At 47.3% G+C, this 69,134-nt stretch overlaps 1 long non-coding RNA gene, 20 other non-coding genes and 1 pseudogene across 22 annotated transcripts in view; 12 read left to right on the top strand and 10 right to left on the bottom strand.

Moving 5' to 3' along the window:
- Positions 1-2, bottom strand: part of trnar-acg (transfer RNA arginine (anticodon ACG)) — a 73-nt gene extending 71 nt beyond the window's left edge. Inside the window, exon 1 of the tRNA in view lies at positions 1-2. This exon is cut by the window's left edge and continues 71 nt beyond it. This is a non-coding gene — a tRNA (tRNA-Arg).
- A 1,172-nt stretch (positions 3-1,174) lies between these two features.
- On the bottom strand, positions 1,175-1,248 carry trnak-cuu (transfer RNA lysine (anticodon CUU)). The gene has a single exon. It is a non-coding gene; the product is annotated as a tRNA-Lys (tRNA).
- A 4,987-nt stretch (positions 1,249-6,235) lies between these two features.
- On the bottom strand, positions 6,236-13,458 carry LOC148632564 (uncharacterized). 2 transcript variants are annotated; one of them, XR_015934229.1, is made up of 4 exons: positions 13,237-13,458; positions 13,038-13,124; positions 10,130-12,560; positions 6,236-10,095 (listed from the first exon to the last, which is right to left on the bottom strand). It is a non-coding gene; the product is annotated as an uncharacterized LOC148632564 (long non-coding RNA). The 2 variants fall into 2 exon arrangements; XR_015934228.1 differs by having other exon boundaries at positions 6,236-12,560; positions 13,237-13,448.
- Positions 13,459-17,998: 4,540 nt separating this feature from the next.
- Positions 17,999-18,140, top strand: LOC148632563 (U4 spliceosomal RNA). Its single transcript, XR_015934251.1, has one exon. It is a non-coding gene; the product is annotated as a U4 spliceosomal RNA (small nuclear RNA).
- A 3,483-nt stretch (positions 18,141-21,623) lies between these two features.
- On the bottom strand, positions 21,624-21,705 carry trnas-aga (transfer RNA serine (anticodon AGA)). The gene has a single exon. It is a non-coding gene; the product is annotated as a tRNA-Ser (tRNA).
- A 2,463-nt stretch (positions 21,706-24,168) lies between these two features.
- trnar-ccu (transfer RNA arginine (anticodon CCU)) lies at positions 24,169-24,241 on the bottom strand. Its single transcript has one exon. It is a non-coding gene; the product is annotated as a tRNA-Arg (tRNA).
- A 2,446-nt stretch (positions 24,242-26,687) lies between these two features.
- Positions 26,688-26,760, bottom strand: trnal-aag (transfer RNA leucine (anticodon AAG)). The gene has a single exon. It is a non-coding gene; the product is annotated as a tRNA-Leu (tRNA).
- A 1,623-nt stretch (positions 26,761-28,383) lies between these two features.
- trnas-gcu (transfer RNA serine (anticodon GCU)) lies at positions 28,384-28,465 on the top strand. Its single transcript has one exon. It is a non-coding gene; the product is annotated as a tRNA-Ser (tRNA).
- A 1,338-nt stretch (positions 28,466-29,803) lies between these two features.
- On the top strand, positions 29,804-29,885 carry trnas-uga (transfer RNA serine (anticodon UGA)). Its single transcript has one exon. It is a non-coding gene; the product is annotated as a tRNA-Ser (tRNA).
- Positions 29,886-31,284: 1,399 nt separating this feature from the next.
- On the top strand, positions 31,285-31,366 carry trnas-aga (transfer RNA serine (anticodon AGA)). The gene has a single exon. It is a non-coding gene; the product is annotated as a tRNA-Ser (tRNA).
- Positions 31,367-32,134: 768 nt separating this feature from the next.
- On the bottom strand, positions 32,135-32,251 carry LOC148632556 (U5 spliceosomal RNA). The gene has a single exon (XR_015934303.1). It is a non-coding gene; the product is annotated as a U5 spliceosomal RNA (small nuclear RNA).
- A 5,250-nt stretch (positions 32,252-37,501) lies between these two features.
- Positions 37,502-37,671, top strand: LOC148632555 (U1 spliceosomal RNA). The gene has a single exon (XR_015934270.1). It is a non-coding gene; the product is annotated as a U1 spliceosomal RNA (small nuclear RNA).
- A 629-nt stretch (positions 37,672-38,300) lies between these two features.
- LOC148632554 (5S ribosomal RNA) lies at positions 38,301-38,418 on the bottom strand (annotated as a pseudogene).
- A 1,274-nt stretch (positions 38,419-39,692) lies between these two features.
- Positions 39,693-39,834, top strand: LOC148632553 (U4 spliceosomal RNA). The gene has a single exon (XR_015934243.1). It is a non-coding gene; the product is annotated as a U4 spliceosomal RNA (small nuclear RNA).
- An 834-nt stretch (positions 39,835-40,668) lies between these two features.
- On the bottom strand, positions 40,669-40,740 carry trnag-ucc (transfer RNA glycine (anticodon UCC)). Its single transcript has one exon. It is a non-coding gene; the product is annotated as a tRNA-Gly (tRNA).
- Positions 40,741-52,119: 11,379 nt separating this feature from the next.
- LOC148632551 (U5 spliceosomal RNA) lies at positions 52,120-52,233 on the top strand. The gene has a single exon (XR_015934296.1). It is a non-coding gene; the product is annotated as a U5 spliceosomal RNA (small nuclear RNA).
- A 393-nt stretch (positions 52,234-52,626) lies between these two features.
- On the top strand, positions 52,627-52,742 carry LOC148632550 (U5 spliceosomal RNA). The gene has a single exon (XR_015934302.1). It is a non-coding gene; the product is annotated as a U5 spliceosomal RNA (small nuclear RNA).
- A 4,646-nt stretch (positions 52,743-57,388) lies between these two features.
- Positions 57,389-57,502, top strand: LOC148632549 (U5 spliceosomal RNA). The gene has a single exon (XR_015934295.1). It is a non-coding gene; the product is annotated as a U5 spliceosomal RNA (small nuclear RNA).
- Positions 57,503-57,895: 393 nt separating this feature from the next.
- LOC148632548 (U5 spliceosomal RNA) lies at positions 57,896-58,011 on the top strand. Its single transcript, XR_015934301.1, has one exon. It is a non-coding gene; the product is annotated as a U5 spliceosomal RNA (small nuclear RNA).
- Positions 58,012-59,079: 1,068 nt separating this feature from the next.
- On the top strand, positions 59,080-59,152 carry trnaq-uug (transfer RNA glutamine (anticodon UUG)). Its single transcript has one exon. It is a non-coding gene; the product is annotated as a tRNA-Gln (tRNA).
- Positions 59,153-65,057: 5,905 nt separating this feature from the next.
- Positions 65,058-65,129, top strand: trnad-guc (transfer RNA aspartic acid (anticodon GUC)). The gene has a single exon. It is a non-coding gene; the product is annotated as a tRNA-Asp (tRNA).
- A 1,158-nt stretch (positions 65,130-66,287) lies between these two features.
- Positions 66,288-66,359, bottom strand: trnae-uuc (transfer RNA glutamic acid (anticodon UUC)). Its single transcript has one exon. It is a non-coding gene; the product is annotated as a tRNA-Glu (tRNA).
- Between the last annotated feature and the right edge of the window lie 2,775 nt (positions 66,360-69,134).

Raw genomic sequence — 69,134 nt, 5'->3', positions numbered from 1 at the left:
CCTGGTGTGACACTGCAGGACTGTAACCCAGTGAGATCAGCACTGCAACTAGTAAAATATTACCCCCGGTCCATTCTTTTCCAAAAGTGAGAAACACCTGTTTTCTACATTTTGTCTGTTTTAAAACCATATCTCTTTAAACCAAACCAAGAGTTTGTCTTTTGCACTGATATTCTGATTCATTTCGATTTCAAAGAAAAAAAAACATTATCTTCCAAAGCATCATAAAATTGTCCATTCTTCCAGACTCTACTTCTCTCTTGTAGTAGTACAGCAGACCTTTCCAGGTGAGCAGATCACAGAGTCCGAAATATGCTTCCTCCATCAAGCAAAGTACCTGAACATGACTCTGTCTTCATAAAAGCGCCCCTGTAATAAAGAAATTAAATCCGAAATCAAGAGGGCAGTTGCCTACTGAAGTTCAAGAAGTCATCAATTTTAACCTAGCAACACATTAAGGGCTGCATCTATACAAGCACGATTCTAGAAATGCTCACCAGATTACGTTTTAAGAAGGAACTGCGCCTCAGGTTCCGCCGAGATCTTAACTCGGATGGCAGGATTCAGAGTCCGGAGTGCGGACTGATGGCGCACGGAGGGTCCACATACTGTGGATCCCTCAGTTTTCTTCCGCGTGTTTAAACCGCCAGCGTGTGACTCCCCTGTCCCCGTGACCTCATTGCTCTGCTCTCGCCTCTGTGCAGCTGAGCCCGACTCATGGTAAAGTGGAAAAAAATATGCCCTCAACGTGAGATTTACTCTGGATCGAGGATAGATGTCACCTTTTTATCGTTGAACAGGATGTATGTGATGTGGCGACTAGGTTCAATTTTGTATCCTTTTAAAAGATTAAGGACTGGGGTGAGCGTGATTTACCACCGTTTCAGCTAAGAACCCGACGTGAGCACCGTTTAAGCTGCATAGACTCGGTCGTTTAACTCTTCTCCATTAGCAGGGTTAAGGTTAAAGAAAAAAAAAATTGCTGACTTCTTTTTTTTTTTGCCAGCCGCTAGCGCTGATTAGCAATGTTTGTATTTCATGTTTTGCAAGTTCCATCCATTTTAAGAAAAACAAGTCGCGTTAAAGACAGGAAATGAATACTTGCATTTAATTAAGTCTAGCTGTAGGCGGTTGTCTGTAAGGACCAGTTCTGTTCGAGAAGACAGAACAAAGAAGGCACCACTGGGATTCGGACCCAGGATCTCCTGTTTAAGAGACAAGCACTTTAACCAACTAAGCCACGGCGCCCCGGGAGTATTGTCCTTTTGCAGCCACTTGGACACACCACTCAGACACATCTGCATTCGGTGTGTGCTCCGCCTGCTCGCTGAGCAAGTTGCCACCTTTACATACAATAGCAACATTGACACCAAGAGAAAGGATGACAAATGGCTTTTATCTGGAACTTTTCATGTCCAAGGAGCTCAATGTGCTTTCTGTGTACAACAGGGCCACTGAACTCCACACTGGCCACTGAACCTCAGCAGTGGCTTGCTGGCTTGAGATCTCCCAAGGAAAATGTTGAAATCGCATGTGGAACAGGAAAAGGACCCTCGAGTACGAGGGAAAAAAAAGAAAAAGATCATCTGGAGCGCGCCAACCCATGTCTGGACAGCCCAGTTTTGTCGACGAGGTGGCTGAGTGGTTAAGGCGATGAACTGCTAATCCATTGTGAGTAGTATAAAGCGACACCTTTCGTCAAACTTTTGACAGGTACCACGCCCCCTTTTCCATCCAATGGTCGTCCGCGGTGTTTGGTTGTCCCGCCCCCCAGCCATCCAATGGCGTGTTGTTATTTGTGCATGTCCCGCCCCCTCAGGAGCCAATGGTGTGGGTCGGAACCCCCACCGGCCGGTCGCCCCGGCGCCTCGGGGTCCCAAAGCCCCCAGCCGGCGCATCCCTGGGTGTGTGCGAGTGTGTATTGGTTTGGAAGGGGAGCATGTCCGTCGCGGGGTTGAGTGCGCTCTATTATAACCCTAGGAAATCGGGCAGTTACGGCGGCGCAGGGGGTCTGTTGCGGGCCGCGAGATCCCGGGGTGTGCGCGGCGCCAGCCGCGGCCGGGTGGTCGAGTGGCTGTCCGGCCAGGCTGCTTATACGCTGCACAAGCCGGCGCGCGTACGTTTTAAGAGAAACAGGACGCTGGTGTCCGAAATGGACTGGCAGTGGCAGGCCGACTTGGTGGACATGAGAGAACACCACGCGTTCAACGACGGTTTCTGTTACATCTTAATGTGTATAGACATGCTGTCTAAATACGCTTGGGCCGTGCCGCTGAAAACCAAGACTGGTGGGGCCGTGACAGGCGCTTTCCGAAATATACTGCAAGAGGGGCGTGCTCCTAAAAAGCTACAAACGGACGAGGGTAAAGAATTTCTTAACAGGACCTTCCAAAATTTTCTCAAACGTGAGAATATTGAACATTTCGTTACGGCCAGCGATGTGAAGGCTAGTGTGGTCGAGAGGTTTAACAGAACTATTAAAACAAAAATGTGGAGGTACCTGACACACAAAAACACCTTTCGTTATATCGACGTCCTTTCAGATCTTATTTACGCTTATAACCATAGTTACCACACGACTATTAAACGAACCCCGGCTTCTGTTACGCCCGACAACTCCCTTGAGGTGTGGAGAACGGTCTATGACGTGCACTTTAAGAGAAAACCGTCAAAGTTTTCATTTAATGTGGGTGATCGCGTGCGGGTGTCCAAAATAAAGGGAGTGTTTGAGAAGGGATATGAACAGACCTTCACAGATGAAATTTTCATTGTCAAAGAGCGGTCCGCGGCTCTGAGACCCTATTACAAACTGCAGGACTACGCAGGCGACGATATTAAGGGTTCCTTCTATGCCGAAGAGCTACAGAAGATAAACCCGGATGTTGAGAACGTCTACCGCATCCAAACGATTTTAGCAACCAGGGGTCGTGGCAAAAACAAACAGCTTTTGGTAAAGTGGCGTGGCTGGAGCGATAAATTCAATAGTTGGGTGAAGGCTTCTGAGGTCTGAGACATATAGAGGTGGTGAAAAATGAACCCCAATGGTTTCTATGTGACGCTGGCCAGTAATTCATCCTCAAAGATGTTTCCAAAGAACACTAACGCCTGCTTCACAGAGCATCTGGCAAAGGCGATTGACCTGGACGGGGGCTGGGAAGTGGGCCTGGTCGAACTACACTATCCGAATACACTAAACACTTTTGATGAAGACGAAGTTTTTCTGTTCATCAGCGAGGAGCTCAAGACTATCTGGACCTGTACCTTACCGAGAGGGTACTACGGCAACATCGAGCAGCTCTTGCATGAAATGAAACGGGCTGCTGAAAAATCCAAGTTAACGGCTGTAAGTCTTAAATACAACCCCATTAGCCGGTCGGTAAGAATTGTTAGTGATAAACGGTTTGTTATGCAGCTGCGTAATCGCCTAGCGCGGATGTTGGGTTTCAATTCGGGTGTCGCGGGTGTAAAATCACCGCACCCCGTCGATATGACTGGCGGATTTAACACCATGTATATATACACCGATATCATAGAACACCAGTTAGTAGAAGACGTCTACGCACCGCTTTTGCGTTGTGTGCCCTTCAGAGGCGTGGATGGTGAATTCGTCACAGTATTGTACGACAAACCCCATTACGTGCCGGTGAGCATCGACCATTTTAACAACATCACTATTGAAATAAAGACGGATCAAAACGAACACGTGTCATTTGCATTTGGAAAGGTCATCGTCAAGCTGCATTTCAGACCTGTGAAAGCGTCAAACATCTAAAAGGATGACGGTCATCAAGAGCTACGGGGATCCTTCTCTGTATACGCACTACTACAAACAACAGGCTGGTTATGGATTACCAGGATTTTCAGGGCTAACGGTTCAGTACGGCGCTGGTATCGGGGGTATTTTCAGAGCGCTATTTAAAAAAGCCGTGCCTTTTCTGAAACGCGGGTTTGAAATAGCTAAGCCGCACATGGCATCGGCAGCTAAAAACATAGCCAAAGACGTGGTCGGCAACGTTACAAGCGCGGTCATGTCTAAGGTGGCTGCACATCAGCAGGAAGGTTCGGGTCTAGCATACATCCGCAGGGGTGTCCGTAGAAAAAGACAGACGTCATCATCCCACCGTCGGGGGCCGCCGAAACCTGATAAAAGAACAGCTAAGCGCAGACAGGCAACTCATAGAAGCTTCAGGTCGACCAAGAAGAGCGTGACACACCGCAATCAACGCGACACGAAACGAGACATATTTTAAACATGGCTTTTGTTCAAGGCGGGTCTGCAGAATGCGCCAAGTCGGAGCTGGACATATTTCAATTAGCACCTACCCAAACAAGCGTCGAGAAAAGTTTTTACATAGAAGTTCCACCCCTCACGGCCCTCACGGAAAACGCACCTCTGGAGTTCTACGTCGCAGGCAACGGTGAAGATTATTTAGATTTAAACAACACGCTGCTCTATTTGACCTGTAAAATAACGGAAGCAGACGGTCGGGACATTGATGCGGCAGCCCGTGTGAGCCTGGTGAACTACCCCATCGCTGCCATCTTCAGCCAGGTTGACATCACCGTAGGAGACCGATTGATCAGCCAGAGCAACAACTGCTATCCTTACAGAGCCTTTATAGAGTCGGTCCTGAACTACAGTGAAGAGACGCTGAAGACGCAGTATTCAACAGGTCTCTTTTACAAAGACACAGCCGGGGAACACGAGTCCACAATTTTGGATGGTCCCAATCAGGGGTTCCGAAAAAGAGCATCATACACGGCGCAAAGCCGAAAACTGGAGCTCCTGGGTCACATTCACGCCGACCTGTTTTTTCAGGACAAACTACTACTGAATGGCGTAGACCTGAAAATAAAACTCACGCGAAACAGAGATGCTTTCTGCTTAATGAACAACGCCGGAGAACACAAACTGAGCGTACTCTCTGCATCTTTGTTTGTGAAAAGAGTCAGAGTGTCACCCGGGGTCAGACTGGGACACGCCGAAGCACTCCTGACGGCCAACGCTAAATACCCCATAGACCGCGTACAGATGAAAGTCTTCAGCCTGCCAGCAGGGAGCCGTGTGTGTAACCAAGAAAACCTCTTTCTCGGGCAGTTACCCAAAGTGGCCATTTTGGGGTTTGTGGACAACGCGGCATTCAGCGGCAGTTTTACCCAAAACCCCTTCAATTTTAAACACTACAACGTTAACTTTCTGGCTCTCTACGCGGACGGGGAACAAATCCCCACTAAACCGCTTCAACCAGACTTCCAGAATGGACATTGCATCCGTGAATATTTTAATCTGGTGGAAACAGCCGGGAAGCGTCTGAAAGACAAACCAGTTCTGGTGGACCGCGAGGAGTACGCGCGCGGTTACACATTGTTCGCTTTCAACCTCAGCCCCGACGACGAGTGCACAGGACATTATTCACTTATCAAAACGGGTAATCTGAGAGCTGAAATACGCTTCGCGCTCCCGCTACCCACTACAGTTAACATGGTTGTGTACGCGCTGTTTGACAACGTGATAGAGCTGGATATGAGACGTCAAGTCATTTACGACTTCAGCTAAAAAGCACTGGGAGACCACACAACCTGCACATAAAGATGAACACCAAACAGCTGGAAGACATTCTAACCCGAGACCGCTATACCCGAGACAGTTTTCTAGGCGTGTTCCCCAGTGATGCCCTACCGAGCGAGAGACTGGCGCGGCGCCCTCTGAGTTTAATAGTTAATACTCACCCACACGACCGCCCCGGTGAACACTGGCTGGCTATTTACTTACCCGACGACGAGGGCGCAGAATTTTTCGACTCCTACGGATTTTCACCCGAAGCCTTTTTCTTTCCCAGAACATTAATGATTTCTTAAACAGAAATGCTAACTCCATATTTTACAATAACAGACAATTGCAAGATTCTTTTGCAGTGACCTGCGGTCTACACTGCGTCTTTTTTCTATACCATAGATGTAAAGGTTTATCTTTTAGAAACATTTTAGAACTTTATTCTACGGATGCAATCCAGAATGACCGCATGGTGGAAATGTTTCTGAAAAACCGACGTCGTGTGAGACGGAGACCCCTGTACCCTTTCAAGCCCTTTGAAAATATGAATGTTCAATTATGCGGGTGTTTACGACAATTTAAAACATGTCATAAATGTTAATCGATCGTCTAAAATAAAAATGAAATCGAACCATTTCGACGTCTGTGTGGTTATTATTTAAAAAGAACACAAAACATGAATGAAAATCAACACAATATTTTTATTATACATTCGCTGTTACAGCGCTCAAGCTTTTTTTAATACATGTTACAGACAAACCATTTTTAAACATATTGCGCACGCTTTTTAATATACATTTCAAGTCATTTAACACAAACACACAGACCCAGAGAAAAAAATGTTACAAAGACAGCCATGTGGGTCTAGGTATTAATGATCGTCTCCTTTCAGCGGTTATCTTAGAGACCGGGTCGACCGTCGACAACTCTACCGGTTGTTTTAAAGTTTTGGCCGACGCGGCACACCCCGGCGGGGCAGCCTTGAGTTTTTCAAGTAGCTCTCGGTTACCAGCGTTGGCTAGCAAGGTGCCCGGCACGTTGATTTCAGCCATAGCCTCCATGAACACATCCCAACCTTTTGGCTTCTTACCGCCAGCAACTGCTTGCTGCTGCGTGAGAGCCCTGACAAGATCAATCATGTGAGAGCCCTCAACGGGTGCCCCCTTGTACACAAATTCCCCCTTTTCATTCCAGGCTATTAGTGGTTCATTGCGGGCCATGGTCTTTAACAATATCTCGGCATTTCTCCGGAACCTCTGAGACACGCTGTCCAAAATATACCCAAAGTCAGCCTCGCTCGATGACGGCGGTTGTGCGAACGTACGTGATAGTTCGGTGGGTGCATTTTCCGGTAGTACAACGGTTAAAGTCCCCTTTTCGGAAGTCTCCTGGCGTACTAATGTCAAATACCGTTGCAACACCTGGCTGTACAATTTCACTTTTTCATATTCGGCCAGATGCGAGTTCTGCAGAATGTCACGCATTTCATCATCCAGCCGACGGGCGGTTATTTTTCTTACATCGCTTTCGAACCCAGACCGCTCTCGGAGTCGATCGAGCTGTTTCTGAGGTACCAGGTACATTTTTTCAGCGTGCTCCATTATCGACGTTGTAGAAGCCCCGTAATCAGTGGTACTGCAATACTCAACAGGGCCCCGATAAAACCACCGGACTGGTTCACCAAGAGTCTCTTTCTTTTAAGAGAAAGACCCTTTCGACTCAAAGTCTTTATAAGCTTACGCTTTCTCTTCAGGGTCCCAAACTGCTTAGCAGATAACGGTATGTTCCCTTTCAAGGTATTCAAGGCGATTTCAGCTATGGCCTGTACAAGATCATTTGTAGCCCCGCAGAGAATAGCTTTCCGCTGTTTGGGGGTGGCTTTTACCAGAAAATTTAAGAGAGTCAGGTTTCTCCGAACGCGTGAAGACATGACGACGCCCCGAACGTGTTTTTTCGACTGAGTCGGTGGTTGTGAGATCACCGACTTTTAGATTTTTTAAACACATAAGCCGTGGGTACATCTGGGGGGAAAAGACCTGTATCGCAAGCGATAGTCATCTGGGGTGTCGGCATTTAAATCCACCAACAAGTAACCGAAAGGTTTTTTAGTAGCCTCATCGAACGCTTCCAAAAAAAATTTGGCTTTACCGGGGTACATCTGCCGGGACAGGGTTGTAATCTGTAGTTTATCTCTAGGGTTTTTAAACAGCACCATGTACTTTGTATTTAACGCGATGGTTCTACTTTTCCGGCCTTGACAAAACACATTTTGGACGATATACATGATGCTGAGGTTTCGGTGGTGTACGTATTTGGTAAAAGCTTTTTCTATCTCATTATTTTCACACGCAGACTCCATCAAATCATCCACTATAATCAAATTTACTCTACCCGGCGGCAGTAGCTGGTCGTCGGAAAACGACGTCGGTAGTCCTTCTATAAACTGAATGTCTGGAAATTTCACAAGCAACTCGTCGTATAGAGGTTGCCAGCAGCTGTAACACCAGACTATGTTTTCGGGTTTACGAGTCATAACGGTATCACCGCTCTCCAAGAGCTGTTTTATAAAATAACTTTTACCGCAATTCGAGGGTCCGGACAAAATGCACGAAAAAGGGTGTTTTAACCTGACATCCATCGTGTTAATATCCGTAGGGCAACGATGTCAAATTTTCTTGCAGCACCCGCTTGTCGTACACCACCTTCTGGGTTTTCTTTAAGGTCCGGGTCTCAATGCGCCAATCCTTTTTAACACGTACGATCATCGGCTGTTGAATAGAAATGTGTTTAAATTCCCGGCACTCTGCATAAGGGTTAACGCCATAGTCAAAAACCAAGTCCCGCAGACTCTCAAAGTTAACTTTTTCACAATTGTTCACATTGAGCGTAATGCCTTTTACCTTTAAACAGGCTTTCCCTCCAGACAGTTTGTACCCGTACGACTTGGGTCCTGTTGACACAAACTCGGTGATGTGTTGACCAGCATCGATTTCGCTGGTCAACTCACCCAAGTAGTCGCCCAGTTCCGGATTCCACTCACCCTCCCGGCTCACAAAGATAACGGAATCTGTGTCATGGTAGAGACAACGGCCTTGCAAAGCATTTAGCAGATTGTATAACTCCAAGCGGGCATAGGCGGTTGTAAAGCTAGCGATGAAAATGTTAGTGTTTGAATGGCCCGTATAGTGGTGTTTAGTGTGTTTCCACGTAACACAGGCTGTGTTTTCATCGATAAACTCGCAGGCTGACACCTCATGATATGGCGTAAATAAGTACCTGAACAATTCATCGGGGTTTCTCACAATGGTGGTCTGTGGTAAATTGTCTCTTTGCCCATACTTGCCCCACAAACTGTTCAAGGCAATTTTTGAAAGCTGTCTTTTGGCCGGATTCTTTTTAATGTTGCCGGGGTCCAGCCGGACACCCTCTTTTTCATAATATTCGCCGATATATCTTTGTTGTTTCGCGACATCTGTACACCACTCTGGAAACCCCGAAGCTTCCTGCTTCCCTTTCAGATGCAGTTTGATGTAGTCGGTAAAAAGATCGTGTGAGGCCTTTTCGAAATGCCAAATTTCGTAAATTTTACACACTCTATACCCCAGGTCTAAGGCCTTCTGTAATTCGGGGGTGCACCAGACACCAGTCAAGGCGCGATCTTCATCACCGTGCTCACAGGGGGTGGTCTGTTTTGTTTCAGCACACGTACGACACAGCGTGAAAAACAGTTTTTTGTCAATTTTGGTTGGTAGAACTGGAAAGTACAAACGTCTGGGTGGGTAAACTTTCACCTTCGCTAAACCGAAATACCGTTTTAAATCTCCAAAGTTGTTATATATTATTCGGGGGTGGCCCAGTGGGTATTTTTTAGTTTTGTTCACAAACGGATACAGACTGGTGAAATCATAGTAATGAATTTTTTCACCGGGCTGCGCTGTGTAATGCAAACAAATCGCATTTGTTCTCCCCCCAAAAAGCGACTCGCGAGGTTGCAGATGCTCTGGTAATTGCGCGGCTGTTAGAAATTTAGCCAAACCCCCATTTTTAACAAGCGTGTCTCTGAACTCGTGCTCCCACAAAACACGCACGTTAAAACCTCTCATTTTGAGAAAATTAATTTTCACCATCGTCTTTCTGTACAACCAACCAAAAGTAGTGTTTGTCAGCTGATTAAAATCGTTTTCACAATAACAAACGCTACAACCGTGAAAAAAGCAACCGTTGAACTCAAAGGCTGTCGGCACGCCGTCAATTACAGCATAACCATCCAGAAAATATGGGCCAACCTTGAACTCACCGGCCGTGGTTAACGCGTGTTGGATTTTAACGCGCTCTGTGTGTTCGATGTACATAAGCCATTGAATGCTGGGTGTAGAAAATCGTTTTTGCTGGCGGTGGTAATTGTCATGGGGTAGCAACGCAATCGTCTCTTCCTGTAAAAACATAAGTCTGAACATGGCCATGCAGACACTAGCGATGGTCACAAACTGAAAGGGGTCGATGCACACAACGCAGGCGGCCCCTGACTCAGTCACGCGTGTCTGTCTGGTCATATTCATGACCTCATCCCGAAACCTGACACAGCCTTCTCTTAGAATTGCCACATCCAACTGGCAGTAACGTTTCAACTCTCTCTGTAAGTTAAACACACTTCCCCGGCATTCTTCATACCAAACCAAAAACTCGGCTTTCTCGCTCGGCAGCATGTAGTTAACGCCGTAAAGTTCAGGTGGAGGCATCGGTCCGACATAATTTTGGTTTTCTGCAGTGTTCATCAAGTGTGGAAAATGACCCTTACACCCGGGGAACCCCATGGCGGCCGGCAGTTTGCTTAATTTCATAGGCAGAAAGTTTAAAGAATCGATAAATCGGATGTTCAGAGCTTTTACGGTCATACACATTATCTTACCACCCTGATTAATTAGTTCAACGTCCATCTTTTCAGCTAACAACTGCCTGATCACTAGGTAATTGTCATATCCCTTGCCATTGTGCGATATGAACGTATGGTTTTTGAAACGTCTATCGATAAATTTACACACAAAATCCTTTAGACAAGTTTCACCATAAAATTCCCAGCTGCGTTTATTGTCAATATGAAGGGCGTGGACGTAATTTGGTATGTGGGTCCCCGTTTCCTGCATGCATTCAAAGTCGAAAAAAATGTACTTGTTTGAAATTTTGGGGTTGTCCAAAGGCGGTATGTAGCACAAATGTGTGTCCGGGGTGTCGATCACGTTGTTACAACGCGAGCACAGTTTCTCTTTACATTTGTGACTTGCGAGGTTATAAACCCCACATTTCTCACAAAAGACCCTGCGCTCACACTTACTCACACCCGTCGCCGCATTCCGCAAGTGTCTCGCCAAACACTGTGAGCTACGACAAAAGACCTTACAGGCCGGGCAATTCTGAATTTCAGCATCAATTTCGCAACACTGGGGATCTAAACAGGTTTTACAAGCTTTAACACAGGCGTGTGCGTTCTTGTGGCTATACGCTGCGTGGCAGTTAGTGCAAAAATACGCCGCCCCCACAAAAGCTTTAATATTTAAAACCCCATAAAAATGCTCTTCATGCAGTAGAACAAAAAGTATTTTAGAATTTGGTGGTGTGGGTCCCGTTGTAAAATATTTCCAATCACCCTGGTCGTGGTACAAAATTTTAATAACCACCTTTAAATGTTTTTCAAAAGCAGTAATGTCTGACAAACTAATTTTCCGATTCTCTGGAAAACCCAACTCTTTGTGCATTCGTTTAGCGCCCTGTAACATTTCCCCATCGGTACAACCCTCATTCAACAAACCGTACACACTCCCGGCGAAACACAGATTACCGCCCGTGTAATGTAAGTCGATAAGGTGCGCTTTTTTCTGCGCAATTACCCGGCTGTACAGAACGGATTTAAATCTTCGGCGGGCACCCCCCTGCATATTCCTAACTATCGTCACCACTAAGCGGAGGGTGTCATCGGTGAGAACCTCTGTGTGGCTCTGTAAGAGGTCCGAGATGTGGCTTAAAAAATCGGCCGCATTTAATTCTCCGAGGTGTCTCCTGCGTGAGAACAAGGGTTTGTTAAAACCACCCGCTGTCAAACGCAGCTGTACAAAATCATTCGCCCCGATGTTTGGAGAAAGTTCATCCAATATTCTCTGGACTGCACCATGCACAGCGTCTATAGCCTGTACATACGAGGTTATTCTGTCGAGATTAACAAAACGAAATTCTTCATGGTGCTCTGTTGCTCTAAAATTATTATAAGACCTGTTATAACGACGTATACACTCCAGGAAAACCATGGGGTCTCTATTCACCCCGACACCGCCACCAACCTGATTCAGATCGTTCAGTACAACCGGTTCTGGGTTACCACCATCCTGTTCTGCCACAACAACCTCGGGCCTTAAGTTATTTTCTACCACTGCATTTTCATTGCGTGGCTCGGGCGACCCTTGGGAAATCTGATGCCTCGCTCTGAATCTTTGACGACGCAACAAACATGCTTTTGCCAGTTTAATTCTTTTATTTATGTACAAAAGCTTGCGGTTGGCAAGCGGTTGGTCTTTTAAGCACTTTTTAGACCGCATGTTTAGTCATTTTTCACCGGGGATTTGCACCGATGAAGCATGAAATAGCATCAACAGGTTCTGAAATCCAGAGGTTAGATCGACATCCTCTTTAGAAATTATATCTAAGAGGTTAGCGGTGAAAACTTGGATCGGTTTTGGAAACAAGGTCTGTACACCGGCTAAAACCGCTCTTAGACGCTCTAAAGCTCGTTTTTTGGTCACCTCACTAGTGATCGCCGTTGTTAGTGTCTGTGTAATACCGCGCACGGAATCTAGCACATCACCCAACACCAAGTCTTTAGGCGTGTTATTATTTCGCTCCGCAGGCTTGACACGTCTGGCTTTGGTCGACGTCTTAACAGTCGTCTCGGATGCAGTCACCACCTTGGGTTCCGACGTTTCCACCGCATTTGTTTCACCGCGCGTCGATACAGATGCTGTGTGAAAAAATAAGACTTTTTATTACCACGCCAATGCTCCACATCTCAAAATCTGAAAACAACACTGTGATAAAAATAAAAGACTTTTCAACACAACAATCAATGAAATCTAAACTGTCAAAGTCAGAAAACTACGATAACTATGATAAAAACGCCACGCATATGGTGCATCCTTACACAAAGGGCTGTGGGTGAATGGAGCAAGTTACCCGGCCATGTTGTTACACCGGTTTCCTTGACGTCGGTGGTGGCGCTACTGGGTCAAGCGGCGTGCTAACGGCCTGTAGACCCTCGCACACACCAGTCGCTTTTAACTTTAAAAGCTAGGCAGTTTTAAAATAAGGTTTTTTAACACCCCCAAACAGAAAACTCCGCGAAGTAGGATCTTTCAGCGAATTAACATCCTAACAAAAGAAGTAACGTTTACCGTAAGTGGATCATAACACATCTTGACCACGCTTAAATTATATTAACCTTTGCTTGTTGGTTTCAGCCGTTTTGAGCTCGATGCCCCAGTTAACTTGTTGGCGCGCCGCAGTTTATTTTTTGAAGGTCCGGGGTCTGCACGGAGTGGGAAAATACCATTAGTGAAAAATATAGAAAAACGGTATGTATTTTTATTATAGACACGTTTAAATGACCAGGCTAAAAGAATGTTTTATATAATACCAACCTCTTCTCTCAGGCGCTCTGATAATATCCCCCGCACCGTCTGGTATGATGTGAACATCGGCCTGTGTCACCACAAGGTTTTGGGTTGGTAATGCAAACCCCAAACGGGGTTTTTTAAATGTGTGGCGACTTGTCCCTTCGCCCGCGTCTTTGGAATAGACACATACGCGTTTTGGTGCGGCGTATATACCCCTGTGTCTTTAAGACTCACATGGTCGTAAAGCGTTATTCAAAACATTGTCGTAATTACTCACCGGTGTTGTGCTGCGCCGTAACTGGTCTTTTTACACCCGTGGTTTTCGGGGCTATTGGAAATGAATGGATACACACAGTCACGACCACATTACGGCACCAATCCCGGGTAATTCCATTATATTCATTCAATATTGCCTAGTATACAAATATTATACAACGTTTTGTAACTATAGCTAACACGAGACATGCACCGCGACGTTGTAATTGTCTCACAATAAGCCAGATATACATACCGCTGAAATTCGTGGAATCCTCGGCTTCGTCTATCAAGTCGAACAGTTCTAAGTCTGTAAATAGAATATCTTCAGACTGTTGCAATTGATCGGCGTGGTCCATTCTGACGAGTTAGGCGATAACGTGAGACTGTAGGAATTGGAATGCAGCTAAAACTTCGCCTGTTAAACCGCTGGTACTTATACTCAAGCCGCTAAACATTCTCTTCTAAGAAACACACATGGTCTCTCTACAAAGCTTGATATGCAAAACAAAGAGTCGAATGCTAATGTCCTTAAATTTGTTAAAGAGATAGATGCGTATGTCGAGAACTTGAGTGAAATTATTACAGATCTGATGTTTTCAGATCAGAAAAGGAAGCCTGGGGGGTTCTACAGTGTGTATTCCAAAATACAGCGTGTTTTGCACAGAACCTGTGGTAACACTATCCCGCTGGTTACGCAGGCAAATTTTTTTGCCCTGCTCGATCGGATCGCCCAGTGTGGTTCGCATGGCTTTAGACACGGTGAGCGGAAGGGGGTTATGAATGCTTTTTCAGATGCCTCTAAGTTTCTCAGCAGTGTGGGGGTGGTGGTTACGCGTACCGAACTAATTTTCCGCACCAACATTTAATTGTTGAATGCAAACAGGAGCCGGTAACGCATGTGTGCTGCGTTGTTTCACTGTTTGAAAACCCCTGTTGAAATAAAGCGGTTCACATTTCACATACTTGCAAACTGGAGTCTGTAACTTGTGTAAAAAGTGCTGCTGCGCTGTTTCTGTGTTTGAAAACCCACTGTTGAAATAAAGCGGTTCACATTTCACCTGGTGTTTGTCCTGCGATTTCTTTCCGTGAGACTTTACGCAGTCAGTGTGTGTGTGCTTGCACCCCGGCTGTTTTGGAGACACGGCTTCTGCAGCATATAAGCAACCACGGCCCCACCAGTCTTGGTTTTCAGCGGCACGCCCCAAGCGTATTTAGACAGCATGTCTACACACATTAAGATGTAACAGAAACCGTCGTTGAACGCGTGGTGTTCTCTCATGTCCACCAAGTCGGCCTGCCACTGCCAGCCCATTTCGGACACCAGCGTCCTGTTTCTCTTAAAACGTACGCGCGCCGGCTTGTGCAGCGTATAAGCAGCCTGGCCGGACAGCCACTCGACCACCCGGCCGCGGCTGGCGCCGCGCACACCCCGGGATCTCGCGGCCCGCAACAGACCCCCTGCGCCGCCGTAACTGCCCGATTTCCTAGGGTTATAATAGAGCGCACTCAACCCCGCGGCAGACATGCTCCCCATTCCAAACCAATACACACTCGCACACACCCAGGGATGCGCCGGCTGGGGGCTTTGGGACCCCGAGGCGCCGGGGCGATCGGCCGGTGGGGGTTCCGACCCACACCATTGGCTCCTGAGGGGGCGGGACATGCACAAATAACAACACGCCATTGGATGGCTGGGGGGCGGGACAACCAAACCCCGCGGACGACCATTGGATGGAAAAGGGGGCGTGGTACCTGTCAAAAGTTTGACGAAAGGTGTCGCTTTATACTACTATTGTGCTCTGCACGCATGGGTTCGAGTCCCATCCTCGTCGCTCTCTACGTCTGACACGTGTGCCCGTTCGACGTTGGCCCTCCTTTTGTTTGCTCCAGTACTAGAGCCTTACATTTTCTAGCGGTGGCTGAACATGGTATAGTAGGCTAACGTCGGTATCGAGCAGTGGCAGTAACAGTATTTACGTGCCGCTGCTGCCAAGTGGCTCTGGGTTGAGACCGCGTTTTCACTTACTTGCAGCACAAACGGAGAAAGCGATTTTTGACAGTCTCTCGAGAGACTGCGCTAGGTGTTTAGGGATAGACTTTGTCAGTTCCCCCTGGGATGATGGCCTCTCAAATAGTTTGTGATTCCTCTAGACGTTTATACAGTAGAAGCCTGCTTCGTGGCTTAAATCCAAGCTAAGGAAACAAGTTAGAGGTCTGATGCAGAACTGCGAATTCAATGAAGGGGAACACTACAGTACATTGCACTGTATGTGTGAGGAAAGCTGCCCCCTTCTGTCCCTTGTCGACCAAACAGAGGACTGTAAAGGATACCGCCAAGAAACTTTAGGATGCTGGTTGGAATCCAGCTCCAAAGAAGCCCCTTTGGGTGTTATGTCATCAAAAAGTAAGAACAGAGAATCTCCCTTTGATCAAAAGCGCAACAGAACTGTTTTCCGTGGAGCAGGTTTCAGATCCGTAGACCTGTTTTATTTGTAGGGCAGGGCGCATTCCCTGCACTGCACTTTCAAAAGCATTTACATTCGTGTTAGACGCAGGAATTGCCTTTGATTTGTGTGCTTACGAACGCCATGGAAAACTAAACAAAACAAAAGCCCTCAGCTCCTGCACTTGATTATAATGCTTTTTTTTATTTTTATTAAACATGTAGAATTTACAAATACAAATACAACAAGAGGATCAGAGTCATGTACAAGAGAAAAAAAACGCAGCAGAAAAAAAACATTTAACTACCAGAGGTAATTAAGTAATTATGTGATCAAATTGTATATTTTACACGTATCATATTTTCCTTGCTTTAATATTTCTCAATTATAAACTTTAGTTTCAACATGCATGCATTTCCTGTAAAAAAATAAAACTCAGCACAGTTTTTTAACAAAACAAAAAAAACGTTTTTCTTTTAACAACATTTCGAGTACCTCTGGCATTCATGAAAAAGACATACACAAAAGCAAATAACTAACTCTAAGACTGTCTAAACTATTGAGTTTTTCAAAGAACCAGAACTATAACAGTCCTTAACACTTAACTACACCATTCCAAACTAACACTAAAGAAACACTAGTATATACTGGTATAACAAATAAAACCAAACATAATCATTAACTGAGCAGTCACTGGGAGCAAATCTCCTTCCCGTCCACAAAGGCCCTCGCTCCCACAAAGTAGGCTCTCCTCCCCTCTCTTCTGGCAGCTTCAACCTGGGGCCACAGCTGGTTCCTGGTGCTCCTGCCCGCGGCAGACAGTTCCTCTGCAAACCTCAGTTTGTTCCCATTCAAATACTCATTCCCCCTCGCCGTTCGCCACAGCATGTCCCTCGCCGTCCTCTTGGTGAACTGTATTATAATCGATCTGGGGCGCACTTGCCCAGACATGTTCGCTCTCCCGAGCCTGTGAACAAAGTCAATGGCCGATATTACGTCCTCCTGGTCTGGCAGGGTCCTTTTACAGATACCCTTCACTGTTGCAACAAGGTCCTTATCACGTTCCTCTTTAACTCCAAATAATTTTAAATTCCATCGTCGACAGTATCTATCTACATCGTTCACTTTCAATTCAAGTTCTTTAATATGCTTTTCTTGTTCGGTATTTACTTGTTTAAGAACTTTTACTTCACTCTTTAAGTCTTCAACCTCTTTAAACACACAGTCCCAGCACTCTCTTTTCTTTTCCCAGTGTTACTCATATCGAAATTCTTAAACCTAAAAAAAATCGTTTTTTTTTTCTTTCAATTATAACTGAAGTTTAAACAACTAGTGTTAAGTCCTTATTTTTCTGTAGTCAAAAAAAGCAAAAATTAACATTCAGGTCATGAAAAACTCAAAAAAACTCCTCAACCACTAAACTTTACCTCCCACCTGAGCGCCATCTTGAACGCCCCTACCACCAGAGAATGCTCACGATTTCGGAAGCTGTCTCTGGGACGTGCTGATTCCACACATCCTGAATAAATCATGATATAGTTAGTTGCTGTAGCTAGACGTTTAAATGAGTTTCATGGCCAGATGGACTGTTTCCTCCAGCGGTATAGTATTGCAGTGAGACAGCACAATGCCTGCAAGACTATGTCACGCTAAACGCCACAGATTGTGTTTGTCCGTTCGTGTCAGTCGTCCTGCAGCCACGGGAAGTGGGACACAAACATGCTGCAATGCTTTCAAGACGTTAGGATTTGTTTGTGCAACATCCGAGAAGAGTACTTGTGGCTTGAATGTGAACTGTACGTGCCCGCCCCCTTTCCTCTGTAGTGCATGAGTTCCTCCCGGCATGCCCTTCGTCATTGTTCTGTCATCTTGTATTTAAAGGGTTGTATTTCTGCTGCTGAAAATAAGCAACGGTTTTCTCACAACGCCCTTTGTTCCCGACGGAGACCTTGTCTGTCATGAAATTCTTCAAAACCTCAAGCTAGATGAAGAAGAGGACAAATATGAAGCGTTACAGCAACGACATGCCATGAGACGATCGATAACGATTTCCATAGGATCCCCGCGGTTGCCTGGCAACCATCAGCTTTGCGCAGTGGCAGTATCGTAGCCTGTGAGGTTTAGCCGAGGCGCGATTATTGCTAGTTGAAAACTTTTCCCAATACCCCGCTTCCGCCGGTTTGCAATACAATCGGCGAAAGCAATTTTTGACAGTGTCGTCAGAGACTGAGCAAGGTGCTTAAAGACAGATTTGGTCATGGTGACATCATGGTAGAAAGAAACGAGCTTGTTACGTGTCAACAGAAACGCTCTTTAGCTCTTTCAGCGTTATGCAGAGAACAGCGTCTGTAGAGATCACTTTTGAGTCAGCGCGAAACGCCATGTGCTGTCAGTTTGATTTCATATTGCTCGTAGCGGCGCCCGGCCTTTGTCTGTCAAATGTTAGGTTGCGCTTCTTCATGCTGCATCGTCCGCATGAGTGGAGCTTTTTAAACGTCTGTACTTACTGCGTCCCATAAGAAATCGTTTGTCCCCGTTCAAAAGAGATTGTGCGATGTCCTGCAGCGTTCGCAAAGCAAACCTTTGACAGTTTGAAAAGAGGAATTTATTCTGCTTCCTGTGCGTGCAGTAATTACAAAGTTGAACGTCTTTACACGATCTGTTGCAGTTTTCAGTGGGCGGGCTTTGTCAAATTGCTTGGAAAAACGCACTGTTTCGGCTCGGGAAACATCATGAGCAGTGTCAGCACAGAGAGGACCACTGTCGTGAGGCGGGTTAGCTCAGTTGGTTAGAGTGTGGTGCTAATAACGCCAAGGTCGTGGGTTCGAGCCCCGTACGGGCCAGGTCCTTTTCTCCTCTCTTACCAAAGCTGTTAGGTTCCTTTCCGTGGTGAGAGGGGTTGTCATGCAACGCTGCCACATAGTGCCGACAGACAAGAGTGTTGCGGGAGAAGAGAAAAGTGTTTGATGATTTAAGAGTGTCTTAGGTGGAGCCAAAATCAAGTGTCACAAATGCAAGTGGTTGGATTTCCAATGTTTAATATGGTAAAAATAAGCAGAAGTTATCTGCCGGTCCGGCACAGTCTGCCATGCTTTTGTCATATACTGTAAAGTGGTGTCGAACTGGGTGTCGAACTGGAGCCTCACCATTTGCATATGTGAGGCTCCAGTTATACATCGAGTGTCACGTTAAATGACAAAAATCAAGAGAGTTAAAGCAGCTGGAGAGGTTTTCTTACAACTTTTGAGCTGACACAGTTTTGGAAAATGTTTCCTTCACGCTGCACTGTACAACATAGGCAGCCAAGAGTCTCCAAAACAAAACAGAATTGACAGATAGGAGAAAATTCCCACTCGTCCTGAAGTTCCCAAAATCAAGCACTGAGCGTAAACAAAGTGTCTAAGTAGCGTGGGAATGCTAACCCTAACCCTAGCTGGAGTTTGAGCAATCCAGCACTGAGCGTAAAAAGATGAGTCAAAGTAATGTCTAATCTGATTAGTTTCCTTAGAGCTGGTTCAGAGTTTGCTCAAGAATTTACCTTTCACAGATGCGCAAAGAAGAATGTTGGGGGTGCACGCTTCAAGGTGCCTTACAGCTGTAGGGAGTGATTCGAGACGATTCGTGGCGTGTGCTCGTTCCCATATACCGTACACCGGTGGTCCAGTGCTAGGATGACGTACAATACCGCTTGGGCACGTAACGGCGTTATTTGCAAGTGCGGGACGTGAGGGTTTTTGTTTGTTCGTTGTTTTGCTCTGCTTTGCTTTGTTTTGCTTTCCATCGCGTTGGTAAGAGCGTAAATAAAAAGGCGATTCCTGCGTCTACCACTAATGTAAGAGCTATTTCAAGTGCGGCGTGGTGCGGCTTTTCAAATGCTCAACAGGATGACTTCGCATGCACGCGTGCTTTCATGAAGTCGTGTGTGCAACCATGTCTGCTTATGTGCAAACGGGCGTGGTTTCATGTATGCAAAAAACTTTCCTGGGCTCTTCTGAAGCACATAAAATTATTTGGAGATATAAATTTGTCTTGTTTTCCTCTTAGGCTCTAGAATTGATAACTTTTTTTTCATTTTTGGCATTTTTCATCATTTTTCAGAAAGTGGTTGCAAGCCCGATATCATGCGAAGAAACTTCAGGATTCGGGGATCAGTCAATGGATTTTAAAACACATCCTAAATACAGTGTTCCTGCACCTTTGACCTCATCCGGAATGTATCGTTTTTTGAAAGGGATTGCTGTCAGAATGCACAACTGAATCCCAAACAGAATCTCTAGTCAAATATGATCATTTGTGAAACAGGCAAATGAGTCTCTCAGGTGCCCATTGCTCATTTTCAGACACATTTATGCAATACTTTCACCATGCGTTGAACAATAGGGATTAAAGATACCAGAGGTAAGGTTTAAAAGTGATTCTGAGGTGCAATAGATCAGCGATACAGCTAGGCATCTGAAATGCGGGGTTTGAGACTGCTTACTGCCCAGGGCATGTACCAATAAATTACAGGAGCACATCTATATATCACTGCGTTGAAGCAGGAGACACAATCACTGCAAACATCCTAAATACAGTGTTTCAGCACCTTTGACCTCATCCAGAACGTATCATTTCTTGAAAGGGATTGCTGTCCGAATGCACATCTGAATCCCAAACAGAATCTCTAGTAAAATACGATAATTTGTGAAACAGGCAAATGACTGTCATTCCTCATTGTCAGACACGTATGCAATGCTTTCACCGTGCATTGAGCAATAGGGATTAAAGACACCACAGGTAAGGTTAATTCTAAAATATTGGACTCATATTCTTATGATGGCAGACATGATGCTGCTTTTAAAACCAGGGTTAATGGACATTATATGACTGTCAATTCTGTTTTGTTTTGGAGACTCTTGGCTGCCTATGTGGTACAGTGCAGCGTGAAGGAAACATTTTCCAAAACTGTGTCAGCTCAAAAGTTGTAAGAAAACCTCTCCAGCTGCTTTAACTCTCTTCATTTTTGTCATTTAATGTGACACTACCAGTTCGACACCACTTTACAGTATATGACAAAAGCATGGCAGACTGTGCCGGACTGGTAGATAACTTCCGCTTATTTTTACCATATTAAACAATGGAAATCCAACCACTTGCATTTGTGACACTTTATTTCTGCTGCACCTAAGACACTCTTAAATCTTCAAACACATTTCTCTTCTCCTGTAACACTCTTGTCTGTCACTATGCTGTGGCATTAGGACCCACACAGACCTCAGGGTGAGCGCCCCCCTGCTGGCACCATTAACACCGCTTCCAGCTGGAAGCTTTGTTTTTCCCTGTAGCTCACCCTCATCCGTGTACTGACCTGGCTCACACCTGCTGAGCTTCAGTAGGTTTTCAGTTGCAAGTTACAAGTGATAGAGCCGCTCGCTGCAACAGCCACTGCATTGGCTGGGAATCGAACCCGAGCCTCCTGCATGGCAGGTGAGAATTCTACCACTGAACCACCAATGCTCAGTACCTGAGCCTTCAAAAAAGACGCTTTTTTGGTGCTCTGTGCAAAAAGCGTCGACATCTGCTTCCAGCTGCAAAATGCCATTTGCGGACGCTGAAGAATTTATTTGCAAGGCAGCGGGTACAAGCGATTGGGCGTTTTAAAACCACCAGGAACAGCAAAGAGGCGCGCTTCTTTGCTTGCGCCGGAACACACCGACTGGAGGCGGACAACGTAGTCGGCAGGATTCGAACCTGCGCGGGGAGACCCCAATGGATTTCTAGTCCATCGCCTTAACCACTCGGCCACGACTACAGCGAGTTTGCCGCCGCTGCGTTCTTGCTACAATCTTACCTGGATCTTGAGGCGCCGGCGGAAGCCTATTTCAAAGTCGTTCTCCGTTTCAAAAAAACATTTCCAAAATACAAGCCTTGCAGACAGACACGCCTCAGAGGACTTAAGGGTGGCTTCATGTCGGAATGATAAAGTCTCCCCGTCCGGACATGAAAATGCCACTTTGTTACACACAAAAAAAGAATCAACAACAGAGAAATGCCCACAAGCATTTGAAAAGCCGCACCACGTCGCACTTGAAATAGCTCTTACATTAGTGGTAGACGCAGGAATCGCCTTTTTATTTACGCTCTTACCAACGCGATGGAAAGCAAAACAAAGCAAAGCAGAGCAAAACAAAACGAACAAACGAAAACCCTCACGTCCCGCACTTGCATATATCGCCGTTACGTGCCCAAGCGGTATTGTACGTCATCCTAGCACTGCACGCCGGTGCGTATGGTATATGGGAACGAGCACACGCCACTAATCGTCTCGAATCACTCCCTACAGCTGTAAGGTGCCTTGAAGCGTGCACCCCCAACATTCTTCTTTGCTCATCTGTGAAAGGTAAACTCTTGAGCAAACTCTGAACCAGCTCTAAGGAAACTAATCCGATTAGATGTTACTTTGACTCATCATTTAAGGGATCCTTGTTAATTGGAGAAATCAATGATTTCGAATGAATTCTGTATGCGTTAAAAGACAGCTATACACAGAAAACATGCAGGACACTGCTCATGATGTTTCCCGAGCCGAAACACAGTGCGTTTTTCCAAGCCATCTGACCAAGCCTGCCCACTGAAAACTGCAGGAGATCGTGTAAAGACGTTCAAGTTTGTAACTACTGCACGCACAGGAAGCAGAATAAATTCCTCTATTCAAACTGTCAAAGGTTTGCTTTGCGAACGCTGCAGGACATCGCACAATCTCTTTTGAACAGGGACAAACAATTTCTTATGGGGCGCAGTAAGTACAGACGTTTAAAAAGCTCCACTCATGCCAATGATGCAGCATGAAGAAGCGCAACCTAAAGTTTGCATTCCTAGCACTGTTGCATTCCCCGCATCAGTAGCTAAGAGAATATAATTTACGACTCTTGTTAATGCAGTTTCAGAAACCAGACTGAAATTTCTCAAGTATATTATTTGAATCCATTTGATGTTGGGCAACAACTATTCTTTCAAGACTTTTAGATTGAAATGGGACCTTTGAGACAGGCCTGTAGTTGTTAAGAACTTGTGGATCCAAATTTGACTTCTTAAGGAGCGGTCTAAGAACCACTACCTTAAATTGATCATGTACGACGCCTGACGCAAGCGATGCATTCATCATACTAATTATAGGTCCTGCCAGTCCTTCGAGGGAATCTTTGACTAGCTGAGTGGGGATGGGATCTAGCAAACAGGTGGTTGACTTTGTCTTACGTCTGTGTCCATGAGTCCACCATAAGAAGAAATCTGAACAGGAGTGGTGATCATGCGAGGTCACCACGGAGGAAACCACTGCTCTCCCCCCAAAAAAAACCACCACTGCCCCTCTCAAGTTTGCTAAAGACCACATGGATGTTCCACAGCAACTCCTGGAACAATGTTCTGTGGACAGACGTGACAAAAGTTGAACTTGTTGGTAAATGTGCACAGCGTTATGTTTGGAGATAACAAAACACTGCATACCAACTCCAAAACCTCATCCCACCTGGGAAGCATGGCGGAGGCTGTACGGCTTGCAATCATCGAGGGACCGATGAATTCCAAGATGTATCAGGAAATTCTACAGCAGAATGTCAGGGTGTCTGCCTGTGATCTAAAACTCGAAAGACGCTGGGTCATGCAGCATGACAAAAACAAAGGAGTACATCAACAACAGAGTGGCTGAAACAGAAGAAATTCCGTATTTTGGGATGGCCAAGTAAGAGTCCTGACCCCAATCCCATTGAAGTGCTGTGGCGTGATCTGAAGCAGGCCATTCAGCGCAAGACATCCCAAAAATATACATGAACTGAAACAGTTTTGCATAGAGGAATAGGCCAAAATACCTCCTAACCGCTGCTCAGGTCTGACAAGCTGCTACAGAAAGTGGGGGTTGAGGTTTTTGTCATAAAGGAGGTTCCACTAGCTCCTTAATATAAGGGTTCACGTACTTTTTCCATCAATGACCCTGATTGTTTAAACCATTTGGTCAATAAAGAAACAGCAATGTCAAATGTTGGGTGTGTGTTCTTTGTTAAATCAGACTCTCTTTATTAATTATTATGACTTAGATAAAGATAAGATCACATGTTAGGAGCCATTCATGCAGAAATCCAAATCATTCCGAAGGGCTGTTTACAAAAGTTTTTCTCCCAACTGTATGTGAGAGAAAAGCAGAGACGCTCACTGAGTAAGGTGGGGTTGCAGCTTTGCAAATCACAAGGACATTTGTATGCTCAAAACGGGACGGGAGCACCCCAGATGGGACTTGAACCCACAATCCCGGGCTTAGGAGGCCAGTGCCTTATCCACTAGGCCACTGGGGCACACTGGGTTGGGTCGATCACGCTGATGAAGAGCCAATTTTTTTTTTCCTTTGCTTTTTCAAGGGGATCCCCAAAATTAGGGAAGTTAGGCAGCAGAAGCTTTACTGTGACCTGAGAAGGACCAGAATCCAATCATGGTGGTACACACACACACGCTCTCACTCATATGAGCTACACGGCTACCAAGATGATCTCAGGTGCGCCGAGCTGGTACGGAACATATTGAACTGATCGACGGCGAATTGTCTCTCAGACAGGCTTTTCACCTCTAAGCTCCCTGACTGACAGTGATCAGCTAGGTAGTAAAACAGTCAGCTGCTTCTAAGCCTTAAACAGCTGCATCTCGGCGCTTCCACGGCGAGATGATTTGAAAGCCGAACATTGGGAACACCTTACTATCACTAGTTTAAGAGACTCTTAAGGTCTTGCAGAGGTGCCTGTCTAATAGCATGCGCTTTGCAAGCTATAGGTGTTTAGGCTGAGGCAGAATGCCTGTTAACAAAATGTTTTTCTAAAGGGGCCTCGCACTCTTTTCCAAGCAATGGTCACCATCCCCACCGAGTGTCACAATGTAGTCATGTCCTAGGACATCACCTGTTAGTCTCCATTTGTCTGCCACCAACACTTTAGGTTACGGGGTCACAACCGCACCCCGGAGACCAGAGGAGCCGTTGGCGTTCTGGCGGCGCAGATTGGGCTGAAGGTGGGGCGCTTGAATCTCGCTGTTGGAGGCCGTCTGAAACAGACCCAAGCCTTTCCCTTGAATTAAATGTAAATAAGAAATGAACCCCAGATGCACATGGAATCAATCACGTGTTTCCTTTGAGCCGTTTCAGAGACTGCTCCAGAGTTTACCTTGCACAGATGCGCAAAGATTAATGATGGGGGTGCACGCTTCCAGGCGTCTTACAACTGTAGGGACTGATTAGAGACAATTCGTAGCGTGTACTCATTTCTCTCTATTCCTCGTGTTGCAGTGGTAGGATGACTTAAATTCCTGCTTCGACACGTAACGGGATTATAATCAAGTGCAGGAGCTGAGGGCTTTAGTTTTGTTTCGTTTTCCATGGCGTTCGTAAGCGCGCAAATCAAAGGCAATTCCTGCGTCTAACACGAATGTAAATGCTTTTGAAAGTGCAGAGTGGTGCAGCTTGTAAAATCCTTGTCCACATTTTTGGTTTGTTGATGTTTTTTCTGTCTGCCAAAGTTGCATTTTGACATCCGGACTGGGGGACTTTATCATTTGAACGTTAAGCAAGCCATAAACCCTCTGAGGCGTGTCTGTCTGCCGGCACGAATCTTGTGAAAGGTATTTTTTTTTTAACGGAGAGCAACTTTAAAAAGGTTTCCGCAGCCACCTCGCAGTCCGTGTTTGATTATAGGAGGAATGCGGCGGCGGCGAGCTCCCATTTGTCGTGCTCGAGTGGTTAAGGCGATGGGCTCGAAATGCGTTCGGGCTTCCCCGCGCAGGTTCGAAACCTGCCGACTCCGGCGTCTGCCGCACGTCGCCTTGTGCCTGCGCGGCAGAGGCGAAGTGCCGCTTCTCCTTTCCTGGTACTATAACAACGCGAAATCGCTTGGACCCGCTGCCGTGGAAATCAATTCTTCAGATAATCACACATTTTGCGTTCGCTCCTCTGGTGCTCTACTTATGCCTTTGAAAACCTAATGAATAAAGCTGAAAGAACCGACACGATATGTAGGTGCTCGTAAAGCACGCAGTAAAGAACTGTTAACAGCAAGGGTTTCAGTGGGTTAACTGAGGAGAAGGCGTGATCGCTAATTGTTGACTTTTTATTTGGTGTTAGAAACACTCTTACTGTGCATGACGTGCAACAAATGTAGCCACAGAAATTGCATCACGCTTTCATGTATGCTATTGCAGACACCAACGTTGCCTAGATAGAAAACCGAAATAGCCATGGGTTTGCTTGCTGGTCTGAAGGATTTCTCTTCGAATCTCTATCATTTGTCAATGGAAGTAAAAGGCGCTGCAATCTCATACGTTCAGAATCAAACCCGCAGCTGTTGTTCGACTTTTTTTTCTTGACTAATTACAACTGAGTGTCGCATGAGCAGTTACATAAACTTGTCTGGTATATTTGAACACAAATGCCGTTCTTCAATTAAAACTAACAGTACATTGTCAGGGACATTCAGTTCTATACAAACAAGAGACAGACAAGAGAATATTTCTACCGTTCATGTGGACTACGTGTTGACTTACTGATCGGAATAATTGAAAGGTTCGGGCTCATAGCCGATGCAGTGCGTGCTAATTAGAACAGCAACGCTGAGCTCTCAGCACCGTACTGAGCCCAGGTGTTTTTCTAAAGCTGTCAGGTGCAGTTCATTTACATGAAGGAAATCTCTTACTGGGTACGATTACAATGCAGTAAGTAGCACAGACTACTTAGGGAGTAGCCCGATGCGTTTAAAAACAACCCGAGCCAGGCAGGAGTCGAACCTGCAATCTCCTGATCCTTAGTCAGACGCGTTATCCATTGCGCCACTGGCCCTGGTGTGACACTGTAGGACTGTAACCCAGTGAGATCAGCACTGCACCTAGTAAAATATTACCCCCGGTCCATTCTTTTCCAAAAGTGAGAAACACCTGTTTTCTACATTTTGTCTGTTTTAAAACCATATCTCTTTAAACCAAACCAAGAGTTTGTCTTTTGCACTGATATTCTGATTCATTTCGATTTCAAAGAAAAAAAAACATTATCTTCCAAAGCATCATAAAATTGTCCATTCTTCCAGACTCTACTTCTCTCTTGTAGTAGTACAGCAGACCTTTCCAGGTGAGCAGATCACAGAGTCCGAAATATGCTTCCTCCATCAAGCAAAGTACCTGAACATGACTCTGTCTTCACAAAAGCGCCCCTGTAATAAAGAAATTAAATCCGAAATCAAGAGGGCAGTTGCCTACTGAAGTTCAAGAAGTCATCAATTTTAACCTAGCAACACATTAAAGGCTGCATCTATACAAGTACGATTCTAGAAATGCTCACCAGATTACGTTTTAAGAAGGAACTGCGCCTCAGGTTCCGCCGAGATCTTAACTTGGATGGCAGGATTCAGAGTCCGGAGTGCGGACTGATGGCGCACGGAGGGTCCACATACTGTGGATCCCTCAGTTTTCTTCCGCGTGTTTAAACCGCCAGCGTGTGACTCCCCTGTCCCCGTGACCTCATTGCTCTGCTCTCGCCTCTGTGCAGCTGAGCCCGACTCATGGTAAAGTGGAAAAAAATATGCCCTCAACGTGGGATTTACTCTGGATCGAGGATAGATGTCACCTTTTTATCGTTGAACAGGATGTATGTGATGTGGCGACTAGGTTCAATTTTGTATCCTTTTAAAAGATTAAGGACTGGGGTGAGCATGATTTACCACCCTTTCAGCTAAGAACCCGACATGAGCACCGTTTAAGCTGCATAGACTCGGTCGTTTAACTCTTCTCCATTAGCAGGGTTAAGGTTAAAGAAAAAAAACATTGCTGACTTCTTTTTTTTTGCCAGCCGCTAGCGCTGATTAGCAATGTTTGTATTTCATGTTTTGCAAGTTGCATCCATTTTAAGAAAAACAAGTCGCGTTAAAGACAGGAAATGAATACTTGCATTTAATTCAGTCTAGCCGTAGGCGGTTGTCTGTAAGGACCAGTTCTGTTCAAGAAGACAGAACAAAGAAAGCACCACTGGGATTCGGACTCAGGATCTCCTGTTTAAGAGGCAAGCGCTTTAACCAACTAAGCCACGGCGCCACGGAATGGTTGTCCTTTTGCAGCCACTTGGACACACCACTCAGACACATCTGCATTCGCTGTGTGCTCCGCCTGCTCGCTGAGCAAGTTGCCACCTTTACATACAATAGCAACATCGACACCAAGAGAAAGGATGACAAATGGCTTTTATCTGGAACTTTTCATGTCCAAGGAGCTCAATGTGCTTTCTGTGTACAACAGGGCCACTGAACTCCACACTGGCCACTGAACCACAGCAGTGGCTTGCTGGCTTGACATCTCCCAAGGAAAATGTTGAAATCGCATGTGGAACAGGAAAAGGACCCTCGAGTACGAGGGAAAAAAAAGAAAAAGATCATCTGGAGCGCGCCAACCCATGTCTGGACAGCCCACTTTTGTCGATGAGGTGGCCGAGTGGTTAAGGTGATGGACTGCTAATCCATTGTGCTCTACACGCATGGGTTCAAATCCCATCCTCGTCGCTCTCTACGTTTGACGTTGGCCCTCCTTTTGTTTGCTCCAGTACTAGAGCCTTCTAGCGGTGGCTGAACATGGTATAGTAGGCTAACGTCGGTATCGAGCAGTGGCAGTAACAGTATTTACGTGCCGCTGCTGCCAAGTGGCTCTGGGTTGAGACCGCGTTTTCACTTACTTGCAGCACAAACGGAGAAAGCAATTTTTGACAGTCTCTCGAGAGACTGCGCTAGGTGTTTAGGGATAGACTTTGTCAGTTCCCAATGGGATGATGGCCTCTCAAATAGTTTGTGATTCCTCTAGACGTTTATACAGTAGAAGCCTGCTTCGTGGCTTAAATCCAAGCTAAGGAAACCAGTTTGAGGTCTGATGCAGAACTGCGAATTCAATGAAGGGGAACACTACAGTACATTGCACTGTATGTGTGAGGAAAGCTGCCCCCTTCTGTTCCTTGTTGACCGAACAGAGGACTGTAAAGGACACCGCCAAGAAACTTTAGGATGCTGGTTGGAATCCAGCTCCAAAGAAGCCCCTTTGGGTGTCATGTCATCAAAAAGTAAGAACAGAGAATCTCCCTTTGATCAAAAGCGCAACAGAACTGTTTTCCGTGGAGCAGGTTTCAGACCCGTAGACCTGTTTTATTTGTAGGGCAGGGCGCATTCCCAAACGCGAATCTCCTGTTTTAGAAATGCTTTGGGCGGCGTGAAGTGAAAATAAGAAGTGGGCTCCAGATGCACATGGAAGCAATCAAGTGTTTCATCCGAGCTGTTTCAAAGACTGCTCAACAGCTTTCCTTTTACAGAGGCCCAACGATTAATGATGGGGGTGCACCCTTCAATGTGCCTTACGACTCTAGGGAGTGATTGAGACGATTCGTAGCGTGTGTTCATTTCCCTCTATTCCCCATGTTGCAGTGGTAAGATGACGTAAATTCCTGCTTCGACAGGTAACGGCATTATAATCAAGTGCAGGAGCTGAGGGCTTTTGTTTTGTTTCATTTTCTATGGCGTTCGTAAGCGCGCAAAACAAAGACAATTCCTGCATCTAACACGAATGTAAATGCTTTTGAAAGTGCAGTGTGGTGCAGCTTGTTAAATCCTTGTCCACATTTGTGGTTTGTTGATGTTTTTTCTGTCTGCCAAAGTTGCATTTTGACATCCGGACGGGGAGACTTTATCATTTGAATGTGAAGCCAGCCTTAAACCCTCTGAGGCGTGTCTGTCTGCCGGCATGTATCTTGTGAAAGGTATTTTTTTTTTAACGGAGAGCGACTTTAAAAAAGTTTCCGCAGCCACCTCGCACTCCGTGTTAGATTATAGGAGGAATGCGGCGGAGGAGAGCTCGCTGTAGTCGTGGCCGAGTAGTTAAGGCGATGGACTTGAAATCCATTGGGGACTCCCCGCTCAGGTTCGAATCCTGCCGACTACGGCGTCTGTCGCACGTCACCTTGTGCCTGTGCGGCAAAGGCGAAGTGCCGCTTCTCCTTTCCTGGTACTATAAAAATGATACATCGCTTGGTCCTGCTTCCATGGAAAGCAGTTCCTCAGGTAATTCTACTCTCTTACCAAAGCTGTTAGGTTCCTTTCCGTGGTGAGATGGGTTGTCATGCAACGCTGCCACATAGTGCCGACAGACAAGTGTGTTGCGGGAGAAGAGAAAAGTGTTTGAAGATTTAAGAGTGTCTTAGGTGGAGCCAAAATCAAGTGTCACAAATGCAAGTGGGAGGATTTCCAATGTTTAATATGGTCAAAATAAGCGGAAGTTACCAGCTGGTCCGGCACAGTCTGCCATGCTTTTGTCATATACTGTAAAGTGGTGTCGAACTGGGTGTCGAACTGGAGCCTCACCATTTGCATATGTGAGGCTCCAGTTATACATCGAGTGTCATATTAAATGACAAAAATGAAGAGAGTTAAAGCAGCTGGAGAGGTTTTCTTACAACTTTTGAGCTGACACAGTTTTGGAAAATGTTTCCTTCACGCTGCACTGAACAACATAGGCAGCCAAGAGTCTCCAAAACAAAACAGAATGGACAGATAGGAGAAAATTCCCACTCGTCCTGAAGTTCCCAAAATCCAGCACTGAGCGTAAACAAAGTGTCTAAGTAGCGTGGGAATGCTAACCCTAACCCTAGCTTGAGTTTGAGCAATCCGGCACTGAGCGTAAGAAGATGAGTCAAAGTAACGTCTAATCAGATTAGTTTCCTTAGAGCTGGTTCAGAGTTTGCTCAAGAGTTTACCTTTCACAGATGCGCAAAGAAGAATGTTGGGGGTGCACGCTTCAAGGCGCCTTACAGCTGTAGGGAGTGATTCGAGACGATTCGTGGCGTGTGCTCGTTCCCATATACCGTACGACCCGGGGTGCAGTGCTAGGATGACGTACAATACCGCTTGGGCACGTAACGGCGTTATATGCAAGTGCAGGACGTGAGGGTTTTCGTTTGTTTGTTTTGTTTTGCTCTGCTTTGCTTTGTTTTGCTTTCCATCGCGTTGGTAAGAGCGTAAATAAAAAGGCGATTCCTGCGTCTACCACTAATGTAAGAGCTATTTCAAGTGCGACGTGGTGCGGCTTTTCAAATGCTTGTGGGCATTTCTCTGTTGTTGATTCTTTTTTGTGTGTAACAAAGTGGCATTTTCATGTCCGGACGGGGAGACTTTATCATTCCGACATGAAGCCACCCTTAAGTCCTCTGAGGCGTGTCTGTCTGCAAGGCTTGTATTTTGGAAATGTTTTTTTGAAACGGAGAACGACTTTGAAATAGGTTTCCGCCGGCGCCTCGCGATCCAGGTAAGATTGTAGCAAGAACGCAGCGGCGGCGGGGATTGCTGTAGTCGTGGCCGAGTGGTTAAGGCGATGGACTAGAAATCCATTGGCGTCTCCCCGCGCAGGTTCCAATCCTGCCGACTACGTTGTCCGCCTCCAGTCGGTGTGTTTCGGCACAAGCAAAGAAGCGCGCCTCTTTGCTGTTCCTGGTGGTTTTAAAACGCCCAATCGCTTGTACCCGCTGCCTTGGAAGTTCTTCAGTGTCCGCGAATGGCATTTTGCAGCTGGAAGCAGATGTCGATGCGTTTTGCACAGAGCACCAAAAAAGCGTCTTTTTTGAAGGCCCAGGCACTGAGCATTGGTGGTTCAGTGGTAGAATTCACGCCTGCCACGCAGGAGGCTCGGGTTCGATTCCCGGCCAATGCAGTGGCTTTTGCAGCGAGCGGCTCCATCACTTGCATCCCCTTGCAACTCGCAACTGAAAACCCACTGAAGCTAAGCAGGTGTGAGCCAGGTCAGTACCCGGGTGAGGGTGAGCTACAGGGAAAAACAAAGCTTCCAGCTGGAAGCGGTGTTAATGGTGCCGGCGGGGGGGCGCTCACCCTGAGGTCTGTGCGGGTCCCAATGCCCCAGTATAGTGACGGAGATGCTGTGTTGTAAAAGGGCGCTGTCTTTTGGATGAGATGTAAAACCGAGGTCACAGCGCTCTGTGGTCATTCAAAATGACCACCAAAACCTTTGACAAAAGCTCTTGGTAATTGATGGTCTTCAATAATGCTTCTCCTTTAGGTACATTTTAAATCAGCTGAAAAATGCTGTTTTGCATTCATGTGTTTAAGTAGCCTGTGCTACTTACTGCATTGTAAGAGCGATTGTGAGCGGTTTTGTTTTCTCTCTTTGACCAGCCCAGCTGCGCCCCACCCGAAGGCAGGGAAGCACAAAAATTGTATGGAACTCATTCATGCTCCTCTCCATGGAAATTTTTAGTAAAAGGCAAAAGATTTGTACGAGATGAAGAGAAACCAGAGTGCGTGGCTGGACAGCTGCAGGAGCCCAGGCCGCCTTCAAGTCCTCTGCCCTGCCGGTCGTGGTTGGCAATGCACCTGGCCTTACAAACGAGCCAGTGGGGCCCGTTCAGCTCCGGGCTCATCGCCTGCGGCTCTCGGCTTACCTGGCAGGGGAGATACCTTGATCAGCCTGTAGTTGGAGTAGTTGGGTTGTTTTCTTGTTTTGTGGAAGCAGTGTTTGTTTTGCAGTTTGAGATGGCAACCTTTGGATCCCGCAAGAATGCTGTACGTTTTGAGCTTTTGGATGACCTCTTCATGGATCGTATGCAGTTCAGCAGAAAAGTGTTACAGAAGGAACTTGGCTTTGAACCTCGGCACTTGGATTTCATCTTCGCTCTCCCAGGTCAGAAAGCATTTGAGGTTGTTTTTGCTACCTATTCTCTGTTTGAACAATGTGTGGATGTGTTTGAGGCAAAAAGAGGGAAAGTTCCTGCCCTTGAGAAGATCAACTTGCAGCCTCTGACACAGAGAGAGAGGAAAACGGTGCATGTTGTTATGTTCTCGGAACTGGCAAAGACGGAGGACATTCACACCTGGCTTAAGCAGTACTGCACCGTCCACCATGGAACTGAGGTTAGAGATGTTGACGGTATAAAAACAGGAGCAAGGAAATTCGAGGTTCGCTTGCTACCGGACAATGTAAATGGAGGCTTAAGGCACCTGCCCTCTACAATCCGGCTGGGCGCCTGCAATGGCTATGTTTTTTATGTGGGACAACCAAAGGTGTGTCGGCGCTGTGGTGCTGTGGGACACCTGGCATTGTCCTGCACTGTGAAATGCTGCAAGACCTGTGGCAAACAGGGACATTTAGCCTCTGACTGTTCAATGCTGCCAAAGTGCAATTTATGTGGCTCGGAAGGACACATTTTTAAGAACTGCCCTCACGCCTACGCCAATAAACTCAAAATGAGAAAGGATGAGGCAGTGCTTGTTTCAGCCAAACCGGCCCGAAAATCCAAAGCAAACAACAAGTCAAACAAAGAACCCTTGTTGGACAAAGAGTCTCAGCCTCCAGCCAGGATCAGTCCTGCTGTGGCTCCGGGGCCAGTGGAAGAGAAATCCACTACGCTCCCACAACCGCAGACTGCACCAGACAAGACGAGGGTTTGAAAACCCCAGAGAACAGCAAGGACCCCTCCCCCACTCCTGCTCCTCAGAACGAGGGCCAGTGTGGGGCCCCCCGGTGGAGCGGGTCCAGCGACGATACCCAGGATTCAGCGGAGCTGCTTTTCTCAGACTCTGCAAGTGCTACAGATGCCCTCCTCTCCTCCATCCAGTCCGTCACGGAGGATCTGCAACAGCTGGTGGGTGAGGGGGAAGAGGAGACTGGTGCATCGGCTGCACCCCTTTCCCCTCAGTGCTCCCAGGAGCTGGACTTGAGGAAAAGGAAAAATGACTCTGTTTTCTCCCCGAGCGAGGAGGAAGGAGAGCATGGCGATGGGGACAGCTGGAACCCCTCCACCCCTCCTTCTACCCCCTTCCTTGAAATGGACTCCGTGAATGCTTTTACTGCTGCCACCCTGATGAAGGCTCATTCAGAGGATGGCTGGCAGGAAATTGGTAAGAAGAAAAAGAAAAAGAAGAAGGTAACAGGTGAGACCGAAGAGAAATGTGTTTTGTAAAGACTGGTTCCACTTTCTTATGTAATATGGCTCTAAACATAATTTCTCTTAACACCAGAGGTATCAATGACAGAGTTAAATGCCAGTGTGTCTTTGATTACCTCCAGCAGAGAGAGGGAGATGTGTTGATGTTGCAGGAGTGTGCTTTAGCCTATCAAGAGAGGTATAAAAGCTTTGAAGATAGGTGGGATAAAGGGCCTTCTGTTTGGTCAGGGGACAATAACAACAGAGCCTCTGGCGTGGCCATTCTTTTCAAAGGATGGGCTTTCAAATTGAAAAGTATTCAGAGGGTCATAGATGGCAGGTTGCTGTGTGTGGATGTGGAATGGGGGACCGTTAACCTGCGGCTAATCAATGTGTATTGTCCTACTGACGTGGGAGGAAGGGTGGAGCTACTCAAGGCACTCTCTCCCCTATTGTTATGTAGCACAGACGTGATAGTGGGAGGGGATTTTAATTGTATCTTAGAGCACACAGACAGGCAGTCTAGCTCTCCGATAAAATTGGATTCCAGCTCACTGGCCCTGCAAAACTTAGTTCAAGACTTTAAACTCTCAGACACATATAGATGTATATATCCCACAACAGCAGGATATACATGGTCAGGGAGGAATAGCAGCTCCAGAATTGACTATTGCTTTGTCTCAGAGAGAGTGAAAGTTGTTGGGGTCACTCTTCAGCCTGTCTTCTTCTCAGATCATCAGGCTTTAGGGTGTAGAGTGGAACTCCAGGGCGGGACTGTCTTTGGAACAGGCCTCTGGAAACTCAACACAAAGCTGCTAGAGAATGAGGGGGTAGTATCCCGCTACAAGGAGAAACTATCACAGTGGTTGTCCTTGCAGTGTCTGTACGGGTCAGTAGGAGAGTGGTGGGAGGAGGTGAAGGTGAGGACAAAGGCCTTTTTCATGGCTGAGGGAAGGAAGGCTGCTGCCAGACGGAGAGGAGTGCTAGCCAGGAAACAGAGGCAGCTGCAGCGTCTCTACACGATGCTGCACAGTGGCTTCGATGTGCTTGAGGATATCACCCTTTCAAGAAAGGACATCCGGAGCATAGCCGAAGAAAGTAGTCGAGGAGTGCTGTTAAGAAGCAGAGTGCAGTTCTTGGAAGAAAATGAGAAGTGTACTCGCCTCTTTTTCAGGAAAGTGGTAGGCTCCAAGTCTGTCATGGAAAGTGTAGTTGATGAGGAGGGACGAGAGAGAACAGAGCCGAGTGCTATCCTCTCCTGCACCGAGGCCTTCTACTCAAGACTGTACAGCTCTACAGAGGTAAAGGATGAAAAAATTCATTTTTTTACCTCAAAGCTAGAAAACGTTTTGAGTGAAGAAGATAGGGAAGTACTTGAGAGGGATTTGACAGTAGAAGAGCTGAGACAGGCTATGGAGAGCTTACAGAAGGGGCAAACTCCGGGTGCTGACGGGCTCCCTAAAGAATTTTATTGCACCTTTTGGGATCTGCTTCAGGATCCGCTACTGCTCCTATTCGAGGAAAGCTATAAGACAGAATTGCTGCCTGACTCCTTAAGAGAAGGCACTATCTCTCTCTTGTTTAAGAAAGGAGCAAAGAATGACATAAAGAACTGGAGACCCCTCAGCCTGTTAGGCGTGGACACTAAGATCCTGTCCAAAGCCCTTTTCCTGCGCCTACAAAATGTAGTGGCCTCACTGGTAGGGAAAGAACAGACTTGTGGGATAGCAGGACGCCTGATGAGCGACAACCTGGCCTTGTTGAGGGATGTCTGTCTGTACTCAGAGGATCGCTCCCTCCCTCTGTGCATTTTAGGTGTAGACCTAGAAAAGGCCTTTGACCGCCTAAACCGGCAGTACTTAACATCGGTACTTGAGCACATGAAGTTTGGCCCCATCATGAGAAAGTGGATTAACCTGCTGTACACAGGTAGCAACAGCAGAGTAATGGTTAATGGCAATAGATCACGCCCCTTTGAAGTCTGTTCAGGGGTGAGGCAGGGCTGTCCATTATCCCCCTTGTTATTCATTTTGGCTATGGAGCCCTTAGCCTGTGCCTTGCGCCAGGATCAGGCCATTAATGGGATACCAGTGCCTGGAAGTGGGGGAGGAGAGGTAAAGACATCTCTATACATGGATGACGTCACCCTGCTCCTCTCTGACAATGCCTCAATTAGCAGAGCTCTGCAGTGCTGTGATCGTTTCTCCTTGGCTTCCTCTGCAAAAATTAACAAATCTAAGAGTGAGATTTTTTATCAGAACTGGAGGGAGCCAAAAGAAGGACATGATCTCAGGCTGCAAGAGAAGAGAATTAAGGTCCTGGGGGTGTATTTTGGAGAAGAGATGGGAACAGTAAATTGGCAGAACAAATTGCCAATCTTAAACAAAAAACTGATGCAATGGAAGGACCGAGACCTCACCATGACAGGGAAGCTGCTGGTCATCAAAGCCGAGCTCTTGCCTGTCTTGATTTTTCTGGCTTCTACCTTCCCAATCCCACACCGTGTTGCGGCGGTGCTGAGGAGATTGATGTTTCAATTTCTATGGGGTGGGAAGCAGGAAAGACTCAGAAGGGAAATAATGTACAGGCCGCTACCCTCTGTCCCAGATATTGCTACGAAGCTGCTGTGCATTTTCCTGGCCTCTGTGCTGAGAGGCTTTACAACAGCACCTGCAGCGCGTACCTGGACTTATTTTTCCAGGCTCTGGGTAGGTAGGGAGGTGTTCAGAGTGTGGGGTGTCAGACCCAAGCTGGATGTCCCACTCTCTGACTCATGCCCTGCAATTTATGGGACAGTTAAAAGTTTTCTAAGATCTCACCCAATTGGCCATATTCCCCTCCGAGATGTCAGCGTCCAAAAACTGGAAGATTTCGTTGCACCCCAGAATAATAGGCAGACCCCTGTGGGCATTTTAACATCAGCCCAAACAAGGAAGGTGTGGAAACACACATCCTCTAAGTTTCTGTGCAACATTCACAGAGATTTAGCCTGGAGTGTCATCCACCAGTGCTTACCGGTACGAACTTTCTTGTACCGTAGGGGCCTCACCCCCAGCCCTCGCTGCGTTAGGGTGGGCTGCGGCGAGGAGGAGACTGTGACCCATCTCGTGTGGTCCTGTTTTTTTGCTAAGGCCTTCTGGGCACCGTTTGAAGATTGGTTGCAGGCTCTCTCGCCCCAATTTACCCTGACCGCTGCTTTCGTCATATACGGCATCTCTCCTGTCAAACTTCCTCCTGACGTGTTTGACAGGATCTGGGCCGTGGTGAACAGTGGGAAAGACGCCCTGTGGAGAGTGAGGAACATGGGGCTGTTCAAAGGCATCGAGGTCCCAGTCAAGGCAGCAGGTAGCCTGGCCCTGTTCATCACCCGAGAGCACTATTACCTCAGAGATCTGTGGAGAGAAGGGAGGGAGGAAGCAGAAAATCTGTGGGAAATAGAGAGCATAGGTCAATATCTCAAGAGACTGTGAAAAACATTATCATGTTTAAGTAAAGAATGTGATTTGCACCAGAAAAAAAGAAATTGTTACTATGTAACTGTTACCGTGTCAAAATGTAATGAGATGTGATCATATATACTGTTTTAAGTATGTATATTAATGTAAAGCTTTCTGATTTGTGATGTCCTGTATTTTATTGTGAAAAGAAAATAAAGTTCTTAAAAATCGAAATCGGTTCACCCAGGGCGAGGCTCGGCCATTGCACTCCGGCTGTGCTGACCCCTGCGAATTCCCCAAATGTGGGAATCTCGACTGCATAATTTCTGGTAGTGGGGGACTGCGTTTGCGCTCTCCCCTGATGTGCTTGGTCCAAAATCAGATACGGGAGGGTTAGGACACCACGAGCTGCGTGGCTGCGGAAGGATCCCGGTTCGACAGGAGTGGACGCCGCTGCTGGTTCTCGCTGGCTTTTAGTTAGGGGTCCGGAGAAGCATCTCAAGCTAGTTCCACTACTCCTTCCGGACGTTCATTCCCTTTTCAAAGTCAGTCGTTTTGCTGTAGTCTGCGTTCTTTAGGCTGATTATCGAGGTTAGCCTTTATTTGGTCATGGGGGGCCTCGGTACTGTATGCTGAGTCTAAAGACAGTTTCACCCGTTTTCTGATTGCTCGGTTCTGTACCAGTGCAGACATGTCAAACAGTGAATGGCTGTACCTCTATTGTATCCGTGCTCAATGAATGAAATCGGTAACAAATGAATATATGTCTAGTTATACGAAAAACGAGTGGTTTATCGACTCATCTTCATTTGCAGATTTAGAGGCAGCTTCGATATTCGTTTTACAGACGTTTTTTTTTTTTTTGAATATGGGTCACACATGCCACAGCAACAAAACATCTCTAGAGATGAGGCTATAGATCACCTTTCCATCCTGCAGGTTTTCCTCCCAAAGCCTACGGCACCAACGGCGACCCCTGCTGGCCGGGAGAGCAAAAGCACCTGGTATTCCCAGGCAGTCTCCCATCCAAGTACTAACCAGGCCCAACGCTGCTTAGCTTCCGAGATCAGACGAGATCAGGCGTGTTCAGGGTGGTGTGGCCGTAAGCGAAAGCCCCGGCGCCTGACTCGCTACTTGAAGCTGTGTGTGGCGGGGGTTCCGTGCCCCCCGAGCGGGACTGAAGGATCGTTCGTGTGCTGCTTTCCAAATCGCATTGCGTGCCTGGATGTTGGCGAATGCGCTCCCTTGTGTTGGCTCGTCCCGCACTGGAGGAGGACAAACAATCTGCACGGAGGAGCACCAGGCAAGTCTTCAGTGCACAGCACTCTGGAAACATTTCGGGGCTGTCGCGTGTTTATTTCAGCACGTAAAGCGCACCGGTCCAACACGTCGGCCGGGCGCGCGGCGCCTCCGCCCTCTTGCTGCCCCTGCAGCTGCTTCACTTTTCCCTTTAGTTGCCATCGATTTTTTTGTAGTGCTATACATATACGATTGAGGTATCTTAGAGTTCTCCTTCGAAGACCCAGCACTCTCTTTTCTTTTCCCAGTGTTACTCATATCGGACTTTTTAAACCTAAAAAAAAATCGTTTTTTTGTCTTTCAATTATAACTGAAGTTTAAACAACTAGTGTTAAGTCCTTATTTTTCTGTAGTCAAAAAAAGCAAAAATTAACATTCAGGTCATGAAAAACTCAAAAAAACTCCCCAACCACTAAACTTTACCTCCCACCTGAGCGCCATCTTGAACGCCCCTACCACCAGAGAATGCTCACGATTTCGGAAGCTGTCTCCGGGACGTGCTGATTCCACACATCCTGAATAAATCATGATATTGTTAGTTGCTGTAGCTAGACGTTCAAATGAGTTTCATGGCCAGATGTACTGTTTCCTCCAGCGGTATAATATTGCAGTGAGACAGCACAATGCCTGCAAGACTATGTCACGCTAAACGCCACAGATTGTGTTTGTCCGTTCGTGTCAGTCGTCCCGCAGCCACGGGAAGTGGGACACAAACATGCTGCAATGCTTTCAATACGTTAGGATTTGTTTGTGCAACATCCAAGAAGAGTACTTGTGGCTTGAATGTGAACTGTACGTGCCCGCCCCCTTTCCTCTGTAGTGCATGAGTTCCTCCCGGCATGCCCTTCGTCATTGTTCTGTCATCTTGTATTTAAAGGGTTGTATTTCTGCTGCTGAAAATAAGCAACGGTTTTCTCACAACGCCCTTTGTTCCCAACGGAGCCCTTGTCTGTCATGAAATTCTTCAAAACCTCAAGCTAGAAGAAGAAGAAGACGACAAATATGAAGCGTTATAGCAACGACATGTCATGAGACGATCGATAACGATTTCCATAGGATCCCCGCGGTTGCCTGGCAACCGTCAGCTTTGCGCAGTGGCAGTATCGTAGCCTGTGAGGTTTAGCCGAGGCGCGATCATTGCTAGTTGAAAACTTTTCCCAATACCCCGCTTCCGCCGGTTTGCAATACAATCGGCGAAAGCAATTTTTGACAGTCTCGTCAGAGACTGAGCAAGGTGTTTAAAGACAGATTTGGTCATGGTGACATCATGGTAGAAAGAAACGAGCTTGTTACGTCTCAACAGAAACGCTCTTTAGCTCTTTCAGCGTTATGCAGAGAACAGCGTCTGTCGAGATCACTTTTGAGTCAGCGCGAAACGCCGTGTGCTGTCAGTTTGATTTCATATTGCTCGTAGCGGCGCCCGGCTTTTGTCTGTCAAACGTTAGGTTGCGCTTCTTCATGCTGCATCGTCGGCATGAGTGGAGCTTTTTAAACGTCTGTACTTACTGCGCCCCATAAGAAATGGTTTGTCCCCGTTCAAAAGAGATTGTGCGATGTCCTGCAGCGTTTGCAAAGCAAACCTTTGACAGTTTGAAAAGAGGAATTTATTCTGCTTCCTGTGCGTGCAGTAGTTACAAAGTTGAACGTCTTTACACGATCTGCTGCAGTTTTCAGTGGGCGGGCTTTGTCAGATGGCTTGGAAAAAACGCACTGAGACATCATGAGCAGTGTCCTGCATGTTTTCTGTGTATAGCTGTCTTTTAACGCATACAGAATTCATTCGAAATCATTGATTTCTCCAATTAACAAGGGTCCCTTTTTGAACCTGCCAGAAGCATTCTTTCAATGTAACAGATTTACTCCGGGGAAAGGCAGCATGACATTGAGAGTAGCTCAAGCTTTCAGCACCCGTATCGGACTGCGTGTATGCAGACACCGCTCAGAATCCCCTGTAAGATTCTCCTTCAATTCCGTTTTGCAGTGCTTTAGCTCTTTCAAAAGGCTTCGCTTTGCTAGTCACGATCCAAGGCTCATGACAGCATTTAGAACCAATCGCCACTGCGTTGGCCGGGAATCGAACCCGGGTCAACTGCTTGGAAGGCAGCTATGCTCACCACTATACCACCAACGCACACCCGCAAAAGCCCTGCAGGACACCACCAGAGAATGCTCACGATTTCGGAAGCTGTCTCCGGGACGTGCTGATTCCACAAATCCTGAATAAATCATGATATTGTTAGTTGCTGTAGCTAGACGTTCAAATGAGTTTCATGGCCAGATGGACTGTTTCCTCCAGCGGTATAGTATTGCAGTGAGACAGCACGATGCCTGCAAGACTATGTCACGCTAAACGCTACAGATTGTGTTTGTGTTGGACAGTTGGACCCTACAGCTGGATCCTCGTCGACAACCTGAATAGCTTATTCAGAAGCAGTGCTGGTCCAGGAACGAACCAGCTTCTTCCCAGGCACAAGAGTGACTTGTGAGGACTCGCGGTCACACTCTGTGCATAGAGACTTTCTACCAGCCAGCCGGACTGCTGGTAGATCCCCTCGGAGCAACGACTGCCCTGCGCGCTGCAGTCAGATTCCTCCGCTCGTCCTACTCCGAGCTGCACCTTGACTGGTTGGCCGGTAGCCAGAGGATGCCGGGACAACGCCCATTGGACAACTGCTGGAACAGAGGCTGCAACAGAGCCTGTCAGCTGGTTTGGTGTTCGTGCCGGGAAATTCCAAATCCATACACAGTGGATAAGTAAACCCCATGTTCTACATTGCGTCTCGAGAATTCAATTGTACCTCAACACAAGTTGTTATCAATTTAATTCATGAGTAATGTATTTACTTCCGAGTTTAGAGTAACAGTGGGTAATAACACTGATTAGCGATTTGGTAACCGAACGATATATATTGACATATATTCTCTGTTGTGTATCTCTTTGTGTTTGCATCTCTTCGGGATTATATACCTTGTATATTGATAACCCTCACAGTAAGGTCTGCCACTCGTATCCAGGCAGACTAGTATATGTTTGGTGCACAATTTATATTAATAAATGTATCTAGTGTATTGAACCCCTGTGTGTGCGTTGTTAGTTGTTCTGACGATTGATTTTCTAAAAGCCCCAACTAACAACCTCGTGATTACTGCTACAATAAATAATTGTCTCAGTAAACCCATCAAACCATTACATTTAATGGCGTCCCTGGGTGGGCGAGTTTAGAATGAAATGAGAATCAGTCGCACAGAATAACTGATGTTGCTGTGAGTTTAAGTTCAGCACAGCACCGCGGCTTCTATACGCGAATACCGGGTGTGCTGATAACTGCGTAAAGAAATCCCCCTGTTTTCTAGCGTTTAGTGTAACGTGTGCTGATTGGAAATCCATCTGCTCGGGTGTCTAGATTCCATACTGTATTTTGGAAAAAGAAAAAAAAAAGTAATACTCTTAAAGTTTCTCTGACGTGTAGCGGTGAGGCTTATTAATAGAAAGAATTAAGTGTTCTGAGCCTTCCCAAATGAGGCCCCATTTCTCTGTTCATCTCTGTGGTGCAGCCACAGAGAAACTATTCATGCAAGATGTTTTCTTTTGATAAGGACAGCTCCCAAAGGGGGATGCACTTAGCTAAGCCTGGCTATCATGATCAATGGTCATCCATTGGCGCCTATCTGTCTAGGGAGTGCCAGTTGGACATCTGGACTGCATTACTAAGTGTCAGGAGTAAGTGACTCATATCTCACCTTGATCAACCAATCAGGGACTGGTAGGGCCGAGTAACCCACATGGGACTCTGATGCCCATGGAACTTTCAGCCAATCAATGAGCTGAAGTTCCTCCAGGTAAAAACAGGCAACACAGAGAGCCTGGAGATTCAGATTCAGAAGGGAAGATTCAACAAGATTCAGATTCAGATTCAGATTCAACAATTCTAAAGGGAATTCAAAGGAGAATCCCAAGGGCAGGACATTCTCGCAGCGCGCCTCCTGACCATCCTGAGACTCAGCCCGGACAACCATGGAACGGCCAGTATGTCCCAGTGCCAGAACCTTCCTTTGTTCTAAGAGTCTAGAGTGGAGGTTGCCAGAGAGTAACCAGCAGCAGGCCTTGTGAACAGGTCGGAACTGTGGACAGCTGAATCACTATTCAGAACTAGCTCTTCATCAGGAACGAACCGGTCCTCTTCCTGACTTGCTGGGACCCACAGTCATCTTTTCTCCTGTGCACAAACTTTGCTAGTTAAAGCCAACAGTGAGCATCAGCAGCGCACCGTCGCAAGCCGCACAGCACAGCCTGGCACGGAGCCAGAGAGCGCGGATTGGACAGCAACAGCCTGCAACTGTTTCTTTGTGCCCGCAGGAAGATCTGAATCCCCAAAGATTGGATGAGTATTCAACTTCAATGCATTACAGCTCGAGAATTCAATTGTTATCCCAACCAGTTAATATCAATTTAATTCCTAAGAGTTATGTACTTGTTTTGAGTATCTAATGTAGAAGTTGTAACCAAGTTCATTTATGAAACGGTCTTAATGAATGATATACTGAACGTATGTCCTCTTGATATGTGTAACACTTTGTAACTGATTGAATATATACCTTTTGTATTCTGATAACCCTCTCGATAAGATCTGTTAGGTTTATATGCATATTCTATGTATTAATAAATGTATCCTCGTGTATTAGTACCTGTGTGTGTGCGTTGTTTGAGTTATATCGCATGGTTGGATTCTAAAGCCATCAAAAGAATCAACTTTGTGATTTACTGCTACAATTAATAATTGTCTCAGTAAATGCCCAAACCCTACAGAACTGGTGCCTTCAGAGAGCCACTATGATTACATATTTGGCGTCCCTGAACCGGTTTTCCCTACAGACGTAATGACAATGGCTGCTAAAATGTCTGAAGTGGAGTCGCTTATAAGTACTATTTCTAGCGACGACAATCCTGGTTACTGGAGTGGTATCGAAAAGTTGAACTTTGATGATATTGAGAAGCTGCAAGTAGATTTAGTAGCTAAGGTAGCGAACCAGCTTAACACAGGAGGGTCTGTGAAAGCAGTTCTGGTCCTATCGAGTTTCGCCTTAAATCTAGCTAAACAGCTGGAACTGTCTTTGTCCGAGCTGACAAAGTTTCAAAAGCTTCAGGGAACGCTAGAAAGATATAAGGCGGAGCGAGTTGAGTTGTTGGATATAATCAGAGAAAAGAGAGTGAAAAATGAGGAAAGTGAAGACTGACTCAGGGAAGTTTTAGGTAAATTAGATGACTTGTCTGCTAGAGAAACTGCGGCTGAGGTAGCTAGGAGAGACCTGGAAGCGAGCTTGAAAGAAAAAGAAAAAGAAATTGAGAGTTTAAATGAGCTCAGCCAGGAAAGGCAAAAGGAGTCAGATGCTGCCGTACTGGAAGCAAAATAGACTAGATCCCACTTGCATGCCAGCCCACCTAGCAGCCCGGAGCGCTCACCCAGGAGGTTTCTCCCGGCCAGGGTCTGTGGTCGGATTGGCATGGGGGAGATCGCCGAGTCCTGCGCGAAACGCAAGGGCGAGTCAGTTCAGGCATAGACCCCCTGCTCCTGATCACGGCCGTCTCCCTGCCCGCGGAGAAACCGTAAAAATTAACCTCCACTCCCTGAGGCAGTTAGCCAAAGATGTAGAAAAGTTTGACCCGTCAGTGTCAGGGAATAATGTGGAGACCTACATCGATGAGCTGAGATATACTTTGCAGTTTATGCCCGAAGCATCCGAACAGGAAAAGGCTATGTTAGTAAGGAAAACTACCAGCCGAGCGGTCCACGAGTGGATGTCTAGACAAGGACCGGAGGTCTGTAATAGCTTTGAGGAGCTGTGTCAGGCAATGATCGGAGAATTTTCGGCTTTTATCGATCCCATAGCTGCCGTGGCCGCTGTGCACCATATTAAGCACGAAAAAGCTGAAGCCCCTCGCGACTATTATCAGAGGCTTAGGCGCACTTATTTTGCAGGGCGGAATGAAGAGGGTTGCGAAGAGAACGTGAATTTCAAAGGTTTATTCATTGCTAATCTGCATCCCTCAGTCAGGAAAATGATTGTGATGCACACTGATGCAAAAGCGATGAAAATGTCTGACATTAGAAGGTTGGCTCAAAAAGCCTGGGGAGCTGAAGTCTCTGCTTCCTCAGAGCAAAAACCTGCTAAAACGGCTGTGTTCGCCACTAAAGCCAGCAGGGTTGACGACTCGCCTCAGCTCGAGGCAGCTGATGTTCCTGAGCTCGCTAAGCCCCGGCGCAAAATAGGCAGGCAGGACCGCACTAAGCGTCAGAGCCGCCGTGAGCGCTACGGGGAAGGCAAGGGCTCAGGCAGAGCCTATAATAAGACTGGACGAAGGGAGTCAACTGCAGCCCGCCTGGCCAGGCTTGAACAAGCCCTGCCTGAGAGATCAGGACAGGGTAAACCTTCCGCACCGAATGCCGGAAGTGTGAATGAGCTTAGGGGGACCACGCCCCTTCTCACTGGAGGAGGCGGGGATCCGTCCCAAGCCCCTCCCTCAGTCTATCTGATTGGGTGGGAGGGTTCCTGCCTGGAAGAAGGCTGTGACTCTGAGTTGGGCGCTGACCCCGCCCCTGAAGTCAAAGAAAAGGCAGGCTTCCTACAATTCTTAGGGAATCTCAGCCAGAAAGGCAAAGCAAGGCGTATTTATATCAAGGTTTCTCTTGAAAACGTCTTAGATAGAGAAGCACTGATTGACACTGGGGCTGAAATTAGTTTGATGTCAGCCGATCTACTCAGCGAGCTCAAACGAGTAGCGAAAGGAAAAGGCATCAGACTTAAGGTAGAACCGTGTAAGATAGATATTTCCAGCTATACCCAGGATCATGCCAGGATCACACACCGAGTGTGGGTGGCACTTAGGTTCGGGCCAATGAACGTGGTGCATCCTGTTTACATCTCTAGGTTTAAAACAGAGCCACTACTCATTGGCCAAGACCTGCTTGACAGGCTGGAGCCTCTGGTGGACTGCCAGCGTGGAAAATTGTGGGCTCAGGTCAAAAACCCTAAGCCTGTTGCACAGCAAAAAGGGGGATTCAGTGGTTATGCTGTGATCACACAGTACCCACTGAACACTATAGCTGAGTTGGAGGTTCCTCCTGGTTCCTCTGGACGAGAATAAATGTCTCTTCTTGCTTTCCAAAACTACAGGGAAGTCCTGCCCAGGCCAGCACTCCCACGGTCTCCCAACTACAGGAGCAGTGCTCCGAGCAGCTGCTTGACCCGCCAGGTAAAGCACACCCCCTTTTCATCCCTGAAGAAGAGTGGATCTCCCTGTCCGGTAATGAATGGGAGTCCTTTCTGTGCACCCTGGTACCTCAGGGGGTCCAGGACTACCACCCCATGGTGGTGGGAGGGGGTCCAGGTGGCAGAAGTGCAGGTTGATGATGTAATTCTTAGCCTCAGCTCTGAGAAGTCCATAATCAGTGAAGGTCTGTTCGAGGACCTGTCGCGAAGCTGTCAGGTGACCCTGGTGACGCAGTCACAGGTTCTGTGGTGGGCACCCCCATCTCATAGGTCCATTTGGAGCAAAGGAAGCTGTGTAGCTTCCATCTCCATCGGAAAAAGGAAGTTTGCTCACTACTTCCTATTGGAAGTACCTATTGGTTCGACTGGGCGCCCAGCTGGACACAGTAAACAGTGTGCTGTGGACACGGGTGGACCCAGATGCCCACTCTCTAAGCGGTGACCCCGAGAACATTCGGTCAGGTCAGACGATTCCTCAGGCCTGCCAGGTAGTAAACGAATCGGACCTGATCATTCCTGCGTCAACAGCAGGGTTTCCAGTACGCCTTGTCCTAAAGAAGGGACAGAGAATGGACGCTGAGATGGTTTTCTTCCAACCATCAGCTCAGTTTATCAGACTGAACCTAGCAGTCTGTTGTACCCCCAGACTGGAACGGAATGGCCGAGCCACCTGCCTGTTGGTGCAGAACATAGCAAAACAAGATGTCAAAATCCCTGCTCGCACTGACATGGGACTGGTAATTGACAATGGTTTCTATGATTTCGAACTAGCCATCCCAGTACTGGGGCAGCTCCCTGGTCCCTTGGCCAGGGAGGGGGGAACCGAGCAGGTGTACTACACCTACCCCCGGCGGATGATTGCAATTATGCCAATAGAGGGATTCTGCAACCAGGAGGTGTGCAGGGTGGACCTTAGCGATAAGGATGAGATGGTTGTGTACACAGTACACGCAGGTGTTCCGATGGACCACTCAGCCGAGAGTACGACCCGGGATACCGCCATGCCGTCAAAAGCGGGGTTCCTAGAGCAGGTACAGGAACAGGTTGGCAAGGCAGATGCCCTGGAAACGGAAAGCCAGCGTCAGCAGCTGCGTCAGAATTTCCAGGATTTCCGGGAAGTGTTTGCACGGGACGCCTATGACTGCGGGGTGACGGATTTGAACACAGTGCGCATTCCAACGGCCCCTGGCGCCCGCCCAACCTATGTCAGGCAGTATCGCATTCCCCTCACGGCATACGAGTCCATAAAGCAGACGTTGGATGCTCTACTAGAGCGTCAGATCATAAGGGAGTGTAACTCCACTTATAACTCCCCACTGTGGCCGGTGCTGAAACCCAATGGTAAATGGCGTCTGACCATTGACTACCGGCAGCTGAATAAACAGGTTCCTTTGTCACGATGGCCAATGATCTACCTAGATCAGGAGTTATTCAAGGTGACAACAGCGAAATATTTCACCACAGTGGATGTGGCCAATGGGTTCTGGACCCTTAAGGTAGAACCAACAGACCAGTACAAACTGGCCTTTTCCTTTGGAAACAGGCAGTTCACCTGGAATCGATGCCCCTTTGGGTATTCCAACTCCCCAGCGGAGTTCAACATATTTCTGCACAAAGCCATGAGTCATGCAGCCGCCAGGGGCAACCTGGTCTATGTGGACGATATTCTGATGAGGAGTCAGACCTGGGAAGAACACATGGCCGAGATCAGGCATGTGTTGACCCAGCTCTCCTGTGCAGGGGCCAAACTGTCCCTGGCTAAGGGACAGTGGTGTAGGACCCAAGTGGAGTACGTGGGACTGTTGGTTGGAGCCCAAGGCATACAGCCACAGTCCAGCAGAGTCCAAGCTATCCAGAATATGAAGTCGCCCACTAACCTGTCTGAACTGCGCAGCTTTCTGGGAGTATGTAATTATTCCCAGCAGTTCATTGAGGATTACGCTGAAATAGCAAGGCCCCTCCACAAGCTGTTGCAGAAAGACGTGCCCTTTGAGTGTGGGCCTTCCCCAGAACAGGCTGTGATGGAGCTGAAGCGCAGACTCGGTAGTGCGCCGAGCTTGGCCTACCCTGACAAAAATAAGGTCTTCTACCTTGAAGCAGGGTTCTCAGAGCACTGCCTTGGGGCTGCTCTGAGTCAGGAATATAACCAAGAGCGAAGGGTGGTGGCATATGCCAGTCGAGCCCTGAGCCCAGTGGAGCAAAAGTTCTTGGACTGCGAGAAGGCCCTGTTGTCTACGGTCTGGTCGGTAGAACACTTCCGTAGTTATGTTGGGGGACAAAAGATCATCATCAAAACCTGCCACCAACCTGTGACATTCCTGCATAGCCAGAGACTGAAAGCGGGCAGGGTGTCAAATAACAGGATTGTGGCATGAATGATGGCCCTACAAGGCTATGAGATAGAGGTACGTTATGCACAGAGCAAGAAAATGTACCTGGGACAGGGCCTGGCTTTGGGCCAAGTGTGTCACGGCTGTGACACTGACATGGAAGCTCCAGAAACAATTCCCGCTGCTGAGCTACCGAACAATCATCGGTACTACGATGAGAACGTGGGCCAGGGCTTACCCATGGCCTATGTTGACGGTTGCTCTTTTCGCCACGAACAGCAGGTGCTAGCAGGGGTAGGAGTAGTCTGGCAAGACAATACTCCCTGTGGGCCGACCCGCTATAAGCTAGGACCAAAGACTAGTCAGTATGCGGAAGTAGCTGGGGTGCTGATCACCCTCCAGCAGGCCCTGACACATGGCCTTAAACAGTTTGTCATCTGTAGTGACTCAAACTACGCCCGACATAGCTTCGTGTCTCACGTTCCGTATTGGAAGGGTAACGGCATGAAAAATGCCCGGGGCAAGGAAGTAAAGAACAAAGAGTTGTTCCTGGCCAGTGACAAGCTCACGACCGAGGCTGGAATGATGGTTTACTGGAGGAAGGTGAAGGGACACTCCCAGGTGAAGGGACCCGACAAAGACGGGAATGATGAGGCCGACCGGTTGGCCAAATCTGGCACCTTAGAGGGTGAACCCTGGCAGTTCCAGCAGGAATGGCTACCCCCAGAATTCGTGGCTGAGGTCAAGGCGGTCACCCGAAGCAGGGCTAGACAGGATGTCGGAGCTGACCCTCAATCTGTAGTGCTTGGGTCACAGGGTTTTAACACCGATCTTGCGGAAATGCAGAAACAGGACCCAGCAATTGGGCAAATGTATCAGCATATCGCTGACCCAGTGCGTCAACCTCTTTCGGAGCAGGTGCTGAGCCAGTCTCTGGAGCTGAAGGAGCTGGCAGAGGTGAAAGACAACCTAAAAATTATAAAGGGGTTGTTGGTTTGTGTACCAGTTGCACAAGGTGTCCCAAAGTGGGTAGTTCCCCACTGTCATCGGGGGGTCATGATCCAACACGCTCATGACGAACCCTGTGGGGGTCACCGGGGAATCAAGGCTACATACGACACTATCCAGCAGGTGGCATTCTGGCCTCACATGGGCCAAGACATCGCCGCGTATGTAAAGGGGTGTCTGACGTGTAGCCAGTTCCAACCATCACGGCCCTTGCACCGTGCACCACTCCAGAAAAAGGGCATGACATTCACCTGGTCCAATCTTCAAATGGATTGGGTGGGGCCGCTGGTGAGGTCATCCAGAGGGAACAAATATTTCCTCACTGTTACGTGTGCATTCACAAAATGGATTGAGTGCCTCCCAGCACCCAACGACACGGCAGAGACAACTGCAGTGCTGTTGGTGAACCATGTGTTCAGTCGATGGGGATTCCCCCTGACCGTGGTCTCGGATCGGGGTACCCATTTCACAGCTACAGTAATGGCAACCCTGTGGAATATGCTTGGGGTCAAGACCCAGTTGCATATCTCCTACCACCCTCAATCCTCGGGCCAGGCAGAAAGGGCAAACCGAACGGTGGTTAGTATGCTCAAAAAGTTTGTCTCCAACAGCAGTAGGGACTGAGACATTAAGCTGCCCCTGGTTCTGATGGCCATCCGAGGTAAGCCCCATTGCTCTACGGGGGTCCCACCTTTTGAGATGATGACAGGTCGGAAGATGACTCTTCCCCTACACTGTCTTTATGGGGTGGAGGACCTGAGCACGACGGGGGCTGCTACGGCCCATCAGTATGTGTCAGACCTGCGAGCACATCTGCAGGCAACCTTTGCTTTTGCCCAGAACAATCTGGGAAGGAGTGCAGAGGGTAGGAAAGCATACTATGACCGAAAGGCAGTTAACCAGGAACTCCAAGTAGGAGACAAGGTCCTGTACTTCCAATTTGCCAAACCCACAGGGGTGGCCCGGAAGTTCTTACCCAGTTGGACAGGACCCCACGGGATTGTCGATAAGGTATCACCGGTAGCTTATCGAATTCAGATTGAGAAGGGAAGGTAATCTCTGGTCTACAAGTGGGTGCATCGCAACCACCTCCGGTTGTATCGCCCACCTCAAATGGCGCCAGAGAACACAGAATAGGGTTAAACGTCCAAACCCGATCAAAGAGGGGGGTGCCCCTTTGTAGCTGCAGGTAGTTAGGTACTGTACTGTAGGTCCTGCTAGGAAAATATATTCAAAATTATAGTGGAACTGTACCATGTGCCTCATCTATGTTCCAGAATGGGAATCCTAAAATTGCCTGGGCTGGTCCTGACAGTACTGTGGATCGCCTCGACACAGCCCCTTGAAGTTGTGGAACCTGGTCCTCCTACCGGCATAGTCCTGCAGGAAACCATAGTCCTCTCCATGGAAATCTTTATGGTACAATCTTTTTTTTTTCTTATAAAATATACTTTATTCCGAAAAAAAAACACATCTCAAAGGGAAACGTCTCACACGATAACACTCCACAAAATTAAAACATCGGCGGAACGGCGGTGATTGTCTGTTATCAATCCTTGCAAGGGTGGGCGGATTTGCGCTATTATGAGAGTCCCTCCAAACCCTACCGCTTGCTGTAAACCATTAATCCCTGTACAGGGTCCATAGGCCTTTCCAGTGCTCCTTTGCCGTGGGGAAACCCCATTTAGCAACGCCGCGCTTCATCCTCCTCCTGAGGTCCGCCAGGATCCTCTCTTCCAGCTCCCTCGCTCCCCACTTGTTGTTGTGCCGGATGAGATTGTTTCTCGCGTCCCACAGGCCTTTCTTTGTGAGGGACAGCAGCAGCCACATCAGGAACTGCGTCCCCCTGTCCAGTCCGGTAGGTGCCAGCCCCAGCAGAATGTACTGGTAGCTGAGCACCGCATTCGTTTCCAGGAGTTGCATTATGTTGTCCATTCTGCCCCACACCGCCTTGGCGAAGGGGCAGCTCCTTCACTTTATTAAGATACTGAAGAAAGATGTGGAGACGGGGGTTTGAATTTAATCCTTTCTGTAGGGGGTTTAGACTTTCAAGTCACAAACTGGGGTTTATGGCAGGAAAGGGGGGTTAACTGATAAGGATTGCAGATGCAAGCTAGGAACCCCCCTGGGTGTAATGTTAAACTGACCATTTGTCCAGAACATCGTAAACTGGCCAAATACCATGAACCCCCCTCTTTACCATCAGACCGAGTGACGTCAGAAACGGAGAAGAAAACACTATATAACCCAAAAGTTTGTAACAGTACGGGGAACAATACTTCGGTTTTGTTGTTTCTTGCGGGAAACAAGACTTCGGCTTTATTGTTCCTTGCATGCAATAAACTCATCTGTTTTACTTCATCTCGGGATCAAGAACCTTATTTCTTCTGTTACAACAAATTTGGCGTAGTCAGCGGATGCTCCAGAAGGCGCAGAACTTCCCATCGGCAGGAGAGATGGTCAGCGCGCACATAACTAAGAGGTAAGGACTCCTCTTTTATTTAAAAGTCCCGACTCTCTGACCGATTGGGAAATCTCTGCTCCCTGCGAGAATCGCCCGAGATGACGGAGTAAACGTGAGTTTCTGAATTCCTCTGGCCCGGGGAAGACACCGGTGTATGTAATGGGTTGTTTGCTGTAAGCCCAGAATTTGGTCTGGCAGGGGTTCCGCGGTATTGTGTACAGGCGTTCGAAGCTGGTTTATGCCTTAATTGCGCGTGGAGTTTTTGAACGGGTTTTGGACCCTTACCGTGAAGTTCAGGACTGGTGTGGGCCTTAACTGCGCCCGGAGTTCTGAAGGTCAGAACTGGTTTGGGCCTTAATTGCGCCTGGAGTTCTGAGGCTCAGGATCGGTGTGGGCCTTAATTGCCTGATTAAGGCCTTAAATGGCCTTAATCAGCCATGCACTCTGGTTTCTTTTCATCTCGTACAAATCTTTCGCCTTTTACTAAAGATTTCCGTGGAGAGGAGCATGAATGAGTTCCATGCAATTTTTGCGCTTCCCTGCCTTCGGGTGGGTCGCAGCTGGGTTGGTCAAAGAGAGAAAACAAGCACGTTCGCAATCGCTCTTGTAATGGTGATTGTGGCCATCTGCTCCGCGAGTCCTCGGTCTCCGGCCGTCTGATTGGCGCTCTTTTCTTTGGGGGGTGGGAAGTGTCCGGCCGCAGGGGATCTTGGGACCTTGCCTGCATAGCGGCTTCCCAGAGTGCGTCGTTTCCGGCACAGTGTGGCCGGGTGTTTTCCGAGTTATCGCACAGATTGGGCACGCTCGCAAGCCGTGAGCCGCAGGCGATGAGCCCGGAGCTGAACGGGCCCCACTGGCTCGTTTGTAAGTCCAGGTGTATTGACAACCACGACCGGCAGGGCAGAGGCCTTGAAGGCGGCCTGGGCTCCTGCAGCTGTGCAGCCACGCACTCTGGTTTCTCTTCTTCTCGTACAAATCTTTTGCCTTTTACTAAAGATTTCCGTGGAGAGGAGCATGAATGAGTTCCATGCAATTTTTGTGCTTCTCTGTCTTCGGGTGGGTCGCAGCTGGGTTGGTCAAAGAGAGAAAACAAGCACGTTCGCAATTGCTCTTGTAATGGTGATTGTGGCCGTCTGCTCCGCGAGTCCTCGGTCTCCGGCCGTCTGATTGGCGTTCTTTTCTTTGGGGGGCGGGAAGTGTCCGGCCGCAGGGGATCTTGGGACCTTGCCTGCATAGCGGCTTCCCAGAGTGCGTCGTTTCCGGCACAGTGACCGCACTTTTACAGACACATCTGCGTTCGGTGTGCACTTTACATGCCTTCTGAGCCTGTTGCCTCCGTCCCATTTAATAGCAGAACTGACGCCAAGAGAAATGATGAGAAATGGCATTTATCTGGCACTTCTCATGTCCAAGGAGCTCAATGCCCTTGACACCTCCCCAAGGTGACAGAGCTGTGCATTCTTTGGCGACAACATTTTTTCTTTTGTTTTATTTGTATACTTATTGATAGAATAAAAACGATATGTCATGTACTGTAAGGGAAATGTCTCTTTTCATGGGGAAAGCTAGCACCAGCAAATGTTGTGTTTAGAAGAAGTGATTTAACATGACACGTGACCTAATTTACCGGAGCAAAAGCTCACCCAGCAAGCCCTGCTTTACTTCTACAGGAGAGAAGTACTGTAGAGTCTGCAAGATGTTCAGCTGGGTAGCTACGTCAGCATGCCTCGGCTGCAAAGGAACAAGTAATAGGTTTATTGCATGCTGAAAAGAGAAGAACGGAAACACAGCGTTTCGGCCGTGAGAGCGGGCAGGGTGTCAAATAACAGGATTGTGGCATGAATGATGGCCCTACAAGGCTATGAGATAGAGGTACGTTATGCACAGAGCAAGAAAATGTACCTGGGACAGGGCCTGGCTTTGGGCCAAGTGTGTCACGGCTGTGACACTGACATGGAAGCTCCAGAAACAATTCCCGCTGCTGAGCTACCGAACAATCATCGGTACTACGATGAGAACGTGGGCCAGGGCTTACCCATGGCCTATGTTGATGGTTGCTCTTTTCGCCACGAACAGCAGGTGCTAGCAGGGGTAGGAGTAGTCTGGCAAGACAATACTCCCTGTGGGCCGACCCGCTATAAGCTAGGACCAAAGACTAGTCAGTATGCGGAAGTAGCTGGGGTGCTGATCACCCTCCAGCAGGCCCTGACACATGGCCTTAAACAGTTTGTCATCTGTAGTGACTCAAACTACGCCCGACATAGCTTCGTGTCTCACGTTCCGTATTGGAAGGGTAACGGCATGAAAAATGCCCGGGGCAAGGAAGTAAAGAACAAAGAGTTGTTCCTGGCCAGTGACAAGCTCACGACCGAGGCTGGAATGATGGTTTACTGGAGGAAGGTGAAGGGACACTCCCAGGTGAAGGGACCCGACAAAGACGGGAATGATGAGGCCGACCGGTTGGCCAAATCTGGCACCTTAGAGGGTGAACCCTGGCAGTTCCAGCAGGAATGGCTACCCCCAGAATTCGTGGCTGAGGTCAAGGCGGTCACCCGAAGCAGGGCTAGACAGGATGTCGGAGCTGACCCTCAATCTGTAGTGCTTGGGTCACAGGGTTTTAACACCGATCTTGCGGAAATGCAGAAACAGGACCCAGCAATTGGGCAAATGTATCAGCATATCGCTGACCCAGTGCGTCAACCTCTTTCGGAGCAGGTGCTGAGCCAGTCTCTGGAGCTGAAGGAGCTGGCAGAGGTGAAAGACAACCTAAAAATTATAAAGGGGTTGTTGGTTTGTGTACCAGTTGCACAAGGTGTCCCAAAGTGGGTAGTTCCCCACTGTCATCGGGGGGTCATGATCCAACACGCTCATGACGAACCCTGTGGGGGTCACCGGGGAATCAAGGCTACATACGACACTATCCAGCAGGTGGCATTCTGGCCTCACATGGGCCAAGACATCGCCGCGTATGTAAAGGGGTGTCTGACGTGTAGCCAGTTCCAACCATCACGGCCCTTGCACCGTGCACCACTCCAGAAAAAGGGCATGACATTCACCTGGTCCAATCTTCAAATGGATTGGGTGGGGCCGCTGGTGAGGTCATCCAGAGGGAACAAATATTTCCTCACTGTTACGTGTGCATTCACAAAATGGATTGAGTGCCTCCCAGCACCCAACGACACGGCAGAGACAACTGCAGTGCTGTTGGTGAACCATGTGTTCAGTCGATGGGGATTCCCCCTGACCGTGGTCTCGGATCGGGGTACCCATTTCACAGCTACAGTAATGGCAACCCTGTGGAATATGCTTGGGGTCAAGACCCAGTTGCATATCTCCTACCACCCTCAATCCTCGGGCCAGGCAGAAAGGGCAAACCGAACGGTGGTTAGTATGCTCAAAAAGTTTGTCTCCAACAGCAGTAGGGACTGAGACATTAAGCTGCCCCTGGTTCTGATGGCCATCCGAGGTAAGCCCCATTGCTCTACGGGGGTCCCACCTTTTGAGATGATGACAGGTCGGAAGATGACTCTTCCCCTACACTGTCTTTATGGGGTGGAGGACCTGAGCACGACGGGGGCTGCTACGGCCCATCAGTATGTGTCAGACCTGCGAGCACATCTGCAGGCAACCTTTGCTTTTGCCCAGAACAATCTGGGAAGGAGTGCAGAGGGTAGGAAAGCATACTATGACCGAAAGGCAGTTAACCAGGAACTCCAAGTAGGAGACAAGGTCCTGTACTTCCAATTTGCCAAACCCACAGGGGTGGCCCGGAAGTTCTTACCCAGTTGGACAGGACCCCACGGGATTGTCGATAAGGTATCACCGGTAGCTTATCGAATTCAGATTGAGAAGGGAAGGTAATCTCTGGTCTACAAGTGGGTGCATCGCAACCACCTCCGGTTGTATCGCCCACCTCAAATGGCGCCAGAGAACACAGAATAGGGTTAAACGTCCAAACCCGATCAAAGAGGGGGGTGCCCCTTTGTAGCTGCAGGTAGTTAGGTACTGTACTGTAGGTCCTGCTAGGAAAATATATTCAAAATTATAGTGGAACTGTACCATGTGCCTCATCTATGTTCCAGAATGGGAATCCTAAAATTGCCAGGGCTGGTCCTGACAGTACTGTGGATCGCCTCGACACAGCCCCTTGAAGTTGTGGAACCTGGTCCTCCTACCGGCATAGTCCTGCAGGAAACCATAGTCCTCTCCATGGAAATCTTTATGGTACAATCTTTTTTTTTTCTTATAAAATATACTTTATTCCGAAAAAAAAACACATCTCAAAGGGAAACGTCTCACACGATAACACTCCACAAAATTAAAACATCGGCGGAACGGCGGTGATTGTCTGTTATCAATCCTTGCAAGGGTGGGCGGATTTGCGCTATTATGAGAGTCCCTCCAAACCCTACCGCTTGCTGTAAACCATTAATCCCTGTACAGGGTCCATAGGCCTTTCCAGTGCTCCTTTGCCGTGGGGAAACCCCATTTAGCAACGCCGCGCTTCATCCTCCTCCTGAGGTCCGCCAGGATCCTCTCTTCCAGCTCCCTCGCTCCCCACTTGTTGTTGTGCCGGATGAGATTGTTTCTCGCGTCCCACAGGCCTTTCTTTGTGAGGGACAGCAGCAGCCACATCAGGAACTGCGTCCCCCTGTCCAGTCCGGTAGGTGCCAGCCCCAGCAGAATGTACTGGTAGCTGAGCACCGCATTCGTTTCCAGGAGTTGCATTATGTTGTCCATTCTGCCCCACACCGCCTTGGCGAAGGGGCAGCTCCTTCACTTTATTAAGATACTGAAGAAAGATGTGGAGACGGGGGTTTGAATTTAATCCTTTCTGTAGGGGGTTTAGACTTTCAAGTCACAAACTGGGGTTTATGGCAGGAAAGGGGGGTTAACTGATAAGGATTGCAGATGCAAGCTAGGAACCCCCCTGGGTGTAATGTTAAACTGACCATTTGTCCAGAACATCGTAAACTGGCCAAATACCATGAACCCCCCTCTTTACCATCAGACCGAGTGACGTCAGAAACGGAGAAGAAAACACTATATAACCCAAAAGTTTGTAACAGTACGGGGAACAATACTTCGGTTTTGTTGTTTCTTGCGGGAAACAAGACTTCGGCTTTATTGTTCCTTGCATGCAATAAACTCATCTGTTTTACTTCATCTCGGGATCAAGAACCTTATTTCTTCTGTTACAACAAATTTGGCGTAGTCAGCGGATGCTCCAGAAGGCGCAGAACTTCCCATCGGCAGGAGAGATGGTCAGCGCGCACATAACTAAGAGGTAAGGACTCCTCTTTTATTTAAAAGTCCCGACTCTCTGACCGATTGGGAAATCTCTGCTCCCTGCGAGAATCGCCCGAGATGACGGAGTAAACGTGAGTTTCTGAATTCCTCTGGCCCGGGGAAGACACCGGTGTATGTAATGGGTTGTTTGCTGTAAGCCCAGAATTTGGTCTGGCAGGGGTTCCGCGGTATTGTGTACAGGCGTTCGAAGCTGGTTTATGCCTTAATTGCGCGTGGAGTTTTTGAACGGGTTTTGGACCCTTACCGTGAAGTTCAGGACTGGTGTGGGCCTTAACTGCGCCCGGAGTTCTGAAGGTCAGAACTGGTTTGGGCCTTAATTGCGCCTGGAGTTCTGAGGCTCAGGATCGGTGTGGGCCTTAATTGCCTGATTAAGGCCTTAAATGGCCTTAATCAGCCATGCACTCTGGTTTCTTTTCATCTCGTACAAATCTTTCGCCTTTTACTAAAGATTTCCGTGGAGAGGAGCATGAATGAGTTCCATGCAATTTTTGCGCTTCCCTGCCTTCGGGTGGGTCGCAGCTGGGTTGGTCAAAGAGAGAAAACAAGCACGTTCGCAATCGCTCTTGTAATGGTGATTGTGGCCATCTGCTCCGCGAGTCCTCGGTCTCCGGCCGTCTGATTGGCGCTCTTTTCTTTGGGGGGTGGGAAGTGTCCGGCCGCAGGGGATCTTGGGACCTTGCCTGCATAGCGGCTTCCCAGAGTGCGTCGTTTCCGGCACAGTGTGGCCGGGTGTTTTCCGAGTTATCGCACAGATTGGGCACGCTCGCAAGCCGTGAGCCGCAGGCGATGAGCCCGGAGCTGAACGGGCCCCACTGGCTCGTTTGTAAGTCCAGGTGTATTGACAACCACGACCGGCAGGGCAGAGGCCTTGAAGGCGGCCTGGGCTCCTGCAGCTGTGCAGCCACGCACTCTGGTTTCTCTTCTTCTCGTACAAATCTTTTGCCTTTTACTAAAGATTTCCGTGGAGAGGAGCATGAATGAGTTCCATGCAATTTTTGTGCTTCTCTGTCTTCGGGTGGGTCGCAGCTGGGTTGGTCAAAGAGAGAAAACAAGCACGTTCGCAATTGCTCTTGTAATGGTGATTGTGGCCGTCTGCTCCGCGAGTCCTCGGTCTCCGGCCGTCTGATTGGCGTTCTTTTCTTTGGGGGGCGGGAAGTGTCCGGCCGCAGGGGATCTTGGGACCTTGCCTGCATAGCGGCTTCCCAGAGTGCGTCGTTTCCGGCACAGTGACCGCACTTTTACAGACACATCTGCGTTCGGTGTGCACTTTACATGCCTTCTGAGCCTGTTGCCTCCGTCCCATTTAATAGCAGAACTGACGCCAAGAGAAATGATGAGAAATGGCATTTATCTGGCACTTCTCATGTCCAAGGAGCTCAATGCCCTTGACACCTCCCCAAGGCGACAGAGCTGTGCATTCTTTGGCGACAACATTTTTTCTTTTGTTTTATTTGTATACTTATTGATAGAATAAAAACGATATGTCATGTACTGTAAGGGAAATGTCTCTTTTCATGGGGAAAGCTAGCACCAGCAAATGTTGTGTTTAGAAGAAGTGATTTAACATGACACGTGACCTAATTTACCGGAGCAAAAGCTCACCCAGCAAGCCCTGCTTTACTTCTACAGGAGAGAAGTACTGTAGAGTCTGCAAGATGTTCAGCTGGGTAGCTACGTCAGCATGCCTCGGCTGCAAAGGAACAAGTAATAGGTTTATTGCATGCTGAAAAGAGAAGAACGGAAACACAGCGTTTCGGCCGTGAGGTCTTCTCACACCTGAAGAAGCCTCACACCTGTAAAAGGCTCCATGGTTTTCTTTCTTCTCTTTTCAACATGGAATACACCTATTGTCTGCAAGATGTGACAATTTCACAGTGTTTTGGAAGAAAACCTTTTTTCTTTGATTTCAAAATCAATCAGAATTTCAGCACGACACACCAACACTTTTTCTGTTTTAAGGAGATTATATTTTAAACCTGATAAAAATAGTAGGAAACACAAGTTTCTTGCTGTGAAAATTTAGATGGGGAAGTGTACTACTAGTAGCAGTGTAGAGCTCTCTGTGGTGGAGTGCAAGCGCGTGTTCTATGGGCCAGTGGCGTAATGGATAACGCGTCTGACTTTGGATCAAAAGATTGTAGGTTCGAGTCCTTCCTGGCTCGTGAGGCTTTTAAACCTCTCAGGTTCCTCGGTAACAGGTTGCCGTCATGTATATGAACTATAGAAAAGCATCTGCCACAACCCGTAAATTAGCACGCAAGTGCGGGCTAGTTAACACAGAACTGTATGGAGATCATCTCCAGCTCCGAGCTCAATTGCAATGAAAAAACATGCAGAACAGAACTGGAGAGCAGCTGAATTTGTGCTCAGTAGGGTGGGGAGGACTCAGCATTGCTATTGTTCTAATTGGCATGAACTGCAGGGGATCTGAATCAGAACACGTCAGTTAGTTCGATCATTGCGTCAATATGTAGGCCACGTTAATACAGAATTATTACTTTGTCTGTCTCGTCTTTGTATATAGCTGAATGTCCCTGACAATTTCATGTTAGTTTTTAAGAACGACATTGGTGCTAATATATACATATATAGCATATAAGGAACACGTAAAAGTTTAGTCCATGCTGAAAAGATAAGAAAACCGCCACAACGTTTCATCTTGGAATAAATCTTTACTTGTTGTTTTGCAGCCTACCCATTCTGACCTAACTCCTCCCTTGAAATTGCCAAACAGATAAGGGTACGTAACGGCTCATGCGATGCTCAGTTGCAATTTGTCCCAAAACAAACAAGAACAGCAGCTGAGGGTTTGAGTTTGAACATGCACTGTATTAAAGCAGCTTTTATTTCCATTGATAAATGCTATATATTCCTACAGAGATTCTCCAGGTGAGTAAGCGATTCCTGTTTCTGTTTCTATTTCTGTTTCATATATATATACAGTATATATACAGTATTGTACTATTATTATATAATTCGTTACACTGTGGCTGTGTTGTGTGTGTTAAGCTGCTGTTGCACTGCAATTTCCCTCACGGGATCAATAAAGTATCTATCTATAAGAAGACATTACCAACAACGACCACAAGATGGAGATATTGTCTAGACATTACCAACAACGACCACAAGATGGAAATATTGTCCAAAGAGGCAAGAAGGGCAAAGCCGCGATAAGGTAAAATCATTTTTTGTAAGAGATTGGTGTCAGAATGCACATCCGTATCCCAAACAGAATCTCTAGTAAAATATGATCATTTGTGAAACAGGCAAATGAGTGTCTGCTACAATATGATTGCTACAGATGCAGCCATTCAAAATGTGCGGGCGATACTGCATTATTTTCCGGTACGCTGTACGCAGTCTACCGCGAGTTACCGGTAAATACCGCGAGTTACCGGTAAATACCGCTAGCAAAATAATAGTATCCGGAATTTCCGCAAGGTGGAGCTAATAAAGCTCAACTTCTCATGTTTGAGCTGTAGCCATCAAAGTCTTTAATGAAGATAGTACTAATAGTATTAATAATAAATGACCTTGGACAAGCTGTAAACTCAAAGTATTGCCCTGGTCCACATTATTTTTTTCACTGACCTTCTTTGTAAAAGTAACACCACAGCATTTCGCAATCACGCATTATTTTCCAATCATGCAAAGTACAGTAATTTTTGAGAATCGATTCACCATGCCTTTCACATGCTCATAAAAGAGATTGATTTAAGAACATAAACATATTACCGTATGCAAACTGTACTGTATACAGTTTGTATATATATATGTATATGTATATTTAATGTCTTAACTGTGCCCGTTTAAGTATTGAATAGTTATATGGAATTTTACCACTGAAGGGAAATCTTAGTGCCTGAGCATAAAAAGAATAGGAGCATACTGCAACGCGTGTGAAGGCCATAAACGATATTAATTTTGGAACATAAATATACAGTATATGACTGGTCTTGGTACTTTAAAGAAAACATACACGAAACATGGTTTCATTATGACCAGAATCGGTCTTGAGATATTTTTAACTTGATTTACAGTATTTGAGAGGTATGTCTTAACACCGATACTACGTAAATACTCCTCACGTATATGTTTCTAGGTTTATATTATGCATTTCATACGGTCAAATTGCTTTTGAGCAACTGATAAGAAGCGCGAAACGGTATGCCCAGGGCGTTTTAGCTTTCGTTTTGTTTTAATGCAGTGCAGTGGATTGATTAGAGATATCAAGTATATACAAGTCATTTTTTAAATGTTGTAGTTCGTCTTGTAAAAATGTTACGAGTACATCATCTGTCAACAATTACACAGGTTCTGTTTCCATATTGCGGTTTTTGGTTACGTAATATTATTTTCTAATTTCACGTTGTGAATATATGATTTGGGCAAACAGAGCCGCAAAGAAGTACATTATGGGTTGTTGTTTTTTTTTTGCAGTTTTATCTAAAATAAGCGATGCTTAAACCTTTGTCTGATTCTTGTGAAACTATGCACACGACAGTTACCTAGGAGTTGACTTCAGTGATGTCACTGATGGGATGTTTCTAAAAATCCATCCTCTGTAAAACATCTTCTCTAGTTGTTCTGCATATGTATTCGCTAATGAAGCTGTGTGTTCTGAGCCTGGTTCTCTACATTTCTGTATGAACCAGCTTAGAGGGCTAAAGACAGCTTGTGTTTAAATTGAGTGTAAGGTAATGTATGCTTCTAAAGTCATGGTCAGCATTTATTATTGTACTGTGCTGTAAACTTCTTCTGTGCCTAATTACATTATTTTATAGTCGATAATGTTTCTGTAGTGCTTTTTCAGCCCTCAGCATGTGACTGTGCTGGTGGTGCTGTGGGTTAGGTTCCTGACTCCTATGTCACATGGTCTGTGGTTGAATCTCATGGAACTATGACTTTAATTTTTAACAAACATTTCTTTGAAAAAATGAAACATTTCCCTTGGTCAGAGATTAAATAAAACCTCACTCGCATCAAAACAAATTTATATTTCTAAATATCACAACATGATCGAATTTACGTCTTTTTAGTAACAATGAATAGTCACCTATGCGTTACAAAATAAACATTTATATTGATTTGAATCGCGTTTTGATTTAAATCGTAAACGCGTGTTTAAATATATGTGTTTAAAGGCGATATACTGTATAAAAGCGCTGATTCTTATGGAATGTGTTCGGCCGGGGATTCAAAAAATTATTTTTTTTAATCGCGTATCTAAGGAAAATTGCAGTATAACTTTGTTCATGCACAAACAGTGGCATGTTACATTATAATTTGGGTGTCTCCTCTTGCCAGAAAGCTCTAAATTGCATTTTGAGTGCAGTTTTTGACTTTTTCTAAATTGCAACCCATAAATAAAGCTGATACAGTTTAGACTTACTGTATTCTAAACTGTATTACAACATCACATTGGACAATGCAACGTAAATTGCAAAAATGCACTTGGAATCTGTCCAAGCCCTACTACGAAAATTATTTAAACTGCGACACTTATCATTCATCTTTAAATAAACTTTATTTTATATAGCGTTTTAAGCGAATAGGTAATTAGATTGCTCATAAACCTAATCGCTTTTTCTACATAAACACAGCGTGATTGCTCTCTGAAAATGCTTTTTTCTTTATATTTAGGCTCAGATTTCAACTATAGATCGTATTATTATAAACTTTCTTGGAAAAATGTCTTTTATGTAAACCATGTTTGCTATTAATTCATTTAGGGCTAAAATACATTCATTGTCTTCCAATCGAGTCGAGTTGACATTGGAAGCTTGCCACGCCCGGACTGTTACACCAACGCATTAGCATGTTGAAGCGATTTCATTGAGGAGGCCATCTACTAGTTAACACTGTACTTCCTACTTTGAAAATACCTGTGAAATTGGTTTAATTCGTCACAGCCAGCACTCCGGCAGAGAGGGGGGTTGTACTCGTTAATGTCTGATGACATACAAGTGGAAATATTACAGATTTTAATCGTCTTTTTTCTGAACCAGGGAAAATCTGATCATGTTTCTCTATAACAATAATAAAAAACTTTATTTTAAATTATTTTACATATCCCGCTTGCACATTGCACGACTTTAATAAATCTATTCTTTATTAATACTAAATAAATAATACTAAAAATACTACAGCAAAGAGGTCACTTGATTTTTGGAATAATTCCAAATAGCACAATGATCCACTGGCATCCCTGAAGTCTGTTTAGTGCATAATCTTCCAAATACAATCACTAAGCAATTATAAGAATTATACCATCCTATTTCTTTGTGATATCCTGTAAAAACTAAACCTATTTTTATAAGGCTTTTACTCAAAAGATTTCCAAACACACAAAGCATTTGTGAAGTACTATAGTATTTCTAAAGGTTACTGGTACAACATCAATCATTAAAGCTTAACAATAAAGTTTAGATTGCTGACTATGGACTAACTACATTAACAAGTAATAGGTTTATTCCATGCTGAAAAAAAGAAGAAAGAGAACACAACGTTTCGGCCGTGGAGCCTTCTTCAGGTGTGAGAGAGACAGGGCAGTAGGCAAAGGTAAAGTAGCGGGAGAACAAAGGTTGAGAGGGAGGAGGAGTGAGAGGCGGGACCAGGGGACAGAAAGAGAGGCCAATCAAGAGGTGTGAAGTCAGAATGGGTGCAGAGAGGTGTGAAATGAAACTTCCAATGAATTGAGAAAATTTAAAAGAACAGTAATCTGTCGTTAAGGGAAGGGAGAATGTGTGATCCTAGCTGCAGAATAATTTTAGTTTCGGTGGTCTTTCTGATGTATGAGTTCGGAAAACCGTCTTTGAGAACACAGACGGAGAGATTAGAGTGGTCGTGGCCGTCAGAGGTGAAATGAGAAACAATGGGCTTGGAGAGATCTTTAATCTTCACAGCCCTGACGTGTTCTCTGAAGCGGTCTCCGAGTCTCCTTCCTGTTTCCCCAATGTAGATGGCTGGGCATTTACTGCAAGAGATACAGTAAATAAGGTTGCTGGAGGTACAAGATGCTGTCTGGGTGATCCGGAATTGTCCTGAGGGGCCTTGAATGAGTGTGGTGGTGGCTGTGTACTTGCAGGTGATACAGCGAGCTCTTTTGCAAGGGAAAGTGCCTGGTGTGGATGGTTGCTGAGGGCGGTCAAGGGAGCTGTGAACAAGGAGGTTACGCAGATTAGGTGGTCGGCGATATGAGATGATAGGGCGATCAGAAAAGAGGGCCCCAATGGAGGGATTGTTTCTCATTTCACCTCTGACGGCCACGACCACTCTAATCTCTCCGTCTGTGTTCTCAAAGACGGTTTTCCGAACTCATACAGTGCCTTGCGAAAGTATTCGGCCCCCTCAAGGTCGTGCACACCTCAAGGTCTGCACGATCACAGCTCTCCGCCGCCCCAGGCTTCCGCTCGATAAGCTGCTGGACACACCCGCCCCTCCTCACACAGACCGTGGAAAAGCCCTCGAGTGGGAGGGCTCTCTCTTCCTCCCAGGAGCTCTTGGACACGATGCACAGACAGGGTGCGGGGAGCCGCCGCCTGCAAACACGGCTCCAGGCAGGACTCCACTCCGTAGGAGCCGCAGAGCAGAGGAGATGGGGGCAGCTTAGCTCCTGTGCAGAGACCTGAGCTGCTGTTGCTGCAGACGCTGTCTTTTCTGCACTCGGGGTAGGAGTGAATGTTGAGTTGCCCTTAGAAATGAAGCAGAGTACTTCAACGGCACGGGTGTGTGTGTGTGCGTGCGCCCTGGTGATTCTGGGAGACAGATCGAACCTGGGCTAAAAGAGAGGAGGCTTAGCCCTCTTCCATTTGCTACTTCAAAGTTGTACAACCCATTTGTATCTGCTAGGCGGCACAGTCGTCGTGCTCAAAGAACGCTATGAAAAGCGTCCAAAGCAAGTCATTCCGAGTTGGTCGTTTGTGTTTTCCGTTCAGACGCGAAATGCTGAAATGATCTCTCGGCTCCTCGGTTGTCATTTCTGCTCCATAAAGGAATCACAGCACGCGTCGCCTTCCAGCACGCTGGGTCGGGACACGATGCCGGGGGTCGGAGCGTGTGATGTCTTCCTCGTTAGTATAGTGGCAAGTATCCCCGCCTGTCACGTGGGAGACCGGGGTTCGATTCCCCGACGGGGAGTAGCTTTTCTTTTACCTCCTTAGAGAAAGGACTGCCTTTCACTTCTCTGTTTTCTAACACAGCGTCGTGCACCTTTTCATTGCTCTCGCTTTCAGAGCCTCCGCACGGCACACGACTCGACATCAGGAAGCACATTGAAGTGAAAGCAGGGAGCGCTGCGACATGCACTGTGCAGATCCCGCCACACTAAGAGGTGAGTGGGTCTGTTCGATGCACAAAGAACGCTTTGATAAGCGTCAAAGGCAAATCATTCCGAGTTGGTCGTTTGTGTTTTCCGTTCAGACGTGAAATGCTGAAATGATCTCTCGGCTCCTCGGTTGTCATTTCTGCTCCGTAAAGGAATCACAGCACGAGTCGGCTACCAGCACGGTGGGTCGGGACACGATGCCGGGGGTCGGAGAGAGTGATGTCTTCCTCGTTAGTATAGGACCTGTCACGTGGACCTGTCACCTGTCCCCACCTGTCACGCGGGAGACCGGGGTACATCAGGACGCGCATTGAAGTGAAAGCAGGATGCGCTGCGACATGCACTGTGCAGATCCCGCCACACTAAGAGGTGAGTGGGTCTGTTCGATCACAGCGCTAGCCGAATCCCCAATCCCTTTTTGTGCGTGGCGACAGAAGAAGTCTGGTCTGTTTCCGCCCGGTTTCGATCCGGGGACCTTTCGTGTGTGAGGCGAACGTGATAACCACTACACTACGGAAACTGTGGTCAGATGTGCCCAGCGGCCCAGCGCTAAGCTTCGCCAATGCGATTCAGCTGCTTCCAGTGCCTTTATTGGGGTGCGCTGATGGACCGTGCTCTCTCTCCAGAGACCAGCACGCCTGTCATGGACGGAGCAGGAAAGACGGCGCCACATTCTACAGCCCTCTCCACGCAATCGACGAAATCAGGCTACTGAAGTGGAGAAAATCGCCTCTCCAGAAAGTGCAAATATCATCTTGGAGAGTATAAATCCTATTGCCTAAGGTCAGCCCTGTCTACCAGAGTGACCCTCCCACCTCCTGCAGCGATGGTCAGCTCGTCTCACACGCGAGAAGTTTCGGCTGGAAACAAGCGCCCCCTCTTCTCGCACGTCTTGCACGTTGAGTAGTTTTAATGCGGCTTCTTCGTACACAGTGCTGATCTTTTGGAAAGCAGGAGACAAAATTGACACGTTCCCATACCGGGAGTCGAACCCGGGCCGCCTGGGTGAAAACCAGGAATCCTAACCGCTAGACCATATGGGAATGCAGAACTCTGCTGTTCCGGGCATCATGCAAGCAAACGACATAAATATGAGAAAACACGCAAGAGAGTTGTCACTCAGAGTGTCGAAGGGTCGATGTATACTGGGGCTCAGTTGAAATGCAACGTCAGGACTTTTCCGAATTATGTCACACGAAGAGAGCACAGCCTTTTCCGCCCTGCCACGTGTGTATCGGTAACTCGCCGTGATCGTATAGTGGTCAGTACTTTGCGTTGTGGCCACAACAACCCTGGTTCAAATCCGGGTCACGGCAGAATAGGGGCGTCTGCTTTTACTACTTGCATGAATGAAGGCAAAAAAAAGCCAATCGATGTGAACGAACGGCGCTTTACAGAGGAGTACTGCCTGACTGGATCGTTGATGAACGACAGAGGCCACTCCGACCTCTTCTCGGGTTTCTTCAATGACTTACTAAGGATCTTCTTCACATTCGCCCATGCAGGGGAAGCCAGTTACACCAAAGCAAACGCAGGAAAGTGCATTTCATGCAGAGACCAGGGGGGACCTGTTTACACCAAGAGTGGTCGGAGTATGGAACAATGCGCCAAGCCCTGTTTCTGGAGTCGATTCTTGATTAGATCTTGGGCTCACTAAGAGGCCCCCGCTGGGTACTAATCTTTCTGTTGTTCTCGCAGGTGTTGCGCTGCTTTTGAGCCGACAGAGCTCGTCTTGGTCTGTCGGGACAGCCCAATTGCAAATGATCGGCTCCAGGTACAGAAGAAACATGCGTTTGGTACAAGAGTGCATGAAGGCACCGGAAATACATTGGGAACAAATGACTGGTGGTTTAAGACCTCTGTGAAGTGCAGCAGCGTGCAAGAAGAGGCTGTTTGCACCCAGTCTCGAACCGGGGACCTTTCAGGTGTTAGGCGAACGTGATAGCCGCTACACTACGGAAACCTGTAGGGAGTGTTGCTGGTGTCTCGCTTGCGTTTCGGGCTGAGAAAGGGACGCGTCACTTTAGGCAGAGGGCGCTGGAGAGAGGAACAAAGGGCGCGATGAAACAAAATGCCGAAACCCGGGATCGAGCCAGGGACCTTTAGAACATACTCTCACGAATCGTTAGAATATGTGCGTTTGATCATCAATTGCGTAACAACCACATTCGTTCGACTTGAGCCATCAAGCTCATAGTTTTCAAATCTTGAAAGCTGTCATTGAGCACATCATAGTGTGCAGTACGCCCCGTAACTTGCGTACTTCAACAGAAAGAAGAGCAGACAGCTCCATAAATATGCGAGGCGCAGAGAGTGCAAGGCGAGCCGCACACGCTTCGGTGGCTGAGAGAGGGCAGTTTTTGCTTCTGCATTTCCCAAGTAAGGACGCATGACAACAAGCGATCGCGGTGCTCATTTACGACATAGTGGTGATGAGTTTTCAGTACGTGTTCTTTTGAACGAGCAATGAGGTTGCTGCCTTGGACAGCTGACTGCACGCTCTCATTGTGCCACGTGATGAGTATTAACCAGGCTCGTTCAGTCATTAGTCACATTCCATCGTTTGCCATAAGCAGATGCTGCAAGGTGATGTGGATATCAGTTCCCAGTCTTGTGGACGAGGACAAAAAGAACACACAAGGGCTCATCCGCGAGTTGAACCCAGGACCTCCCACACCCTAAGCAAGAATCATACCCCTAAACCAATGAGCCACGGCAGCACTTTCAATTTTATTCTGTCAGCGAGCTTGAGGACGGGGGAGAGGCGTCATTCGCTCGTCCAGTCAGACCTTCATCAATAAGTCAAGAAAGCCGCAATTACACGACTGCCTTGCAGACGAAGGGCAGTGAACTGCACCCGGTAAGAGGGGAACAAGCGGCTCTAGGCGACACCGAGGCACGAGCCCCAGCGAGGGGGGTTAGCTTGCATGGTACAGCGCTCGCTTTGCATGCGAGAGGTAGCGGGATCATTTCCCACGTCCTCCAGGTGTGTGCTTAGAGCTTGATGTGCCGAAAGGTGTCCTTTAGCCTGTGGTCACGCCTTGCATGGAGAGCGTCATGCAGCTGTCAATCATTTCGCAGCCACGCCCCCTCTTCATCTTCTTTCTGCCTTAAGCGTCTCCGCCACTCTCTCTTGACATTTCATGTCAGCATGTCAGAAGTCCGAGTGACGTTTTTAATGGCTGAGTGAGGGCACGATGCTGAAGCAGAGAGGCCACTTCAGCCAGAGAGACTTGTGCTAGGTGAGATCTGAAAAACAGACTCGCAACAGAAACAGACCAAAAAAGTATCGGTGAGATCAAAAGGCAAATGCAACATCCAGCAGAGGGCGTCTAAAGATTAGGGAACGGGCGACTGAAATCCATGAGGCAAACTTTCCGGCTGTGTACTGCAGCTGGTCTCGTTGGCGTAGTTGGTAGCACGTCAGTCTCATCATCTGAAGGTCCTGAGTTTGATCCTCACACGGGGCAGGGCTGCTTCCTCTCTTGCTCTTTTCAAACACTTGCGGAACCTGTTCGCTCATAACCACGTCTGGAATGCGTGACCTTTACACGGGGGAGAAGCAACGCCGCATACCTTTTCTAAAGAACATTCACATTCAGAAATAAGTCAAGAAATTTGCCATTACTTTCGCTCGCGCTGCTGTCAGCCTGCCCATGTTGCCAAAGAAAGATTCACTCGGCGTCAACATGACAGAACAGCGATCACTTGAAAACACTGTTCCACACTCCGTAAGCAAAAACTTCAGTGTTTGCAGTCACCCGATATGCCGATAGTCAAAGGAGCACAAAACACGAAGCGTCAAAAGACAAGATGAG

Source organism: Lepisosteus platostomus, unplaced genomic scaffold, assembly GCF_059453375.1.
Source record: "Lepisosteus platostomus isolate fLepPlt1 unplaced genomic scaffold, fLepPlt1.hap1 Scaffold_60_H1, whole genome shotgun sequence".
NCBI classification, from domain to species: Eukaryota; Metazoa; Chordata; class Actinopteri; order Semionotiformes; family Lepisosteidae; genus Lepisosteus; species Lepisosteus platostomus.
The sequence above is the reverse complement of the archived record's forward strand: the minus strand, read 5'-3'. Positions and strand labels throughout refer to the sequence as shown.